Genomic DNA, 72,089 nt, shown 5'->3' with positions numbered 1-72,089 from the left:
TATGATGATTCCCAAAGCGACGATGTGATCTAGGAGCTCGATTAAGGACGAAAACTCAACCGGATCCATCTGCGTGGAGTGCTCGGAGTTGATGCGAAGGGGATTTTCGATGGCCCGAGAGGTCATCGTCGGCTCTGCGGCCGAACGGGCGATCATAGTAAAGTCGCGCAGCCGGAGGGTTTGGCCCGAGGCCAAAACTACCCTATGATAATATTGTCTTTAATGACAAGGCGAGCCATCGAGCCTTTTATCGACGACACAGTGGAACTCTCAATGAAAGCACCAATGTCGGTGTCAAAACCGGCTGATCTCGGGTAGGGGGTTCCGAACTGTGTGTCTAGGATCGATGGTAACAGGAGACGGGGGACACGATATTTACCCAGGTTCGGGCCCTCTCTATGGAGGTAATACCCTACGTCCCGCTTGATTGATATTGATGAATATGAGTGTTACAAGAGTTGATCTACCATAAGATTGTAATGGCTAAACCCTAGAAGTGTAGTCTATGTGGGTATGGTAATGATTATATGTGGTGTCCTTTCCGGACTATCCCCTTCGGTTTATATAGACACCAAGGGGATCTAGGGTTTACATGGAGTCGGTTACATAAGAAGGAATCTTTGGTCGCCAAGCTTGCCTTCCACGCCAAGTAGAGTCCAATCCGGACACGGTGCAGTCTTCGGCCTTCATGTCTTCACAACCCATCAGTCCGGCACATGGATAATAGGCCGGATGCCCGAGGACCCCTTAGTCTAGGACTCCCTCAGTAGCCCCTGAACCAATCTTCAATAGCGAGGTGCTCGGCACACATATTGTCTTCGGTACTGCAAGGCGGGTTCTCCCTTCGATGTTCTCCAAGTAATTTATTCAGCCATTGATCCAATGTCGCCAATCATGTTCATGCTCAATGCAAACACCAAATAACATTTATTTTAGGTTCAACACTAATCCTGAAGGTAAAGGGAGTGTGCGATGGTGATCTTATCAACCTTGGAATCACTTCCAACACACATCGTCACCTCGCCCATAACTAGTATCTGTTCATTTTGCAACTCCTTATTTCGAGTTACAAATCTTAGCAACTGAACCAGTATCAAATACCCAGGGGCTACTATGAGCACTAGTAAAGTACACATCAATAACATGTATATCAAATATACCTTTGTTCACTTTGCCATCCTTCTTATTTGCCAAGTTTTTGGGCAGTTCCGCTTCCAGTGACCATTTCCTTTGCATTAGAAGCAATCAGTTTTAGGTTTGGCTCTAGCTTTGGGCTTCTTCACGGGAGTGGAAACTTGCTTGCCATTCTTCTTGAAGTTCCCTTTCTTTCCCTTGCCCTTTTTCTTGAAACTAGTGGTCTTGTTAACCATCAACACTTGATGTTATTTCTTGATTTCTACCTTTGCCGATTTTAGCATCGCGAAGACCTTGGGAATCGTTTTCATTATCCCTTGCATATTTTAGTTCATCAAGAAGTTCTAGTAACTTGGTAATGGTCACTAGATGTCAATCACTATCTTATCTGGAAGATTAACTCCCACTTGATTCAAGTGATTGTAGTACCCAAACATTCTGAGCACATGCTCACTGGTTGAGCTATTCTCCTCCATCTTTGTAGGCAAAGTACTTGTCAGAGGTCTTATACCTCTCGACACGGGCATGAGTTTGAAATACCAATTTTAGCTCTTGGAACATCTCATATGCTCTATGGCGTTCAAAATGTTTTTGAAGTCCCGGTTCTAAGCTGTAAAGCATAGCGCACTAAACTATCGAGTAGTCATCATATCAAGCTTGCAAAACGTTCATAACGTCTATATCTGCTCCTGCAATCGGTTTCTCACCTAGCGGTGCATCAAGGACAAAATTCTTCTGTGCAGCAACGAGGCTAATCCTCAGATTAAGGACCTAGTCCGCATCATTGCTACTATCATCTTTCAACTTAGTTTTCTGTAGGAACATATAAAAAATAAAACACGGGAGCTATACGCGAGCTATTGATCTACAACATAGATATGCAAATACTATCAGGACAAATTTCATGAGAAATTAAGTTCAATTAATCATATTACTTAAGAACTCCCACTTAGACATCCCTTGAGTCATCTGAATGATTACGTGATCCAAATCAACAAAACCATGTCCGATCATCACGTGAGATGGAGTAGTCTTCAATGGTGAACATCTCTATGTTGATCATATCTACTATATGATTCACGTTCGACCTTTCGGTCTCTAGTGTTCCGAGTCCATGTGTGAACATGCTAGGCTCGTCAAGTTTAACCCGAGTATTCCGCATGTGCAAAACTGTCTTGCACCCATTGTATGTGAACATAGAGCATATCAGGGAGAACACTATTGCAGAAATATTACTTTGCAGCTGTGCATACTCAGGGAGAACACTATTACGTTGAAATTTTAGTAAGGCATCAACTTATAATGCTACCGCCGTAGTAAGAAAAATAAGATGCATAAAAGATAAAAATCACATGCAATCAAAATATGTGACATGATATGGCCATCATCATCTTGTGTTTTTGATCTCCATCTCCAAGGCATCGTCATGATCTCCATCGTCATTAGCTTGACACCTTGATCTCCATCGTAGCGCGTGGTCGTCTCGCCAACTATTGCTTCTACAACTATCGCTAATGCATAGTGATAAAGTAAAGCAATTGCATGGCATTTGCATTTCATACAATAAAGAGACAACCATAAGGCTCCTGCCGGTTGCCAGTAACTTTTCCCAAACATGATCATCTCATACAATAACGTATATCAAATCATGTCTTGACCATATCACATCACAACATGCCCTGCAAAAACAAGTTAGACGTTCTCTACTTTGTTGTTGCAAGTTTTGCATGGCTGCTACAGGCTTCTAGCAAGAACCGTTCTCCCTATGGTGAAGTGATCCGCGTAGGGCTTCGCCTAAGCACTACGTGAATATGACCAGAGGTGTAAACTATGGAGGGGGGGCGCCGCATATGGTTAACAACTGTTGATTTGTGTTCTAGGAGGAGAGGCAGCCAAGGGGCGCCCCAAGTAGGAGGAATCCTACTTGGGCGCCTCCCAATTCGGCCAACCCCCTTACCATATCTTCCGGAGGGGGAAGGAAGGGGGAGGGAGGAGGGAAGGAAGGGGGAGGTTGTATCCCTCCCCTTACTTTCCCTCTTCTCCTCTTTGCTTCCCCTCCTAATACGGCCTACATGGGGTGCCCCAGCCCCTTAGGGGCTGTTCTGTCCCCTTCTTGGCCCATTAGGCCCATGTAGTTGCCGGGGGGATGCCCGAAACCCCTTCCGGTGACCCGATTTGTACCCGGTACCCCCAGAACACATATGTTGTCCGAATTATTGGGAAACGCAGTAATTTTAAAAAAAACTCCTACGCACATGCAAGATCTATCTAGGTGATGCATAGCAACGAGAGGGGAGAGTGTTGTCTACGCACCCTCGTAGACCGTAAGCGGAAGCGTTATGACAATTCGGTTGATGTAGTCATACGTCTTCATGATCCGACCGATCCTAGCATCGAAGGTACACTGATAACCCAAAAGTATATGGGATCGCAACAGTTTTCGGGGGTAGAGTATTCAACCCAAATTTATTGATTCGACACAAGGGGAGCCAAAGAATATTCTCAAGTACTAGCAGCTGAGTTGTCAATTCAACCACACCTGGAAACTTAATATCTGCAGCAAAGTGTTTAGTAGCAAAGTAATATGATAGTAGTGGTAACGGTGGTAAAAGGTAACGGTAGCAAAAGTAATATTTCTGGTGTTTTATAGTGATGATAACAATAGCAACTGAAAAGTAAATAAGCGAAGAACAATATATGGAAAGCTCATAGGCAATGGATCGGTGATGGAGAATTATGTCGGATGCGGTTCATCATGTAACAGTCATAACCTAGGGTGAAACAGAACTAGCTCCAATTCATCAATGTAATGTAGGCATGTATTCCGAATATAGTCATACGTGCTTATGGAAAAGAACTTGCATGCCATCTTTTGTCCTACCCTCCCGTGGCAGCGGGGTCCTAGCGGAAACTAAGGGATATTAAGGCCTCCTTTTAATAGAGTACCGGAACAAAGCATTAACACATAGTGAATACATGAACTCCTCAAACTACGGTCATCACCGGTAAGTATCCCGATTATTGTCACTTCGTGGTTAACGGATCATAAAACATAATAGGTGACTATAGACTTGCAAGATAGGATTAAGAACTCTCATATATTGATGAAAACATAATAGGTTCAGATCTGAAATCATGGCACTCGGGACCTAGTGACAAGCATTAAGCAGAGAAAAGTCATAGCAACATCAACCTCAGAACATAATGGATACTAGGGATTAAACCCTAACAAAACTAACTTGATTACATCATAAATCTCATCCAACCCATCACCGTTCAGCAAGCCTACGATGGAATTCCTCATGCATGGCGGTGAGCATCATGAAATTGGTGATGGAGGATGGTTGATGATGACGATGGTGACGGATTCCCCTCTCTGGAGCCCCGAACGGACACCAGATCATCCCTCCCGAGAGAGTTTAGGGCTTGGCGGCGGCTCCGTATCATAAAACGCGATGAATCCTTCTCCCTGATTTTTTTCTCCCCGAAAGTGAATATATGGAGTTAAGGTTGAGGTCGGTGGAGCATCATGGGGCCCACAAGGCAGGGGCGCGCCCAGGGGGGTAGGGCGTGCCCCCACCCTCATGGACAGGTGGAGGCCCCCCTGACGTGGATCTTCCTTCCAGTATTTTTTATATATTCCAAAATAATTCTCCGTTGATTTTCAGGTCATTTTGAGAACTTTTATTTCTGCACAAAAATAACACCATGGCAATTCCGCTGAAAACAGTGTCAGTCCGGGTTAGTTCCATTCAAACCATGCAAGTTAGAGTCCAAAACAAAGGCAGAAATGTTTGGAAAAGTAGATACGATGGAGACGTATAAACTCCCCAAAGCTTAAACCTTTGCTTGTCCTCAAGCAATTCAGTTTATAAACTTAAAGTGACAAAGAAAAACTTTTACAAACTCTATTTGCTCTTGTTGCTGTAAATATGTAAAGCCAGCATTCAAGTTTTCGGCAAAGATTATGAACTAACCATATTCATAATAACATTTAGGTCTAATGTTTACTCATATCAATGGCATAATCAACTAGCGAGCAATAATCATGAATCTCGGATGACAACACTTTCTCAAAACAATCATGGTATGATATAACAAGATGGTATCTCGCTAGCCCTTTCTGAGACCGCAAAACATAAATGCAGAGCACTTTTATAGATCAAGGACTGACTAGACATTGTAATTCATGGTAAAAGAGATCCAATCAAGTCATACTCAATGTAAACTAACAGTAATGGATGCAAATGACAGTGGTGCTTTTTAATAAGAGGATGATGACTCAACAAAAAAGTAAATAGATAGGCCCTTCGCATAGGGAAGCAGGGATTTATAGAGGTGCCAGAGCTCGGTTTTGAAATAGATATGAATAATATTTTGAGCGGTATACTTTCATTGTCAACATAACAACCGAGAGATGGCAATATCTTCCATGCTACACACATTATAGGCAGTTCCCAAACAGAATGGTAAAGTTTATACTCCCCCTCCACCAACAAGCATCAATCCATGGCTTGCTCGAAACAACGAGTGCCTCCAACTATCAAGAGTCCCAGGGGAGTTTTGTTTGCAATTATTTTTATTTGATTTGCATAAAGCATGGGACTAGGACGAAGTCTTCAATCTTGTATCTTCATAGTCCAACAGTCCGGCCAAAGTATATAGTCCGGCTGTCCAAGGACCCCCTAATCCAGGACTCGCTTAGTAGCCCCTGAACCAGGCTTCAATGACGATGAGTCTGGTGCATGGATTGTCTTCGACATTTCAAGGCGGGTTCCTCCTCCGAATACTCCATAGAAGATTTTGAACACAAGGATAGTGTCCGGCTCTGCAAAACAAATTCCACATACCATCATGGAGAGTATAACATTTCCACAAATCTAATCTGGCTGACAACTTTTCATAATGTGACATCACGCCATGGCCCCGATTATTATTCGAACCGTTTTTTCTCAACCAGCCACTACACATATTGCGAGGCGGTTTTCTTGGCACGTCTTGTCGAAGCAGAGATCGTGTCCCCTTTTATCCAGGATCCTCATCAATACGGGTGTGGGTAATCCAACCGCGCCATCAATCACGACGCTTGGGGAATAAGAGAGTTTTACCAGGCAAGTGGGGAGGCACGTAGTTTCTAATGTCCTTATAAAGGGATAAGGACTCCTCTTTTTTACCCACGCCTTCTTCTTCCCTGCCCATCCATTCTCGCGCACTCGAGCTCCAGCACCCAAGTTCGCATCTTCTCCGCAAAAACACTCTGAACATGTCCGGAGCGGGAGGCAAGTGGATGTCCGTTACGGAGGAGAAAATCATGAAGATCCGGGAAGTCGGATACCTGGCCACAGATATCGCGCACCGGCTCCCATGCGTGGGGCAGATCATTCCTACCCCTGAGCCCCACGAAAAGGTTGTATTCCTTACCCATTTCGTCCGCGGGCTGGGATTTCCCCTCCACCCATTTGTTCGCGGGCTCATGTTCTACTACGGGCTGGACTTCTATGATCTGGCCCCCAATTTCATCCTCAACATCTCGGCGTTTATCGTCGTGTGCGAGGCTTTCCTCCGCATCAAGCCCCACTTCGGCCTGTGGCTGAAGACCTTCAATGTTAAACCAAAGGTGTGGTCGGCCAGCAAGCGGAGTGCGGAGGCGCCATGGTGGGAAAAATGCCCAAGTTCACCTTGCTCGAAGGCTCCTATGTGGAGACCGTGAAGGGGTGGCAATCGGGGTGGTTCTACATCACCGAGCCGCGCGACACCAACTGGGCGGCGATCCCCGAATTCCGATCCGGCATCCCCATGCGGCTAACCTCCTGGAAGGAGAAGGGCTTATCTTGGGGTTCATCGGTGGAGCTGACCGGACTCCAGAACTGCGTTAAAAACATGCTAAGCAAGAAAATCAAGCTTGTCAACGTGGTGCAGGTCATGCTCTTCTGCCGGATCCTCCCATGTCAAAGACGGGCATTCAATATGTGGGAGTTCTACTCGGCAAGGCACCAGACGCTGCGAGAACTCTTCGACACGACGCACCAGGACATCTGGAGGGTGCTGTTCAAGTCTGCCGAGGTACCTCCTACCCTTACCGAGGACCGCGGACTCTGCGCAAAGCGCCCTGCTAATCCAGTAAGCTCCTTATATCTCATAAGGCGTTTCTTTCCCTAGTATAATTATGTGAGGGATCTGAGCCTCCGCATTATTTGACAGGAATGGGTCACGACAGCCGAGCGGATCGACTGTCCGGCCCCACTGCCCGAAGATCCAGCAAGTACTCTCCTCGTGGAGATGCTGGTTCCGGCGCCCTGTGAGGCGCCGGAGAAGAAGGCGAAGAAGAAGGCGGCGGGGACCAGGAAAGGTCTCCGGCGCAAGGTTGTACCGGAATCGTCATCCGATAACACCAAGACGCCCTCCTCCCCCGAAGATGAAGAGGAGGAAGAGGAAAATTCTCCCCATCTAGCCGGGGAGATAAGAAAAGGAAGGTTGCCCCATCCGGGGAGGCCAAAGGGTCCAAGAAGGGAAGAACCCTCCTTCCGGACCGCTCCACCACGACCACGTTCAACAACGAGGAGTGGTTGCCCAGGGACAAGCCCCTGGCAAAGTCGTAAGTATCCGAATACCCTAATAGTTCTGGTATATTTCATTTTATTGTTTCTTATCATGCCGAACATGATCATGCAGCCCACCCAAGGACCATCTCGACGTGTCCTCTTAGGATGGGTCTCTGGGCCTATCGGAGATGAACAGTGATTCGCTCCCGACCGCCTCCTCCCCCAGCCCTACGGACGACGCCGAGGTGTTGTCCCGAAGGGCAACAAACCAAGGGAAGGTAGTTCTGGGACCTCCCCAAGGCGACCTCCTAGATGCTGGGCGCATGGGAGGCAAGGCTCCCATGGGCCCTAATGATGGGGGCAGCAAGTCCGGCCCCCGGCCGAATACTGTGCCGGAACCTCCAGTGGTTCCGGACTCTGTCAGGTGACCCCTTACTAAGGGGGGCGAGCCGTCTGTGCCAATGGCCTCTGTCCATCCAGAGGAACCAGAAAACTTGCTGGAAGCGCTTCGCGGCGCTTTCATTGAAGAAGAGCACTGCACTGTGATGAGTGCGGTGGTAGAGAAGGTTCAGTCTGCTAAAAGCGGACTGACTGAAGCCTGTGCCAGCCTCCTAACAGGCTTTGAGGTAAGTAATCAATTTATAAGAAGATGTTATAGCATAGACAGTATCCCCTGATGCTCTGTTTGGTGGTCGCAAATAAAGGCCGAACAGAGGATCAAATAGTAATCACAGGAGTCTAATCAGAATATGTCTTATGTAAGCAGGCTTCACTGCTGGCCGCTGCCGCTCGCACTGCGGAGGTCTCCGCACTGAAGCGGGACCTTGAGCGGTCAGAAAAAGAGCTCAACCTTACCAAGAGGCAGCTCGAGGAGAACAAAGGTAAGTAATACCCGTTCGTATATTGATAAGGAATAAAAAAGAATGTGTTTGTTAAGTCACAGGATCCTCATGAATTTTTCTAAGGGCCACGACCGAAGTGGCGGCCCTGAAGGAGGAGCTGTGCGAGGCCGAAGACAAAGCGGCCAAGGAGCACACCGAGCGCGAGAAGCAAGAGGCTCGAGTCGGCGAGGTGCAGCAAGAGCTCTAGGATTTCGTGAAAAAATACGAGTCCTTGGAGCGTGACTCTAAGACGCAATGGTCTGAGCTTGCGAAGGCCCTTGAGAACGCAAAAAATGCCAAGGCCGAAGCCCACAGGGCCCTCCAGGAGCTTCAGGCGGTCCAGAAGATAGTAGCGGGTAAGGAATTCATTATGCAAAGCAAGCATGTGAAGGAAAGTTTCCTTTTACTTACCCGAGTTCAGAGCTCAACAGGGGCATTCGCAGATCTTCCTCGTAGTGTGTCCAATGCCGCGGAATTTTATCGGGCAGAGGAAGGGAGCTCGACAGAGAAGTTGTTCTGGTCTCAGTATACTAGGACCGAACATTCGTGCCCTTGAGCAAACAGCTGAAGCAACTGATCGAGCTTCACAAGGCGGCCGAACAGGCCATGAAGGGCCTCATAGTCTGGATGTGGCCTGGCAAGCCCCTGCCTGGCAGCTACTTTGGGCTGGTGAGGCGGCTTGTGAATGCCTGCCCACGGCTTGAAGTCATAAAGCGCTCCGTCTACATTGAGGGTGCGCGCAGGGCTTTTGCCCGAGCGAAAGTGCACTGGGTGAAGATGGACGCCGAGAAGCTGGTGAAGGAGGGGCCGCCGGAGGGCAAGGAGCATCGCCGCCCCGAAAAGTATTATGACAGCGTCCTGAAGGGTGCCCGCCTTGTGGCGGAGGAATGTTCTAAGGATGTAATATTTGAATGAATGTACTCATGTGATCCTGTAATATGAAAACGAGTTCATGTTTGCTATATAACGCTTGTTGATTTAAAATATTACCTTCTGTGTGGCCGTTTATAGAATCTGAGAGTTGGCTAGTCGTCAGCTTCTGCCCCCATGTAGCTAGTACTGAGGTGTTCGGGGTAAATCTGATCACTCTTTATCCCAGTTTTGGGTCCTTCGAAGGAGGTGTTCAGCACAATGAACCAGGCAATCGTACTATAAAGCTTTATCACTCTCACTTAGTCATAGAAGTCTACAATTTTAAATGTAGGCGAAGCCCCTAATATTCGGAAGGCAGATCTTGGGGCGCTATGAACACCTAAATCGGACAAGGACGACTCCTCTCCTGAAGCAGAAAAAATCTTTAGGGATTTGGGACCTCTCGAACAGCGACCAGCTCTCGCCGCATCATGACAGTCAGTTTTCGGTTTTCTCTACTGAGGTGCTCGTCCGGAAGAACCGGGACACAATCGTAGTAGTTCTCCCAGTGCTACCTTACCCGATATAGCGGAACGTAAGGCACCTAAACATGGGAGCCGGACAAACCCAACTATTGACCCAAGACATGATTCAGAGCTGATGCATATAATGCTATAAGTTCGGGGTTCCGCACTGTCGAAAGTGTTCAGACTTTTCTTGCCGTGTTATGGGGTACACTGAAGCCCCTGGCATACTGAACGTACCAGAATGTACGTGAGCAACTTGTCGTGAATAGTCAAACAAGGAAAAAAGAAGAAGATGAAGAAATTTAATAATAAGCTGACGCTGTGCATTGTTATTTATAGGATACGTCAAAGCGTATGTGTATAAGTAGTACAATAAGCAAAAATAGGACTATCTGACATGTCCGATCCAAGGGCAAGCTGCGTGCGGGTATGTAAAACATGTATAACGATCGGTATGAGATACCACCTGGGTATTCCCTTGTACGTCAAAGCTTCTTGCTCCCTTGGTGCTTCCCTCCCATGATGGGTCCGATGATCTAGCTATCGGAGAGGGCCTTCAGAGAATAGGCTCCTGAAGGAAGAAAATGATAAAGATATACTGTTCCTGAGGCGGTTGAACCGCATTGTGGGATGTGCCATAGCCATGCCTCCGCCTATACCCATGGTATCTTTAGTGTGTAGTTATGTACGCGTGGCACATATTTCGTCGCTTGACTGGGACTAGGACGGAGGCCGAATTGCTAGGCGAGCTCTAAACGCGCCTGGTGATTCTATTGCAGGTTATTCCGGACTCACTTGAATGTGTCTGTGCGCCTTGTCGCCGAATTGGAGGTTTGCATCAAAAGGGTGCATTGCACTTCTGGTGCAAGGGCCGCAGTGTGCTCCTCCGTGCGGAGCGAGCGTTCTGTGTTTCTATTAACTGTTATAACCCCGCGAGGTCCTGGCATTTTGAGCTTGAGGTATGCATAATGCAGTAGCGCATTGAATCTAGCGAATGCGGTTCGTCCGAGTAGTGCGTGATAGCCACTGCGGAAGGGGACTGAGGGAGTCCTGTATTAGGGGTTCTCCGGACAGCCGGACTATCTCCATTGGCCGGACTATTAGACTATGAAGATACAAGATTGAAGACTTCGTCTCATGTCTGGATGGGACTCTACTTGGCATGGAAGGCAAGCTAGGCAATACAGATATGGATATCTCCTCCTTTGTAACCGACCTTGTGTAACCCTAACCCTCTCTGGTGTCTATATAAACCGAAGGGTTTTAGTCCGTAGGACAACAACCACAACATACAATCATACCATAGGCTAGCTTCTAGGGTTTAGCTCTCTGATCTCGTGGTAGATCTACTCTTGTACTACCCATATCATCAATATTAATCAAGCAGGACGTAGGGTTTACCTCCATCAAGAGGGCCCGACCTTGGGTAAAACATTGTGTCCCCTGCCTCCTGTTACCATCCGGCCTAGACGCATAGTTCGGGACCCCCTACCTGAGATCCGCCGGTTTTGACACCGACATTGGTGCTTTCATTGAGAGTTCCTCTATGTCGTCACCTTTAGGCCTGATGGCTCCTCCGATCATCAAGAACGATGCGGTCCAGGGTGAGACCTTTCTCCCCAGACAGATCTTTGTGTTCGGCGGCTTTGCACTGCGGGCTAATTCGCTTGGCCATCTGGAGCAGATTGAAAGCTACACTCCCGGCCATCAGGTCAGATTTGGAAGTTTGAACTACACGGCCGACATCCGTGGAGACTTGATCTTTGACGGATTCAAGCCACAGCCGGGCGCGCCGCACTGTCACGATGGGTATGACCTAGCTCTGCTGCCGAACAGTACCCCAGAGGCCGCGCCCGCATCAGTACTCGAGGACGGGTGGCTAGACACCGCCTCAGGGGCTGCAGTCTTAATGGCGATCGAGCCGAACACCAGCCTAATCCTCCGCGAAGCCCGTGACTCCAAGGTGTCGGACTCTTTTCCGGACTCCGAACCGTCTGCGCCCCTGCCAATCGAATCCGATTGGGCGCCGATCATGGAATTCACCTCCGCGGATATCTTTCAGCACTCGCCCTTCATCGACATACTGAACTCATTAAGGTCTCTCTCCTTTTCAGGAGAATCCTGGCCGAACTATGTCCGACAGGACTGGGATGCGGACGACGAAGAAATTCGAGGCCCACCCACCACCCACTTGGTAGCCACTGTCGATGACTCAACCGACATGCTTTACTTCGACTCCGAAAACATCGACGGTATGGACGACGATGTGGGAGGCGAAGAGGAACCACCGCCCATAGGGCGCCGGACGTCCACCTCATCATATGACGTATACATGGTGGACACACCAAAAGAAGATGATGACGAGGAACAGAAGGACGCAACGAAGGCTTGTCCCCTCGAGAAGCAGTCAAAGCGGCGGCGTAAGCACCGCCCCAAATCCCGCCTCGGTGGAAATAACAATCATACAGACCCAGCATTGGAGTAGGGCGAACCACTGCCGGACCACGGCAATACGGAAAATCAAACCGAACAAACCAATTCTGTCAAAGATAATAGTCCGGATGACATATCGCCGGACAGGTACCTGGAGCAGCAGAATGCCCGTCAAAGGCTTGTTGCCACCGCGGGGAGTCTGAAAAAGCAGAAGCAAAGGCTCAAGGCTGCGCAGGACACACTCCAAATCAGATGGAGTAAAGTACTCAACACAGCAGCGAAGTATGGTGGTAATCGCCCCACCAAGAGCTACCCGAAGCGGAAGTTGCTACCCGAGTTCGATGAGGAGGCCCCAGATCCCCCACAACCAAAAATCAAAATGGCCACCTGGACGGATAGACGACCTCACGGCCAACATGGAGCGGCAAACAACGGCACTCACAAGCCAATAAGCGATCCACACGAGGGCTCGCACCAAAAGGACGGCGCAACCAGATCCATCTATGGACCACGCAAGCGCGCCCCAGCATATGATGTAACACAACAAACATCAGAACAATGCGGTACACCTAGATACAGGGGTGCTGCACACCCCCTATGTTTCACCGATGAGGTGCTGGACCATGAATTTCCAGAGGGATTCAAACCTGTAAACATAGAGGCATACGACGGAACAACAGACCCTGGGGTCTGGATTGAGGACTACATCCTCCATATCCATATGGCTCGAGGATATGATCTCCACGCCATCAAGTACTTACCCCTCAAGCTCAAAGGGCCAGCTCGGCACTGGCTTAAAAGCCTCCCCGAAAACTCCATTGGAACCTAGGCAGAGCTCGAAGACGCTTTTCAGGCAAATTTTCAAGGGACTTATGTCCGACACCCGGATGCAGACGATTTGAGTCATATAACTCAACAACCCGGAGAGTCAGCCCGAAAGCTTTGGAACAGCTTTCTTACTAAGAAGAACCAAATAGTTGACTGCCCGGACGCCGAAGCCTTGGCAGCTTTTAAGCATAGCGTCTGCGACGAATGGCTTGCCAGACACCTCGGCCAAGAAAAGCCGAGAACAATGGAAGCATTAACAAGCCTCATGACCCGCTTTTGCGCGGGTGAGGACAGCTGGCTAGTTAGATGCAGCATCAGCGACCCAAGCACATCCGAAGTTAGAGATGAAAATGGGAAATCACGACGCAGCAAAAATAATAAGCGTCGGAATAAAGAAGACATCCCGAAGAGCACAGCGGTAAACGCCGGATTCCGAAGCTCTCGGCCAGTTCAACAAAAGCCGCCCTCTAAAGGCGCCAGAGATGAACTGTCCAGCCTGAACAAAATTCTGGACCAAGTATGTCAGATCCATAGCACCCCTGGTAAACCCGCTAATCATACCGACAGAGAAGGTTGGGTCTTCAAGCAGTCCGACAAGCTCAACGCCGTACACAAGGGGGATGATACACCAAGCGAAGATGAGGATGAGCCTCTCAAGCAAGACACTGGGGAACAAAAGAAGTTTCCATTAGAAGTCAAAACAGTCAACGTATTACACGTGATCAAGGGAAGCAAAGTGGCCCTCCCAGATAAATATGCCCAAGGGCCTATCACCGCGAAACCCTGCCACTGGTCATCTCAACCGGTCACTTTCGACCATTGTGATTACTCAGCAAGTATCCGGCGGGCAGGATGGGCTCCCCCGGTATTAGACCCAATAATTGACGGATACCACTTTGCACGAGTCCTGATGGACGGTGGCAGCAGTTTAAACCTGATATACCAGGATACAATCCGTGAAATGGGGATAGACCCAACGAAAATTTGCCATAGCAACACTACCTTTAAAGGAGTAACGCCAGGCCCAGGGGCTCACTGCGCGGGCTCCCTGCTACTAAAGGTTATATTCGGCTTCCCCGATAACTCCCGTAGTGAACATTTAACCTTCCACATTGCTCCGTTCTAATGCGGTTATCAAGCACTACTTGGACGCAAAGCTTTTGCTCGCTTTAATGCAATACCGCATTACGGTTCCCTCACGCTCAAGATGCCCGGTCCACGTGGCATCATTACAGTGAATGGAAGTATTAAGCGATCTTTGCGCGCCGAAGAGAATGCGACTGCCTTGGCAGCCGCACACTAAAAACGGCCTCACCAACTAAAGCATTTGATAGGTCGTCAAGACCACAGACGCGGTTAGATGAGTCCGGCGCTGCTATATGTAATTTGTACCGGATTGATCGCCACACCCCTATTACAAATACAAGGGGCTCAAACGCGCGCAGACAAGTGGCAATTTCTACTCATTTCTAGTTATACATGGTTTCTTTATAAAAACCTACTTTTTGCACGACAACTTTTTCACCTAAGTTCCTCTCTTTTACAGATGGCCATCGCGCCACACCCGTCCAGGATACGGCACAACGGAGACACAGGCGCAGACGTGCAGCAGAGACCCGCTCCAAGGATTCTTTTTAGATTAAGACCCTGCGTAAACCTTTTTTACTGTCTCTTATTGATACACATCCACCGAATTCTCAGCACAATTGGGAAGGATGCTGACGTCTTGGCATGTGGCCACGTCAGAGTAATGCACGTACCTGGACACAAGGGGCTTCTTACAAAGGGCACTATTTAGGCCCAGTTTATACCATAGAGACCGAATACCTCAGGGAGTGTTCGGCGTCGCGAGTTTGGCCTTATATGCATCAGCTCTGAATCATTGTCTTTGGTCAAATGTTGGGTTTGACCGGCTCCTGTGTTTTGGTGCCTTACATTCCGCTTTATCAGCTAAGGCAGCAGCAGGACAACTACTGTGATTGTGCCCTTGTTCATCCGGACGAGCACCTCAGTAGAGAAAGCCGAAAACTGACTGTCATGATATAGCGTGAGACTGGTCAACCACTTGATGACCTATCAGAATGTTAGAATTCCTCCGCCTTAACGAAGGGCCATTTTCCGGCCAGGCATGTACGCACCCCGCGATCGGGAGAGTGCGGAGCCACCAGGGGCTATCTAGTAGCCCCATTGTCAAATTCCTATGGCTAAGTGAAAGTTTTAAAGCATTATAGTCCGATTGCCTCGCTCGCTGCGCTATCACCTCCTTAATAGGACCAAGACGTTGGGTTAAGTGTGAGCACTTGTTTTTTGCGAGCACCTCCGCATTATATGTGTGGGGGCTGAAGCCGATGACTGCAATCTTTCAGGTTATACACATGTATTCATAAACGACCGCACAGGGGGCATCATATTACTTTCAGGCAAAAGTATAAACACAGCCTTATAAAATTTCATAAAAACATTGTGTTTACAATGGGAATACATATCACTCAAACATAATATTCTTTGAGCACTGGGCCTCTATCAAACGAGCACCATCGAGAACCTCCTCGAAATAGTGCTCGACAGCCACTCGGCCTATGGCCGAACCCTGCGCCGCAACAGTGGTAGCGTCCATCTCCACCCAGTATGCTTTAACACGGGCAAGGGCCATCCGCGAGCCTTCTATGCACGCCGACCTCTTCATCGCATTAATGCGCGGCACCGCACCAAGGAATTGCTGCACTAAGCTAAAATAGCTATTCGGCTTTGGCTTTTCCGGCCATAGCTGATCCACGACAGACCTCATGGCGAGTCCGTACAACCTATTTATTTCGGCCCATTCGGCTAGCTGATCAATCAATGGAAGCGGATGCTCTGGAACATTGAATTGCGACCAGAACAGCTTGTCCACCTCACGATCTGTTTGACCTTGGAAGTATTTGGCCGCATCGGCAGCGCTCGCCGCTAACTCCATATATGCATCCGCCGAACTCCACAGCCGATCCAGAGGGGCATACCGTGGATCTCCGAACTTCCTCCGTAGCATGAAGGGCTTCCCAGCCGTAATATCCCCGGCTTCCCGCAGCTCCTCCTTCTTCGCTCTCATAGCAGAGCGGCTGTCTTTCTTCGCCATCGTGGCCTTCTCAAGGTCCGTTGCCTTCGCCTGGTTTTCTTTTTCAAGGAGCCGGCAACGGTCGGCAGTGTCTTTTAATTCTACGGCCATCTTGGCCATCTTCTCTTTGCTCTCGCAATGTGTGGCCTTCTCGGCTTTCAACTCTTCGACCGCCTTCAAAGCAGCCGCATTACTAATCCTCACTTGTTCCTTGGCTCGGGCAAGTTCTGCCCGCAAGGTTTCCACGGTGGCAGCTCCATCTGCAGTCACAACATAATTAAAGATACTGGCATCATGATGCTCTTACTACATGGCATTCACCAGAAAATAACACTTACCCTGTGCCTCGTCAAGCCTCTTGTTAACAAGCTCGATGTCGGCATGTGCCGCATCCAGTTGCCGTTTTAATTCGGCAAACTCACTAGTCCGGCTAGGCACCGGAGCTTCCACCGCCTGCACATAAAAGCAGTTGGTTATCGCCTGGGACTATGATCATCTGTTCGCCGCCGTTCTCGATGACAACCAGAGTCTCAGGGGCTACTATCTACACAGGGCACACCTAACATGTGCGATACTATCACATATTATCTCACGTACCTCAAAGCCTGTCAGTAGACTCATAAAGGCTTCATGTAGTCCACTTTCGGTGGACGAAATTCTTTCCATCACCGTACCCATCAGCGTACGGTGTTCTTTTGAGATGGCCGCTCTCCCCACCAGCTCCCTCAGAATGTCCGACCGCATACCATACGGTGCCGGACTCTTTTCTTTGCCCTCTTCGGGAGCCGAACGCTGGGGACTTCAGGGGTCTATGGGATTATCTTCTGGCCTCACCGGATCCGGAGAGGCCCTCCGTGATGACACTTCAGGGTCGCCCGCTTCTTGAGCGGAGGAGTCCGGGGGAGGCGTTTCGCTCTCCATCATCTTCGGAAGAAGATCCCCCGAAGACGAGCTCAGCTGAGAGGGGCTAAGGCCCGAACTGCAAGATATATGCGGCAGTTATTTTCTCAGAAGAAAGATGGTATACCTTCACTATTAAAGTATTTTTTGGATCACTTACGACCCGTTGCAGGGCTGATCCCCCCGCGGACTTTGTGCGGTAAGAACACCCCCCGAGGCAGGACCCTCTATTGGAGACATCTTCCCCCGTTTGGAGGCTTCGGCTTCCGGATCCTCGGAAGCAGTCCTCTTCCTCCCCCGGTTATCCTCCTTCATGGAACTGGCAGCGATGGGGGCCCGCTTCCGCCCATATTATTCCCCCCTGTATCTTCCTTCAAGGGCTCCGGGCAAGGTGCGAGCTCGAGCATCTTTTCCAAAACCGGATTTTCCAAACCCTTAGGGAGGGGGGCCGGACACCGAATCATCTTCGCCTTTGTTAGCCAGTCCTGGTCAAAGAGCGATCTCTCAGAAATAACTTCATGAATAAAAGGCGGTGTGTTCGGCTAAAGGATTTCTTACTTGTTCGGCGGCACGGTTACTGCTTAGGCCCACGTCCTCGGTAGTATCCGGACACTCTATTTCAGGTCCGAAGAATGACTTGTACATCTCCTCGTGCGTCAGGCCGAGGAAACTTTGAATGGCACGCGGCCCTTCTGGGTTGAACTCCCATAAGCGAAGGGGCCGGCGTTTGCAAGGCGGGACTCAACGAACCAGCATAACTTGCATTACCACAACCAAATTAAAATCTCCCTCGAAGAGATCTTGAATGCGGCTTTGTAGTATGGGCACGTCCTTGGCTGGACCCCAGCTCAGACCTCTGCTAATCCATGACATCAGTTGTGGTGGGGGGCCCGAGCGGAAAGAGGGGGCAGCCGCCCACTTGGCACTTCTGGGAGCCGTGACGTAAAGCCACTCCCGTTGCCATAATTCGGACACCTTTGGAAAGGAACCTTTCGGCCACGGAGCTCCTGCCATCTTGCCTATTGACGCGCCTCCGCACGCTGCATGGTGCCTCTCAATCATCTTCGGCTTCACTTCAAAGGTCTTGAGCCACAGGCCGAAGTGAGGGGTAATGCGGAGGAAGGCCTCACACACGACAATAAATGTCAAGATGTGGAGAAAGGAGTTTGGAGCTAGATCGTGGAAATCTAGCCCGTAATAGAACATCAAACCCCTGACGAACCAGAGTGAGGCCTAGGCCTCGGAGGAAGTGGGAGACAAACACGACGTTCTCGTTGGTTCGGGAGTAGGGACGACCTGCTCTCGAGCAGGTAGCCGATGCGAAACCTCGGCGGTCAGGTATCTGGCCTCCGATCCCTCAACTTCTTGATATCCTCTTCCGTGACGGAGGAGGGCATCCACCGGCCTTGAAGGCTGGATCCGGACATGATTGAAGATTCGGAGCACCTGACCTGGGCTTTGGGTGTTAGAACTCGAGGCGGGGGAGGGGTTCGATTGAGCACGGGAGGGAGAAAGCAAAAACCTTGTCCCTTTATAAAGAGGGTGAATATCAAGCGTCCTCTCCATAGCCGTTTGGGACTTGCCTATAATCTAGGAAGTCCTAGACACGATTGGGTTACCCACGACCGTATTAATGAGAATCCCGTAATTGGGGGAACACGATCTCTGCTTTGACAAGACGTGTCAAGAAACCGCCTCGCGTTATGTGTGGAGCTGGTTGAAGAAAGACGGTTCGAATAATCACCGGGCCATGACATAACATCATGCTGCAAAAACAAGTCAGCAAATTGGATTTGAGAAAATATTATTCTCTCTACGGTGGTGTGTGGAACTTATTTTGCAGGGTCAGACATTATCCTCGTATTCAAATTCTTCTGTGATGTATTCAGAAAAGGAACCCGCCTTGCAATGCCGAAGACAATACTGCGCGCCGGACTCATCGTCATTGAAGCCTGGTTCAGGGGCTACTGAGGGAGTCCTGGATTAGGGGGTCTCCGGTCAGCCGGACTACCTCCATCAAGAGGGCCCGAACCTGGGTAAAACATTGTGTCCCCTGCCTCCTGTTACCATCCGGCCTAGAAGCACAGTTCGGGACCCCCTACCCGAGATCCGCCGGTTTTGACACCGACAGGGACGATATCGAAGATTAACTCTTCGCTTCGGAAGTTATCCGGAGATCCGAAGACCACTTCCAGCGTGATTGAACCCGTGCAATAGGCCTCTACACCTGGTATGACACCTTTGAAGGTGGTTTTGGTGGGTTTGATCCTCAAGGGGTCTATACCCATTTTGCGCACCGTATCCTGGTAAAGCAGGTTCAGGGTGCTGCCACCGTCCATAAGGACTCGGGTGAGGTGGAATCCGTCAATGATAGGATCAAGGACCAATGCGGCAGAACTGCCAGGACGGATACTAGTGGGGTGGTCCCTGCGATCAAAAGTGATCGGACAAGAAGACCATGGGTTGAACTTTGGGGTGACTGGCTCCATCGCGTAGACGTCCCTGAGTGCACGCTTCCATTCCCGCTTGGGGATATGGGTTGCGTATATCATGTTCACCCTTTTCACTTGGGGAGGAAATTTCTTCTGTCCTCCTGTGTTCGGCGGCCGGGGATCCTCCTCGTCGTCGCTATGCAGCTCCTTTTCGTTGCTCTCGGCATTCAACTTGCCGACCTATTTGAACACACAGCATTCTCTGCTGGTGTGGTTGGCTGGCTTATGGGGGATGCCGTGAATTTGACACGAGTGGTCGAGTATGCGGTCAAAACTGGACGGCCCCGGATTGTTTCTTTTTAACGTCTTTTTCCGCTGACAGGATTTAGAGCCACTGAATCCGGCATTGAATGTCGTATCTTCGGCGTTATCGCCGTTGTTGCGGCGCTTGTATCTGTTGCGATGTGGCTTTCCGTTTCTGTCTCTAGCCTCCGATGTGCCAGGGTTGCTTGCTGTGTTGTTCCTACGGGCCAACCAGCTATCCTCGCCCATGTAGAAGCGGGTCATGAGTGTTGTGAGGGCTTCCATGGACTTTGGCTTCTCTTGGCCGATATGTCTGGTGAGCCACTCGTCACGGATGTTATGCTTAAAGGCCACTAGGGCTTCGGCATCCGGACAGTCCACAATTTGGTTCTTTTTGGTTAGGAACTGAGTCCAAAATTTCCTGGCTGACTCTCCGGGCTGTTGGGTTATGTGACTTAAATCATCAGCATCCGGTGGTCGCACATAAGTGCCCTGGAAGTTGTCTAGGAATGCGTTTGCCAGGTTCTCCCAACTTCCGATGGAGTTTGCTGGCAAGCTATTTAGCCAATGCCGAGCTGGTCCTTTGAGTTTTAACGGGAGGTACTTGATGGCGTGTTGATCATCCCTGCGGGCCATGTGAATATGGAGGAATAAATCCTCTATCCATACCGCAGGGTCGGTAGTACCATCATATGATTCAATATTCACGGGTTTAAACCCTTCTGGGAATTCATGATCCATTACTTCATCAGTGAAGCATAGGGGGTGTGCGGCGCCTCTATGCCGGTCTATGTCACGGCGCAGTTCGTACGAGTCTTGTCTGCTGTGTTCGGCCCGGCCGGATTTGCTTTTGGTATATCCACCATGACGGTCGTCGTCATGTGTTGGGGCGCGCCCTCGTGATCCAAAGATCGATCTTTTGTGTCCTGCTTTATTTTCCAATACGTCTCACAGGTCCTGCGTGTTACCCCGAGCCTTGCTATTTTTGTTTGACTGGCGACGGGGTGCGGGCTGGACTTCGGGCTTGTATGCCACTTTGTACCGGCCATGAGGTGGTCGGTTTGCCGCATCATACGCTGGAAGCGCAGGCTTTAATGCTTCCTCTTCAAGTAGGGGTAGCAACCTGCGCTTTGGGAAACTTTTGATTGGGCGCTCGAGTTCGTGTTCCTCGGCTGCCAGGACCTCAGTCCATCTATCCGCTAGCAGATCTTGCTCATCTTGAAGCTGTTGTTGCTTTTTCTTCAGGCTTTTTGTTGTGGCAATAAGCTGGCGCTTGAAGCGCTCCTGTTCGACGGGATCCTCAGGCACGATAAATTCTTCGTCGCCGAGGCTCACCTTGTCTTTGGAGAGAGGCATGTAATTGTCATCCTCTGATTCTCTGTTTGCTGCCTGTTCCTTAGGGATGGCTTGCCCATCCTCCTGCTCAAAGCCTGTCTGGAGGGGATTGTCTTCGTCTTCGGCACTATTTGCAGCGTTATTCTTTCCTGTGCCGGTATCGCTGTTTTTGCTATGGCGGGGCTTAGAGCGGCACCGATGATGCCGGTTCTTGGATTGCTTCTCCGGGGTATTATCCTCCGTTGTCTTATTGCCATCACTTTCTTTGGAGGTGTCCACCATGTATATATCATATGATGAGGTGGCAGTCTAGCGCCCTGTGGGCGGTGGTTCCTGTTCGTCTCCCGCATCGTCGTCCATACCGTCGATGTCTTCGGAGTTGAAGTTGAGAATGTCAGTTAGGTCGTTGATAGTGGTTACTAAGTGGATGGTGGTTGGGGAACGAATTTCTTCGCCGTCCGGTTCCCACTCGAGCCGGACATAGTTCAGCCAAGGGTCTCCTGACAAGGAGAGAGACCGTAACGAGTTTAGCACGTTGCCTAGGGGTGAGTGCTGAAAGATATCTGCGGAAGTGAACTCCATGATCGATGCCCAATCAGATTGGATGGGCACGGACGCGAGCAGTTCGGAGTCTGTGGCTGGGGACGAATCCGAGTGTCCGGCAACACAGGTCTCATAGGAGGTGAAGTCAGTATTCGGCTCTGTCGCCGCTGAGTGTGCGGCCTCCGTGGCGGGGTCCATCCACCCATCCTCGGACAGCGCGATCTGTTCCAGATTGAGGGCCGAAGTAGTTACAGGTGTGATCTCCCGAACACTGTCGGACGACAGAGCTAAATCATGCTCATCGTGACTGTGCGGCGTACCTGACATGGGTTCGAATCCGTCGAAGATCAAGTCTCCGTAGATGTCGGCGGTAATGTTCAAGCTTCCAAACCTGACCTGATGGCCAGGGGCGTAGCTCTCGATCTGCTCCAGATGGCCGAGCGAGTTGGCCCGCAGTACGAAGCCGCCGAATACGAAGATCTGTTCGGGGAGGAAAACCTCACCCTGGATCGCATTGTTCCCGATGATCGAAGGAGCCATCGAGCCTTATGATGACGACACAATGGAACTCTCAATGAAAGCACCAATGTCGGTGTCAAAACCGGCGAATCTCGGGTAGGGGGTCCCGAACTGTGCGTCTAAGGCAGATGGTAACAGGAGGCGGGGGACACAATGTTTACCCAGGTTCGGGCCCTCTCGATGGAGGTAATACCCTACTTCCTGCTTGATTGATCTTGATGATATGAGTATTGCAAGAGTTGATCTACCACGAGATCGGAGAAGCTAAACCCTAGAAGCTAGCCTATGGTATGATTGTTGTTGTCCTACATACTAAACCCTGCAATTTATATAGACACCGGAGGGGGCTAGGGTTACACATAGTCGGTTACAAGGGAGGAGATCTACATATCCGAATCGCCAAGCTTGCCTTCCACGCAAAGGAGAGTCCCATCCGGACACGGGACGAAGTCTTCAATACAACAATAAATGATGAGATGTGGAGAAAGGAGTCTGGGGCTAGATCGTGGAAATCTAGCCCGTAATAAAACATCAGCCCCCTAACGAAGGGATCCAGAGTGAGGCCTAGACCTCGGAGGAAGTGGGAGATGAACACGACGTCTTCGTTGGGTTCAGGAGTAGGGACGATCTGCCCTCGGGCAGGCAGCCGATGCGAAACCTCGGCGGTTAGGTATCTGGCCTCCCTCAACTTCTTGATATCTTCTTCTGTAACGGAGGAGGGCATCCACCGGCCTTGACGGCTAGATCTGAACATGATTGAAGGTCCGGAGCACCTGATCTGGGCTTTGGGTGTTAGAACTCGAGGCGGGGGAAGGATTCGATTGAGCACGGGAGGGAAAGAGTAAAAGCCTTGTCCCTTTATAAAGAGGGTGAATATCAAGCGTCCTCTCCGTAGCCGTTTGGGACTTGCCTATAATCTAGGAGTCCTAGATACGGTTGGCTTACCCACGACCGTATTGATGAGAATCCCGTAATTAGGGGAACATGATCTCTGCTTTGACAAGACGTGTCAAAAAACTGCCTCGCGTTATGTGTGGAGCTGGTTGAAGAAAAACAGTTCGAATAATTACCGGGCCATGACATAATGTCATGTTGCCAAAATGTGTCAGCAGATTAGATTTGTGGAAATGTTATTCTCTCTACGGTGGTATGTGGAAACTTATTTTGCAGGGTTGGACACTATCCTTGTATTCAAATTCTTTCGTGATGTATTCGGAGGAGGAACCCGCCTTGCAATGTCGAAGACAATACCGCGCGCCGGACTCATCGTCATTGAAGCCTGGTTCAGGGGCTACTGAGGGAGTCCTGGATTAGGGGGTCTCCGGACAGCCGGACTATATTCTTTGGCTGGACTGTCAGATTATGAAAATACAAGATTGAAGACTTCGTCTCGTGTCCGGATGGGACTCTACTTGGCGTGGAAGGCAAGCTAGGCAATACGGATATGTATATCTCCTCCTTTGTAACCGACCTTGTGTAACCCTAGCCCTCTCCGGTGTCTATATAAACCGGAGGGTTTTAGTCTGTAGGACAACATACAATCATACCATAGGCTAGCTTCTAGGGTTTAGCCTCTCTGATCTCGTGGTAGATCTACTCTTGTACTACCCATATCATCAATATTAATCAAGCAGGACGTAGGGTTTTACCTCCATCAAGAGGGCCGAACCTGGGTAAAACTTCGTGTCCCCTGCCTCCTGTTACCATCCGCCTAGACGCACAGTTCGGGACCCCCTACCCGAGATCCGCCGGTTTTCACACCGACAAAGATCTTTCTCGGTTGTACCGTAATGACAACATACGTTATTCCCTTTATTATCCGTATGTTACTTGCCTGAGATTCGATAATCAGTATCTTCATACCTATTTCAATGTCGTTACCGGCAAGTCTCTTTGCTCGTTCCATAATACATCATCCCGCAACTAACTCATTAGTAACATTGCTTGCAAGGCTTATTATGATGTGCATTACCGAGAGGGCCCAGCGATACCTCTCCGATACTCGGAGTGACAAATTCTAATCTCGATCTATGCCAACCAAAGAAACACCTTCGGAGATAGCTGTAGAGAATCTTTATAATCACCCAGTTACGTTGTGATGTTTGATAGCACACAAGTTATTCCTCCGGTATCCAGGAGTTGCATAATCTCATAGTCAAAGGAATATGTATATGACATGAAGAAAGCAATAGCAATAAAACTGAACGATCAATATGCTAAGCTAACGGATGGGTCTTGTCCATCACATCATTCTCCTAATGATGTGATCCCATTCATCTGAATGACAACACATGTCTCTGGTTAGGAAACTTAACCATCTTTAATTAACGAGCTAGTCTAGTAGAGGCTTACTAGGACACAGTGTTTTGTCTATGTATCCACACATGTATCAAGTTTCAGATTAATACAATTCTAGCATTAACAATAAACATTTATCATTATATAAGGAAATATAAAATAATAACTTTATTATTGCCTCTAGGGCATATTTCCTTCAGCTGAACCTCTCGCAGTGCTTCTCCAGGGTGAGGGCACTACCGCCATTCTTGGAGTTTGGCTGCTATGTTGACCGTCCCTCCTCTAGGCATTGGTGCCGCAACGGAGCAGACTATCACCAAGTCGCCGCCCAACCACGCTCCAGGCCGTGCAGTCGCCCGACAGCGCTCCAAGGCTGCCAACGGTTGGTGGAGTGGCGCAGACAAAAAAGGGTCGGGAGGGGCATGCCACCTGAGCCATCGCCAGCAAGTAGAGGGTCGTGGAAGGAGGTGAGGTCCTCTGGCAGCGGATAAGAGAGGAAGGGGATGAGAGGGATAGGGCGTACAGAATCAGATTGGCGTGACCGTAGGTCTGCGTCGTGGGTGGCGCTCATCTACGTCGTGGATGGCACCCGGCCCTTCCCGCTCGCTCGCCTAGCCTCCTTCGTGTCCACGCTTGGCTCCCGCCTCCCTGTCGCCGCCTGATGCGGATTTGGTGCCCGAGCATAGCGTCCCCTCCCTGCAATGGCCGCCCCTGCAAAAAAGAAATGTAAAGATTGCGGGTTGAATACTCTCAAATGGAGGAGTCTTTCTGTAAGAATGAAATGTTTTCTAAGATCCACTTACAAAGGGATTGCGGGTTTAATTATCGAAACCACAGGGATTTTTTCACAAAAGTGACGTGACGGTGAATCCGACAGACTCAATCTGTGCTTTATTAGTAGGTAAACATATTCAAAATTATTATTAGGAGTACACAATATTTATATTTAGAAGACTGAGGACGCACCAAGGGGAACTGGAGTTAGCCGAGAAGTTTAGGCAACCACCAACATTCAACAACGGCGTTGACGACCACACGATACTCCGCGTAGACGCTGGAGCGCGAGGCAGTAGGTTGTCCTTTGGAAGACCAGGAGACAAGGGCGTCATCGCCAAGGAAGACGACGTAGCCAGACGTGGAGCGGCGTATGTCTGGGCACCTAGCCCAATCTGCATTGGAGTAGGCGATGAGGTCGTGGACGGCCAGACGTTGGAGATGGAGCCTCGGATGCAGCTGAGTATCGATTTCACCAGAGCTAGATGTTGCTCACGCGAATCATGCATGTGAAAACATGCCTGTTGCACCGCGTAGGAGAGGTCGGGCCGTATCATGGTGAGGTATTGCAGAGCGCCCACCAGACTCCAGTAATCAGACGGATCAGACACCTATGGCCCGACCTCGCCGCTGAGCTTGTTGTGGGTGTGGACGGGTGTGCTGACCGGCTTGCAACTCGACATGTGCGTCCAGTCCAGGAGCTCGTCGGCATACTTGGTGGCGAAGCGACCAAACCACAGCCACGGAGCCCCGTTTCAAACCATGTAGTGATCAGGCAAACGTGGTCGGGGTGATGATCGTCGACGAAACCAGCGGGCTCCTGACAGTACACACGCTTAGTGAGGAAGCATTGAAGAAATGTGTTGTTCACATCCATTTGATCCATATGCCACTCCCGGGTGGCGGGGATGGTAGCACCATGTCGATGGCGGCTCCCTTGACGACCAGCAAGAACATCTCATCAAACGTCACCAGGGCACTGGAAGAAGACGCGGACCAGCCTTTGTGCCTTCTACCTCTCTAGCGTGATGTTGGCCTTGAAAGTGTGGCAAAAAATTGGTTATGATGTTGGACCGGGTCCACGCTCGGTTCACCGTGAATGCCATGTAACTCCTCCTGCATAGCGGTTAGCCAATAGGGCGATCCCTATTGGATCGTGCATAGTTTTGGCTATGGGTGGAACGGGGGAAACAACATTGACTGTTGGCATCGGTGTATTGACGGTTGGGCTAGAGCTTGCCGAGCTGAGCGCGGGTCACTCCCGGGCGGCGGAGAAGGTGAGCACCACGCGGATGGTAGCTTATATGTCTCAAACGTACCTACAATTTTTGATTGTTAAATGCTATTATATTATCATTTTTGTATGCTTTATATGTTATTTTATATTATTTTCTATGCTAACCTATTAATTTAGTGTTTAGTGTTGATTTCTGTTTTTGCATGTTTTTGGTTTCACAAAAAATCCATACCTATGTAAGTCCAAACACAATGAAACTTTTTGATAATTTTTTCTGGACAATAAGAGACCGTGGAAGCTTTGGTGGAGGCCGTCATGGATCGCTGTTTCGGCTGGCGCCACGTAAACCAGTTCGGCCTATGGTACGCACCCATGCTTTTGCATAGCGTACGTTGCGGCAGTGACAACACTTGTCAGGCTGCTCGGTGACTTCACCTTTTGGTCGCTGGCCATTCCCATCGACAAGTACGTTGCACTAAGACAAGGTTGTGCCATGGCTCTCATCAAGGTAAAACCTCGCATTTGTTGTAATCATTTCCCATCATTCATAAATTATCCAATGAGCATCTATCTAGTATTTCAAACAAACCTTTCTTACCTAGTATAGGAATTTACTGGAAAAATAATATTTACCAAGAACGTACACCTAGGGGAATCAGCAAACAGTAGGCTTTATTAGCAGTCCTAGTCTATTAAACAGCAGATAATGACTCCCGCCATGAGTTTTGATGCGCGCCAGATACAAATCCCAATAGATGATGCGAGAGGATGTACGGTGTTGAGCATGGGTTTAGCTGCACCATGGTTCCGTGCCACATTTTCGCTACACTAAGGGATGAGAACACCAGCACATACATGGCCTCAAAATTATTAAACAATTGAAGATAGTAAATTAGGTCATGAAATACTTGAGCAATAGGTACAAAATCTCCTATACTAACACTAGTGCAGAACCGGGCAATAGCACCGGTTCGTAAGGCCCTTTGGTGCCGGTTTGGTAACCGGTGCTAAAGTGTAGGCACTAAAGCCCCCCCCCCCTTTAGTACCGGTCCAGCACGAACCGGTGCTAAAGGGCAACCACGTGACACGAGCCAGCTTCGGGGGCAGGGAGCCCTTTAGTACCGGTTGGTGTCACCAACCGGTATTAAAAAGTTGGGGGGGTTTTGGGTTTATGATTTCTTTTTCATTTAATTTTGTGTTATCCATTTAATTCTTTTTCGTTTGATGGTATTTTACGATACTACATATTGTACACGTTATGCATTTATATAAATAGAATTTCTAGTAGAACCGATCATTATATATATATAGACACACACACACACAATTTCTCCTAATTGGTGCCTTCGGAGCCAGTGTCATTAGCCTAATTGGTGCCTTCGGAGCACGATAACAATTGGAAGTGGTTCATGGGGGCGGTAGCGGGTAATAGTATTCTCCTTTGGGATCTATGACCTGGTCGAGCAAAAATCCCGCTATTTCCTCTTAAATTGCTTCTATGTGGTTCTCTGTTAGGAGCTTCTCTCGCACCTCTTTGAACTGTTAAGAAGGAGGTCAATATGCATGTGTATTAGTTGTGTGACTAGATCTCGATAATGGTGTAAAAATTGTGAATAGTGTTCTGGCAAACGTACCCACTCCTGTCTTTGAGATCTGCTCCTTTCGGACGCCATCATGCGAATGTTCTCGCAAACGTAGTATGCACACAAATTATTCCCCGGCGCCTGTTTCAGGGCCTTTACGAGAATGGAATTTGATCAGATAATAATTAATCAAGCATGATAATTAAAGAGATGGCAGCTAGCTAGTACTACTTAATTACTTACCTAGGGTCGATACCATTTCAGATTTTGTTTCCATGGGCCTGGAGTGGCCCTGATGAACTTTGCCCAAGCCCTGCCCGCCGACAAAGAAAATAAATAAATGGGTTATTAAATAGTTGTTATCAGGAAATGACGAACTAATTAAATAGGCCGAGATATAGTTAATAATGATTGAAATTACCTGTTGACTATCCCCTTCACGATGGTGTAGTCACTTGCTTTCTTAACTAGTGAGTCTAGTACTTCAACTGTTCCTTCATCAACTTTAATGATTAACAAGATCCAGTGAAATCTGCATGCACACACGTTTGCATGTCTTAATTAAGCGGGCATATGTAAGCAAAAACCTGTAGCTATAGATAGTAGGGAAAAACAGAATTTGTAGTACAAGACAGTGTGACTCACTGGAAGTTGTAAGGAAGTAGTATATCTTCATTGTATTTGAGTTCCTTAAAGAACTGTAGCATGCTTTCCTCTACACTTTTTTCGTGATATGGATCTATTTTCCATGTGTATTCATTAATGGTATTTGGGTCAACAAACCCAATGCCATAGCGTCCACCTTTTTTCATTTCATAAATCCTCATCCTGCATAATACCACAGAAAAGAATATAGTGAGGATAATTATAGGTAACGATTGATTAAAATGATCACTACAGCTAGCTTGAGACTTAAATTACAGAAAGAAATCACTTACAGACAATAGCAACTGACGATAGATTTATCGAGTGCGTCTTAATTGTATAGCTGAAATAGTTCTGAATACTCAACGGTCACAGCTTTCTCATGGTAGTAATGATCCTTCTTGACATTCACCATGAGGGACTCTCGATTGGAAATCTTGGTAATGTCCATGTACCATTGATGCAATTCATACATTCTCGTTGGGAGCTTATTGACCTTGTCTGGCTCGACCAAAGGTTGGCCCTGGACATATTTCCGTTTTATTTCCTCCTCTCTAGTCGGTGACATGGGCTCGATATCGAGGAGTTGTCCAACAGTGATCCCGATCGTTTCAGCCTACTCAATATGCTCCTCGGTTATTACCACATCGCCCACCCCGGGAACGTTAACGGTTTGCCCACAATAATATTGGGCGCGCCTACTCTCATGTGTTGTTGGCACAACAAGCGGGGGGATTGATTGCGCCGCCTGTTCTCCCAGCTGGGGAACGGTTTTACCGCTCCTTTTGCCAGCTGATTTGCTCGAGCTCGAGCTCGCCTCTTTCTGTAGACGTGCTCGATTTAACTTCTTGATGTGGCGCTCATAGTCTGTGTCAACAGGCTTGGGAGCTGGTGCTCTAGCCATACGAATGAAGTGGTCAATCTTTTCCACAGGCACTTTCTCCCTTGGCGGCGGTGGCGGTTTCGGTGCAAAATGGGCTTCCACCTCGGCCTTCGATATGGCTACGTTTTCCTCCTCGGACATGTCGTAAGGCCTCTGCGGAAGAGGCGCGAGGCTTGGACCATATTGAAATCGCTTCCCTCCGCCTGTACCTCCAGTACTACCTCGACTTGTACCGCCATGCACCATAGCTGAGGTGGATCTCTTCCGTGATTGCTGAGGCGGCGAAGACGGCTGACGTGGCTGAGTTGGAGGAGGAGGAGTGGCCTGAAGCTGTGCCAGACTTGGAGGAGGAGTGGCCTGAAGCTGTGCCGGACTTGGAGGAGGAGTGGCCTGACGCTTTGCCGGACTTGGAGGAGGAGGAGTGGCCTGAAGCTGTGCCAGACTTGGAGGAGGAGTGGCCTGACGCGTTGGTGGACTTGGAGGAGCGGGAGTCTGCTGACTCGGTGGCGGACTTCGACGAGGAGTCGGATGACGCGGTGTCGGTGGCCTTCGAAAGATGATGCAATCCTTTCTCCATAGGATGATATGATGGTTGGCATCTCCCAGTGTGTGCTCATCGTCACCTCCAGGAATGTCAAGCTCTAGCCTCGAATATTGGTCCACCACCTCATCAACCAAGACACGAGCATAGCCCACTGGAATCGGGTTGCAATGGAAGGTTGCCTCGGGGGGATTTGTAAAAGCAAGGGCGTCCGCCACCTTCATGGATATGTTCTTCATTTTAAAGTGTAGCTCGCAGTTAGTGTTCTCCATGATGTCATCCACTGGGTAGCTATCCAGCAATGCGTCGCCCGGGGCGGAACCTACGCTGCTTCTCGGCATGGATGGGACGGTGCTATCCAATGGTGGATCATCCGCTAGCTGCTGAGACCCCCTTTGCTGGCTAAGTGAGTCGATCTGCTCCTACTGCCGCTGGAATTTGACTGCCAAGTCCGCATGCATTCATAGTTTAGCTTCCTCTGCCCCCCTCCATCTTCCTCTTCTTCTCCTCCGCAATCTTCTTTCTCGCACGGGTTCTTTAGTCGGCGTTCCAGTCCGAAAACCCCTCATACCACGGAATAGCGCCCATGCCTCGTGTTCTTCCCGGGTGTTCAGGATTTCCCAGGGCACGCGTAAGCTCGTCGTTCTCTCTGTTGGGCTCGAACACCCCCGATCGAGCCTCTTCTATTGCAACAAGTAGCTTATCTTCAGCTCCGTCCAGACATGCCTTCTTCGAAACTTTGCCTGTCTTCCGGTCCAACTCTCCCCATGCGCATAGAATCAAGTCCTGCACCTGGGGGGCAGCTCAATGTTTCTGGAGTGACACCTGCATCCAGCATCTCTTTCTCAGACTTATCCCACTTAGGCATTCCCACCGCATAGCCACCTGGCCCCAGCTTATGGAACTTATCCTTTTTGCGGCATTGGCCTTGTTTATTCTCGACCGTTCCTTAGATAATTCCGAATCCTTGAATTCCACGAAATCGTCCCACTGAGCACTTTGCTTCTCTAGTGTTCCCTCGAATACTGGAGTCTTCCTTTCTCCCTTGACATACTTGGCCCATTCACGAATTTTGTGGTTCTTGAATGCAACCGCCATCTTCCTAAGAGCAGCGTCCTTGACTTTCTCCACATCTGCATCTGTGAAATGATCTGGTAGTGTGAAATGTTCCATAAGCGTTTCCCAAAGCAGAAGTTTTTGTCTGTCGTCGACAAAAGTAACTCCTGGACGTGGCTTTGCTGGCTCTCTTCATTCTTCAAGGGAGATCGGGAGTTGGTCCTTCACAAGAACTCCGCACTGACGAATGAACTTGTCCGCAATCTTCTTAGGCGCTTGTAATGCCCTCGATGTGGCTATATCTCCCACGCGTCGAAGCATGACTTAGAGGCATAACCGCATTGAAAGCAATGTCGCAAGTGAGGTAATCTTCACACAACCCATGTAATACATAAGGGAAAGAGATACATAGTTGGCTTACAATCGCCACTTCACACAAATACATGAATAAGCATTACAACATCCAAATACAATCAAGGTCCGACTACGGAACCAAAATAAAAGAAGACTACCCCAAATGCTACACAGATCCCCGATGGACCCCAACTGGGCTCCACTACTGATCAACTGGAATGAAACAACACAAATGAGAAGATCTTCATTGAGATCCTCCTTGAGCTTGGTTGCGTCATCTGCACGGTTCAACTGCACCTGCAAGCTGGTTTTGGAAGTATCTGTGAGTCACAGGGACTCAGCAATCTCACACCCTCGCGATCAAGATTATTTAAGCTTATAGGTAGGGTAAAAGGTATGAGGTGGAGCTGCAGCAAGCGACTAGCATATATTTGGTGGCTAACATATACGAAAAAGAGAGCGAGAAGAGAAGGCAAATCACGTTCGAGAAATCTATGATCAAGAAGTGATCCTAGAACAACCTACGTCAAGCATTACTCCAACACCGTGTTCACTTCCCGGACTCCACCAAGAAGAGACCATCACGGTTACACACGCGGTTGATGTATTTTAATTAAGGTCAACTTCAGGTTTTCTACAACAAACATTAACAAATGCCCATCTGCCCATAACCGCGGGCACGGCATTCCAAAGTTCAAATCCATGCAGGGGTGTCCCAACTTAGCCCATCACAAGCTCTCACAGTCAACGAAGGATACTCCTTCTAGCGGGAAGACCCGATCAGACTCAGAATCCCGGTTACAAGACATTTCGACAGTGGTAAAATAAGACCAGCAAAGCCACCTAGATGTGCCGACAAATCCCGATAGGAGCTGCACATATCTCGTTCTCAGGGCACACCGGATGAGCAAGACGTCGGGTAAGCCAGCCCAGAGTTGCCCCTGGTAGCCTTGGACATCGCTCAGTTGGACCAACACTTAGAGAAGCACTGGCCCGGCGAGGTTAAATAAAGATGACCCTTGAGCCGGCCGACTCAAGGGAAAGAAAAGGCTAGGTGGCAAATGGTAAAACCAATGTTGGGCCTTGCTGGAGTAGTTTTATTCAAGGAGAACTGTCAAGGGGTTCCCATTATAACCCAACCGCGTAAGGAACGCAAAATCCGGGAACATAACACCGATATGACGGAAACTAGGGCGGCAAGAGTGGAACAAAACACCAGGCATAAGGCCGAGCCTTCCACCCTTTACCAAGTATATAGATGCATTAATTAAATAAGAGATATTGTGATATCTCAACAAAATATCCATGTTCCAACATGGAACAAGCTCCAATCTTCACCTGCAACTAACAACGCTATAAGAGGGGCTGAGCAAAGCGGTAACATAGCCAAACAACGGTTTGCTAGGACAAGGTGGGTTAGAGGCTTGGCTTAACAATATGGGAGGCATGATAAGCAAGTGGTAGGTATCGCAGCATAGGCATAGCAAAAGAGCGAGCAACTAGCAAGCAAAGATAGAAGTGATTTCGAGGGTATGGTCATCTTGCCTGAAATCCCGCAAGGAAGAAGAACGAGTCCATGAAGAAGACAAACAGACGTAGTCGAACGGGTCCTCACAATCACGATGTTACCGGAACCAACCCGAAGAAGTAACACCGGAAAGAAGCACACAACATAGTCAACAACCAACACATGAACATGATATGATATGCGGGATGCGGAATGTGATGCATATGCATGATTTGGAAAGGAATGATTGAACTTGGCTCAACTTAGAAATCCAAGAGTGCCATTGGAAAGGTGAGGTGATTTCAGTTGAAATCGATATAAAGATCGCCGGAATCGGATGCACGGTTTGGAAATGGCAAGCAAAACAAATATGGCACCGGTCTGTGATAAACAGCAAGTAGCCATCTTAATGCATCAAGATAAATATGCTACAACACTCAAACATGGCAACAAAATATATGGAAGGGATCCACTCATGATGCTTGACAAAAGATGAACACTGAGCTATGGCTAATTCACTCATTAACAGGTTCAAACAAGCATGGAAAAAGTGCAAATGACAACAGGTTTCAGACTTAGTGAAATCAACACAAGTCTGGAATTTATCAGCAGGAAGCAATCTTTAGAGCAGGAAAACTACATGCTAAATGAACTTAACATGGCAAAGCAAAGGCATGGCATGAAGATACTCAAAGCACTTACCAAAAGTCCTTTAGTGATCATGAGCCAAAAGGGATCAAAAAATACAATTGCAAGCATGTGAACATGGCAAAAACATAAACAGATTCAGACTTGGTGAAAAACTGGAGCATGCAAAACAGATTAACGAGTAGGCATGTTTACGAGCTCGATGCACTCACTACAAAGCATGGCATGGCAAACTAAGCATACACCCATCAAGAATACATGGCATAGAAGCTAGAAATGGCAAGAACAACATCATAGCATGCACAGATCAATAGCAACATCCTCGGCAAAATCGCTAAACATGTCAACAATCTGCCATGATCATTTTATCGCAAAAGTAGAGCTCTATTGACTCAAGCTAGGGTGCTCCATAAATGCAAACAAATACATGGATGGATAGAGCACCACAATGTTAACAAAACATCCTTTATGATCATCCTCAAAAGAGGTACGGATCACTAGGAAACATCATGAACATATGGCATAACAACAAAATCAGGACAAGGACTTAGTGAAATTCCAAGTCCCTGAAAACAGCATTACCGATTACACTATTTTGCAAGCTTGTGCTAGTCACCACACATATCACAAAAATACATGGCAAGCACCCATGTAAAGATGGCATGGCATATAACAAAACACATGCAGAGCTCAGGAGCATATCATGCACACATTAATCATGGAAAAAATGACAAAAGGCTATTTGCTGAAACAGATCTGACATATTCCTCACATAGCCCTCTTCCAACAACATTTCGGGCATCAAGATGAGCTCAAATGAAAAATATGCAATGAGATGAAATCATGTACTCGTCGAGACGAACATTTTGATATGCTACACGCTCAAAACGGAGCCACAAATGATGAGCTATGATGCGATGAAAAAGCCTAAAAATAACAACAGATCTGGGGACTTGGCAGTTCTCCAGAAAAAAACGGATCGAGTGCGAAATAGCTAAGTTGTGCTCGGGACGAGGGATAGGGCCGGTCAGGGGCTCACCTGGTGAGCTTTGGCCCAGGAAGGAAGGAGGAGAAGATGGACTGGCCTTGGTGCTGGATCTGGCCCACGCGAACGGTCAACGGACGCCGTCGGGACGAATTGCTCCTGCTCGAGCCCGAGCACAACCATGGTGGTGGCGGCGCTGTCGCCGGAGAGGGGCACCGGCGAGGACGGCGGGAAGGTCGCGGGGTGCTGGGGCATCTGGATCCGGTCCCTCCAGACCCGTTCCGGCCGGATCCGGCTGCATCTCGCGGCGGGACGGCGATGAGGGATCTCCGGCGCCGGGGCGGAGCCGCGGTCAGTGGTGGCGGGGAACAGTGCAGGTGGTGGGGCGGCGGCCCACGCGCACGGTGGCGGAGATGCCCGCGGGCGACAGGAGGTGCTAGGGTGGCGGCGACCCGATCTGGCCCGGGGCGGGCCCGATCTGGGTTCCACGGGCCGGCAGTGGGGCTGGAGGAGAGAGAGGCCGGAGGCGCTGAATTGTCGCGCTGAGATTGGGCGAGGGCAGCGGCTGGACATGTCCGGGCGCGGAGAAGAAATGTCCGATGGCGTGAGGTAGGAGGAGCTAGGGTTCATCCGCGAAAATTTCGGGAGGAACACATATTTATAGGTAGAGGGAGCTAGGAGAGTCCAAATGAGGTGCGGTTTTCGGCCACGCGATCGAGATCGAACGGCCGAGATGATGGAGGAGGTTTAGGTGGGTTTTGGGCCACTTTGGAGGGGTGTTGGGCTGCAACACACACGAGGCCTTTTCGGTCCCTCGGTTAACTGTTGGAGTACCAAACGAAGTCCAAATGGCACGAAACTTGACATGCGGTCTACCGGTAGGAAACCAAGGCCGCATGACAAGTCTTGGTCCAATCCGAAAACGTTTAACACCCGCACACAAAAAGAGGTAGAAAAGAACACCGGATGACATAGGAGCGCCGGATTGCAAAACGGACAACGGGGAAAATGCTCGGATGCATGAGACGAACATGTATGCAAATGAAATGCACATGATGACATGATATGCAATGCATGACACGCAAGCAATGACAAGGCAACAACAGCGAATAACTGGAGGACACCTGGCACATCGGTCTCCGGGTGTTACAACACTCCACCACTACGAGAGGATATCGTCCCGAGATCTAGAATGGCACCGGAGGGAAAACGGAAGAGAAAGAGAAGAGGTAAAACTAAGTTGCTTCTTTGACGAATGAGTGAGACCAAAGAACCTTGAGAAGGTTGAACAAATTGAAAGAAATAAAACAACGGAAAAGACCAAAGTTGAAAACACTCCGTTAAGAAGGAGGAAAAAAAGAACCGATCCGGGCAGCACTTCGGTTGAGAAGGGATGCAAACTTGATAGGATGAAAAAGACTTGAGTAGAGGACACAACGCTCCCGTAAAATGGATAAACACGAATCAAACACGAACCTGACAAGCCAAGAAGATTTGTTGAAGAGAGCAGTGAAAGTGCGTTATATCGACTAGAGGGGGGGTGAATAGGCGATTTTTATGTAAGTCTTCAAAACGTGAGAGTTATGAAGACAAACAGTGAAGATTATTCCTATTACTATGCAGCGGAAGTTAGATTACACTAGGGCAGCCATGGTCATGTATTCAATAGAGTGAGAGCGCAATGACAAACAACTTCAGTGTAATAAGGATCAGGTAGGAGGAAGTTATGAAGCCGAACAGATCATACATTCATGTTGTGAAGACAAAAGATAAAGCAAACATGCAATGGCTTCACAATGAATAACTGTAAATGAAGGGAAGTGAAGATGAAACCAGTGACACGTTGAAGACAATGATTTGTTGGACCAGTTCCAGTTGCTGTGACAACTGTACGTCTGGTTGGAGCAGCTAGGTATTTAAACCGAAGGACACACAGTCTCGGACACCCAGTCAAGGACACTTAGTCCAAGACACCCAGTCCCCACCGTTTTCTCCTTGAGCTAAGGTCACACAGACCTTGCCCAATCACTCTGGTAAGTCTTCAAGGTAGACTCCCAAACCTTCACAGACTTCGTTCACTGGCAATCCACAATTTCTCTTGGATGCTCAGAACGCGACGCCTAACCGTCTGGAGGATGCACAGTCCTCAAGTGTAATAAGTCTTCAAATCACACAGACACGAAGACTTAAGTGATGCCCAATTTACTCTGGCTCTGGGTGGTTAGGGCTTTTCTCCTCACTGGGAATTTTTCTTTCAAAGGCTTCGAGGTGGGTTGCTCTCAAACGACAAAAGCCGTGCACTAAAATTTGAGCAGCCAACCATTTAAGGTTGTGGGGGGTGGACTATTTATAGCCACTTGGCAACCCGACCTGATCTGTCCGAAATGACCCTGGGTCACTAAGGAACTGACACGTGTACCAACGGTCGGATTTCGAACTCACACGGCAACTTTTACTTGGGCTACAAGTAAAGCTGACTTGTCTGACTCTGGACAAGATTTTCTCTCAAAGTCTTCACTCGAAGACATAGGATTTGAATTTGGCATCACTTCAGTCATTCTGACTGGTTCTCTTCGACCCCACTTAATAGTACGGTGGTTCCTATGACACAGCATGAATGAAATAAAACTACGAAGGATCTAGGTCTTCGAGTTCCAAAAGCTTCATAGGGAGTCTTCTCATGTCATTGTCTTCAATATGAATATCTTCATACACCACCATTGTCTTCAATGTCTTCGTACATTTTTAGGGGTCATCTCTGGTAGTGAAACCGAATCAATGAGGGACTTCTACCTGTGTTTTCCTGCAATTCTCACAAACACATTAGTCCCTCAACTAGGTTTGTCGTCAATACTCCAAAACCAACTAGGGGTGGCACTAGATGCACTTACAATCTCCCCCTTTTTGGTGATTGATGACAAACTAGTTGAAGTTTTCAACGGGAAACATAATTTGCGAAATTGTAAAAGAATTGTCTTCATAAGTTGCAAGGGCTCCCCCTGAAGATGTGCATATAAGTAATTTGCTTCTTGAATGCAAATGCACATGGCAGGTTGTACTTGTGGAGATCCACTTCAACTTATGACAATCCACTATGCATGTGAAAGTATATGAAGATAATGACATGCATAATGGAAAATGGACGTCTGCAGAATGAGATGAGTGCGGAATATATCGTCGCACATGCGGAATTTATCTTCGCATAACGGAGTGACAAGCAGGTAGCAGACGGCCATCAAGGCTAAGTGTTACAACTCAAGGAAGCAAATGTAGCAAAAACGGGAGTTGTAAGCACGAAGCAAAATGTAGCAAGATATGAAGGCACCCGCCCATAGTGACCCGCTTGAAGACTATTACCATCATATGCTTCTCCCCCTTTTGTCAGTGATGACCAAAAAGGTTTGAAGACATAGAGATTTCTACGCGTTCCCAGGCGCAGCAGGGTCGGTGGAGTTGTTTGGCGGCGGTGCAGACGAGCTTGGTGCAGATTCGACGCGCGTTGAAGCAGGTGGAGATGATGTCGCGTCGTCTTCTTCTTCAATAATCCGGGCAGACACGGTGGCAGCAGAAGAAGAGAACTCTGACTCTTCAAGTGATGGTGTGCTGCGCATCACCGCTCTTCTCGGAGGCGTGGAGTCAAACTTGAAGTGCTCTGTGAAGCCATCCTCATGCAGTTCAGCTTCAGGGCACATCATGGTGAGGCCCTTCCAAGTGCGGCGACAGGTCTCGTGTGTGACAAATGCATTCTTTGTTGCCATATTTCTGATGCGATTGACGTCTTGCATGATGCTTCTCATCTGCCTCTTGAGCCAGTCGTGATGCCTATCTTGTTTTTGGTGAAGAGCCATAAGAAGCTCTCTGTCATTGAGTGCACGAGCGCGCTTCTTGGGTCTCTTTGCAGCTGTGCTGTTGGTGGCTTCAGTTGATGCAGGGGCACGTGTGGTGCCAGCCATTGGATACACTCGGGAGGGAGCTTCAACACCTTCAATATTTTGAGTGAAGCTCTGGTGTTCTGCATTCTGAAGACTTAGTGGTTGCTTGGCCGGCTCGGGATATATTGCTTTAGCAGATGTGTCCACATCTGGCAAAAATATCCTATGATTGCGGGCTGAGGGTTGATAGGAGATTGCAGAGTGAAGCTTGATCAGCCTCATAACCCAAGGAGCATAAATCTTTAATCCAAACAGTTCTGAAGCAGATGCTGCAAATTGACGGATGAAGAGATCCTGTGCATTGAAGCATTTGCCATGAAGAATGCAGAAGAGGAGAGTCTTCATTGCACCATCAATCGTTGCATATCGAGAGTGTCCCTTGACTGGCCAGAGAGTCCGCCTTATGATGTGATATATTGTTCTGGGCAGGTATTCTAAGTCTTCAACAAAGAACCTAGTTGGATAGGGTGCATTTGGAGGAAATGGCTTCATCATTGAGAGCATCTGACTCATATCTGGCTCAGGACGCTGAAATATGCTCTCAATTGCTTCAGCATGGAGTTGGCACCCTTCTTCAAAGAATTCGCCAGGAGTGGGAAGGCCAGTAAGCTCAATTAGGTCGAAAGCATTGGCTTCATGATGGATATTGCCTGTCATCCACTCCAGGATCCATGTCTTCGGATCTCTGTTATAGCCTTTGATATGCAAAGTGGCATAGAACTGGAGCAGAAGCTCTTCGTTCCAGTGCTCTTCGTCAGTGATAAATGGCAGCAAACCCACTTGCTTGAAGCAATCCAGTGCTTCTTCCAGACCAGGCAGACCTGCAACAGCTTCAACCTCAAGGCGCTTGTGAGGAAAGATGCGGCCTTGGTTGTAGAGGATGCATGAATAATAGCTGGGCTGTTGATGGCTCCAGAACCTATCTGATACAATCCGTTCCCTTGAATAAGGGTTCTTGGAGCGGTCGAAAAACGTGTTATCTGCCCTGAAGCCGTTGATGTTGAAGGAACCAGGAGCTGATGCAGGACCTGGGAACCTTGGTAGTCGTGGGCTCGGCTTCTGGACCTGGGGCCTGTGCGCAATATGATAGTTGAATTGTGGTCCGACAGCAGACTCAGGCACAGAATGTTCAGGAGCAGTAGCTTCGGTGTCTTCTGAAGCTGTTGTTGGGGAGGGCTCCACATTTGCTTCGGCGTTGTTTGTGGCAGCCTCAACATTTTCAGCTTCAGGCACGTTCTCCTTGAGAACTTCTTCTTGTTGGTGCGGGGGAGTTGGAGCTTGTGGTAATTCTGCTTGCTCTTCGGCTGATGCAGCCGGAATGTCTTCAGCAGCCTGAGCCCTTGGCCCTTTGCGAATCCTATGGAGTGTAGGCGCTGGTGGAGTTGCAGTGGGATGGGGCTCATCTTCCTCATGTGGGCTATCTGCCCATGACGCATTTTGTGTGATTGGCGTCAATGGACGACCAATACTGATCTGTTCGCTTGTCTCAAGCTGAGGAAGGGCTGCATCACCTTGCACATTGTCTTGGGGATCAATGTCTTCAGCAGCATTGGGGTTGGCTGCTGGAATGTCTTCAGCGTGCGGAGCCTCTATGTAAGCAGGCTCATGCACTGTCAATTGACGATCTGCGTCAGGATAGCGGACGCAGAGTGGTTCAACTATCAGGGGCTCTGTGGGAGCAGCCCGAGATTTCTTGGTCTTGCGCTTCTTGATAATGGGTTCAGAAGGAGAGGCTTCAGAATGTTTTCTCTTCTTAGCCTTAGCCTCTACAGTCCGTGTCTTCTTGTGCTGTGAGGTTGTTGATTGACTCTTTGGCTTCGAGCCAGTCGTTGCAGCGGGGAAGACAATCGGAGCATCAGGTTCTGACCCTGGCGCTTCAGGTTCGGGCACAGCCGCCTTCTTTTTCTTCTTCGCGGCCATCCTGGGGTCAATGCGGGGACGCCCAAGTGCCTTGCTCTTTTCTGCCTCATTGTAGGCTTGCACGCAACGTTCAGCCAAAGTCTTCATGCGTTCTCGTGAGCCTTGAGCTTCGGCACGCGTCTTCAGGAAGTTTTCTTTCAGCTCGTGCAACATGATCTTGAAGTTTTTCACTTCTTGCACACTGAGCTTGGCCACGTGCTTCTTGAACTGAGCCTTTTCATGATCAATTTTCTGCTTCAGTTCTACAATGCGCTGGGCTATTGCAAGTTCTGAAGCAATTGCACCTTGAAAGGCAACGCTGAGGCCTATGGGTAGCTGCAGATCATTGAAGCTTATGTCTGGTGTGTCAAACCATTCATCGATGAAGTTGTGGATGATGGCGACATCAAACAGAGGCAGATTGTTGAAGATTTCAGCCTCCTCCTTGCTCTTGATGAGCTGCTCAAGAGCATCATCTCCAAGATCTTCATCGCTTGAGAGATCAATGGCTTCGCAGCGTAGAATGTCAGCAGCTGTGAGCTCTTTGCCTGTGTGTGGCTGAGGCTTCTTGGCTTTTTGGGGCTTGGACACTCGTGATAAGCCTTCTGACTGCACACTGGCTTCAGGAGGTGCAGTTGCTAAAGGCTTCACTCTTGCGATCTTGGGAGAAGCGGCTGGCTTTGAAGCTTTTGGAGCTTTTGGCTTCTTCTGCTTTGGCTTCAGAGTAGCAGGGGCGTCATCTGACTCAGTATCTGCTGGAGGGTCATTCACAGCAGTCCCTTGGACTAGGATGCGAGTGATAAGGCCAGCAAGATTGGCATACGGCCCGATGATATTGGGATTGGCGTTGCGTGTGCCATCTGCCCTTGGTGAGGAGGGACCAGGGTTGAAGTCAAGCCCAAATTTCTTCTTGTTTATCTTCGCTGACTGTTGTGCAAACTGAAAGTTGCGCTTGAAGAGATTATCATCGCGGCACCAGAGAAGTGATGACGGATGTGCCTCAGCTGGCTGTGGTCCTCTCACCATGCATGGATAGAATCCTTGAGCAATGGCTTCGTCTTTGGACTTGGGTACGAGATTTTTGTATAATACATCTCCCCACGGTCTCTTGATGGCGCACTTCTCCGCATATTCCTGAGTGATGAAGCGGTAGTGGAACCATTGCTCTGCCCAATATCTTCGAATCCATTGGATTCGTGTCTTGCGCTGACCATAGCTTTCTTCAAGATCAGTTTTGTACATCTCTGCCAATTCATCAGGCAGATTTTTGGACGTTTCACCATGTCGCTGTCTGGCTCCCTTCCTTGCTGCTGTTTCTGAAGCCATGGATAACTTGGAAGGCTTCAAGATGTTCAAAGGCTTCAAGGGCTTCCTTCTACAAGAACTGGCTTCAGGCGAGTTGATGTGATGCTGCAAGTACTCTGCAAATGAATGCAGACTATGAGAACCGAAGGATTCTCCCACGGACATGTACCTGTGACAGCATTAAGGTGCGAGGGAAGGGGAAGAGGTCATATGCATTCTCAGAAGATTTTGAAGATAAATCGGTTTAGAAGACATTGACCTCATTATGCGAAGACATTCACTTATAGATAAGAAGTTGGTTCCAGATTTGTACGAACCCATAGATCAGTACAAGTGAGGAATCTAACTACTTTATGAAGTACAAGTGAATATACTAGGCATGTTATGAGATGCAGCGAGAGATTTAACTGGTGTGAAGAGAAACTTCTTATGGCAGAAAGTGACTGAACTGTAGGATCAAAAGAAGCTGTAAAAAGAGGTTTTATTTACCACACTTGGAACTGCTAGACGAAGTGAGATTTGAGGCCGAGCAGTTCGATCCTCCGTGCCCTAACTTGGCGACGGAAGACACCTACGGCGACGGCGGAGAGAGCGATGTCCGCTGTCGGCGTGAAAACGGCGTCGGAGAGGTTGCGGCAGTGAAGCGCTTCGTCGCCGGCGTCGTCGAGTGCTAGCGGTGGCGCTAGGGTTCGTGCGAGGGTGGAAGAAGGAGATAATGACCGCAGTGAATCGTATATTTATAGGGATAGAGGCGGCACTGCGCTATTACGCAGGTACCCCTAGCGGTTCGCATTTGAGGCACTGCGCTATTGTGATTTGTTCCATGTCCCACGCACGCCTAAATTGTCGGGCGGTCGTTCCTTCTTCTCCGGATCTTATGTGGAGGAATGAGCATTAAAAAAACGGACTTTTATGGTTGTCACTATGTCTTCAGCTGACAAGGACACAGTGAAGACATTTGACAGTTTCAACAGAATGCATATTACTTGGAGAGATAGAGTTTGAGATAGAAAGCATAGAGAGGTTAGGGTCCGATCACATTCACTTAGTTCAAAAGATTCAATCCAAGAAGACATAGCTATAAGTGAATGCTGTAGAGGATAGAACATCAGTACATATATATCCATATAATCAACGCAGTGAAGATAATCATGAAGACATATTGACAATGAAACCAAACCAATCATGCTGTAGAGGTAACGCCATGAGAGAAACACTTCAAAATGGAACGTCTGGTGGTGGCGTTACCCACCGTATAGGAAGTATTAGACCCAGATACGGCGCACAATTATCGTGGCGCTCCGAAGTCAAATTCCACATTAATGTATTCACACTTAGAATGTATGTCTTCATTGTTTGAAGATATACGCTACTTCGTGTGTTGCACATCTAAGTCATCAATATGCTTAAGTGTTAGGATGTGTGCCTGATCACAGGACATTTGAGGATTCCAAGACGTTTAGCTCACACCGTAACTTGCAAAATCTCTTCTCATCCAAGGGCTTTGTGAAGATGTCTGCCAATTGCTCTTCAGTGTTGACGTGTATGATATCAATGTCTTCCTTCACAACATGATCTCTGAGAAAGTGCTGACGAATTTCAATGTGCTTTGTCTTCGAGTGCTGAACTGGGTTGTTGGCAATCTTGATGGCGCTTTCGTTGTCGCAGTAAAGTGGCACTTGCTTCAGATGAATGCCATAATCCTTGAGTGTTTGCTTCATCCACAGAAGCTGAGCGCAGCAAGATCCAGCAGCAATGTATTCAGATTCAGCAGTGGAGAGAGATACACAGTTCTGCTTCTTTGAAGACCAGCATACAAGTGATCGTCCCAGAAAATGACATGTGCCTGAGGTAGATTTGCGATCAACTTTGTCACCAGCATAATCAGCATCCGAAAATCCAACCAGATCAAACTCTGAGCCCTTTGGATACCATAATCCTAGAGTTGGGGTGTGAGCCAAATATCGAAGAATTCGCTTCACAGCTAAGTGATGCGACTCCTTTGGTGTCGCTTGAAATCGAGCACACATGCAAACACTAAGCATGATATCTGGCCTAGATGCACATAAATAAAGCAAAGACCCAATCATGGAGCGGTATACCTTTTGATCGAACTCTTTACCATTGTCGTCGGGACCCAGATGATGCTTGGCTGGCATTGGTGTTGTGAAGCCTTTGCAGTCTTGCATACCGAACTTCTTCAGGCACTCTTTAAGATATTTCTCTTGAGATATGAAGATGCCGTTGCGTTGTTGCCGTATTTGAAGACCGAGAAAGAACCTCAGCTCCCCCATCATGGACATCTGATATTGCTCTTGCATCATGTATCCAAACTCTTCACTATACTTCTGATTGGTGCAGCCGAAGATAATGTCATCCACATATATTTGGCACACAAACAGTTCACCATCATATGTCTTCGTGAAAAGAGTGGGATCCAGGGAACCAGGTATGAAGCCTTTGCTTTTCAGAAAGTACTTGAGTGTATCATACCAGGCCCTAGGGGCTTGTTTGAGGCCATACAGTGCCTTGTTGAGCTTGTATACCATATCAGGATGTTTTGGATTTTCAAAGCCAGGTGGTTGTGCAACATACACTTCTTCTTCAATCTTGCCATTGAGAAAGGCACTTTTCACATCCATTTGATATAGAAGTATGTTATGATGATTTGCATAGGCCAGCAGTATGCGTATGGCTTCAAGCCTAGCCACAGGAGCAAATGTTTCATCGAAGTCAATGCCCTCCACTTGAGTATATCCTTGAGCAACTAGACGAGCTTTGTTTCTGACAACTTGACCATGCTCATCTTGCTTGTTGCGGTATATCCATTTGGTGCCTATTATGTTGTGCTTCCGTGGATCAGGACGCTTAACCAGTTCCCATGCATTATTCAGCTCAAACTGTTGAAGCTCTTCTTGCATAGCTTGAATCCATTCAGGTTCCATGAAGGCTTCTTCAACTTTCTTGGGTTCTGATATTGAGACGAATGCGAAATGCCCACAAGATCTTGAGGGAGCACGCTTACAACAAATGCTAGAACGGAGTTGTTGGAAAACCAACAACGAAAAGAATAATCTTGATATGGTCTTATGGAATACATCTCAAATTATGAGGTGACAACCCGCCATTCACGGGAAAAGAATTGGATTGATATGAACAAAGAGACGAGAAAGTTATTTCACCGGGAGGATAAAAGAAGAACTTGGGTCACTTATGAGCACCTAAGATAGCAACAATCCTTAGGGAAGGCTTTAGGTGAAACATGTCACAAGATAGCTCCAACTAGTTGGTTGATGGATTTAAAATACCTCATTCTTAATAACATGTGAATCATGACAGATGAACTCAAATTATCAAGAATGACATAATACCACCTCCAATGATAAGGTAGAAAGAATTGCACTCCGGATGCAAGATGAAGAATGCTTGAGCTCCTTAGAAAAGAATCTCGATGAACACTTCGAGAAGGAATATAAATCCTTGATGAACCATCATGTAGAACCTTCTTGAAGATCTCCGGTAAACAAAAAGAATAACGAAAATAAAGAGAAGTTGGAAACACAAGGTGAAACCTTGTAATGATTTAGATGGATCTCCGTGATAATTAGAGCTTGGAACTCCGGGAAAGAAAGACGAGCACAAGAATTTAATCATTGTGAACAAACTCCGGAAAAAAAGATTAACATATGGATGAAACAAGAATAAGAATTACATTATGCTTATCCTTCACCAATTAAATTGATGACAACCAACGGATCTGACATATTACTTACTCTCGTGGAAAGGATTAAAGAGAGGTATAACTTGAGCTTGAGAAGGTCTTCAACGATCCACCGGTAGAATTGAAACCATGAATGAATTGATAAGGAAGAGAAATCTTGAATGAACCACCGTAAGAATTAAAAATGAACGAAGAGAAGATAAAGAAACACCGGAAGGAATTAGCAAATGAACGAAAATACTTGAGAGGATTTAGATACAAGGGAACGGAGAGATTGGCCTTCAGAGGTAATAAATGGAAAACAACTCATGAAATGCTCCGGGTGGGTGAAAAGAATTCTGACAATCGAAAACGATTATGAGAGGATGGTCTCAAACTAGAGCCACGAATCTCTGAGAGAACGGATAAGATATGGATGTAAAACTCTTCTTCGGTCTTCAAATGCAAAGAATGATGATGAGAAACACCACCATGAATTGTTGAGGCACTCCGGAATGAATAATGGAAAGGATGAGCCAACGATGAAAAGAATTTAACCGATCTTGGAGAAAGGCATTTGACTGATGATAACTCATTCTTACGTCAAACTTTAAAAAGAATTTAGGTTTCTCCCGGAAAATAAGAAGAGTCAGGTAAGATCCTGGAAAAAGACCTATGGGTTAAGGCCCACTCAAAAGATACACCGTTGAATAATTTAAAAGATAGATTGCGCCAATTGAATTACATGGCTTGAATAAGATAAGAACCTCGAAATAGCTTGAACAAAACGGGAATGGAAACATGTATCTTCTGAGATATCTTCAGTACTCTAGAACAAATGGATGGCGAGAAGTGAATGATTATGAGATGCACCGGTATGAGAAGGCATTTGAAACGAGGAAAAGATATGATCGACAAAGCTTGAATTGGATCCACCGGAGAAGAAAAAGAACGAAGAATGATGAACTAGAAGCTCCGTTAGAATCTTCATGAGAAACACCGGATAAGAATGGAGAGACTTCCATCGATAAAATGGATAGTTGAATAAGAAATCTGAGTCCTTGAAGAAAAAGGGTGGGAGGGAGGGAAAAACAAAGGCAACTTGGAGAGAGACGAAACAAACACCGTTGAGAAGAACTGATAATTGATCTTGCTGATGTTGGAAAGATTGGAACCACTTGTAGAGAAAAAACACGCTGGTTGAAAAGGATTGACATGACAATCTCGATTATCATGAAGGATTAGTATTCACATAGGAATATGAGAACACCGTTTAGGAAAGGTATGGAATCAACATTTGACTTCGAAGAAACTCGAATACCACAATCCAAAACAAAACAAAGGATTGGCTTGTAAAATAAGCCGGAACAAACATATGATAGATATTTCATCCGAAGTTTTCGTGGTGGGGCCTAACCGGGCTCGATCGTACAACACCATCATGTACAAGGTAGTGCACATGACATACGAAGCGTCCCCGAGTCGGCATAACCAAGGACTCTTTAAGACACAACGAGACCATTGTAAAACCAACCGTGGATAGGCAGACCACTAGACGTCGAACCCCAATTTCATATCATACATCTGTCGGAAAGATATCCTAGGAGCTACTTGAATTCGCACTTATAAACTCCAGAAATTTTCCGGTTATGCAATCAGGTGTTGGGGATACAGGGGAAGCATAATATTGTTGGGGTTTCGTAGTAATTTCAAAAATTTTCCTACGCACACGCAAGATCATGTGATGCATAGCAACGAGAGGGGAGAGTGTTGTCTACGTACCCACGCAGACCGACTGCGGAAGCGTTGACACAACGTAGAGGAAGTAGTCGTACGTCATCACGATCCAACCGATCAAGCACCGAAACTACGGCACCTCCGAGTTCGAGCACACGTTCAGCTTGATGACGATCCCCGGACTCCGATCCAGCAAAGTGTCGGGGAAGAGTTCCGTCAGCACGACGGTGTGGTGACCATCTTGATGTACTACAGCAGCAGGGCTTCGCCTAAACTCCGCTACAGTATTATCGAGGACTATGGTGGCTGGGGGCACCGCACACGGCTAGGGAATAAATCACGTGGATCAACTTGTGTGTTTCTAGGGCGCCCCTGCCTCCGTATATAAAGGACTAGAGGGGGGAGGCTGGCCGGCCAAGGGTGGCGCGCCAGGAGAGTCCTACTCCCTTTGGGAGTAGGATTCCCCCCCCCCCAATCCTAGTTGGAATAGGACTCCTTGAGGGGGGAAAGAGAGAGAGGGGGGCCGGCCACCTCTCCTAGTCCTAATAGGACTAGGGGAGGGGGGAGGCGCGCGGCCACCTTGGGCTGCTCCTTTCTCCTTTCCACTAAAGCCCACTAAGGCCCATATAGCTCCCGGGGGGTTTCCGGTAACCTCCCGGTACTCCGGTAAAATCCCGATTTCACCCGGAACACTTCCGATATCCAAACATAGGCTTCCAATATATCAATCTTTATGTCTCAACCATTTTGAGACTCCTCTTCATGTCCGTGATCACATCCGGGACTCCAAACAACCTTCGGTATATCAATATGCATAAACTCATAATATAACTGTCATCGTAACCTTAAGCGTCGGACCCTACGGGTTCGAGAACAATGTAGACATGACCGAGACATGTCTCCGGTCAATAACCAATAGCGGGACCTGGATGCCCATATTGGCTCCTACATATTCTATGAAGATCTTTATCGGTCAGACCGCATAACAACATACGTTGTTCCCTTTGTCATCGGTATGTTACATGCCCAAGATTCGATCGTCGGTATCTAATACCTAGTTCAATCTCATTACCGGCAAGTCTCTTTACTCGTTCCGTAATACATCATCCCGCAACTAACTCATTTAGTTGTAAAGCTTGCAAGGCTTAAGTGATGTGCATTACCGAGAGGGCCCGGAGATACCTCTCCGACAATCGGAGTGACAAAACCTAATCTCGAAATACGCCAACCCAACATGTACCTTTGGAGACACCTGTAGTACTCCTTTATAATCACCCAGTTACGTTGTGACGTTTGGTAGTACCCAAACTGTTCCTCCGGTAAACGGGAGTTGCATAATCTCATAGTTATAGGAACATGTATAAGTCATGAAGAAAGCAATAGCAACATACTAAACGATCGGGTGCTAAGCTAATGGAATGGGTCATGTCAATCAGATCATTCTCTTAATGATGTGATCCCGTTAATCAAATAACAACTCATTGTTCATGGTTAGGAAACATAACCATCTTTGATTAACGAGCTAGTCAAGTAGAGGCATACTAGTGACACTTTGTTTGTCTATGTATTCACACATGTATTATGTTTCCGGTTAATACAACTCTAGCATGAATAATAAGCATTTATCATGATTATAAGGAAATAAATAATAACTTTATTATTGCCTCTAGGGCATATTTACTTCAGTCTCCCACTTGCACTAGAGTCAATAATCTAGATTACACCGTAATGATTCTAACACCTATGGAGCCTTGGTGCTGATCATGTTTTGCTCGTGGAAGAGGCTTAGTCAACGGGTCTGCAACATTCAGATCTGTATGTATTTTTGCAAATCTCTATGTCTCCCACCTGGACTAGATCTCGGATGGAATTGAAGCGTCTCTTGATGTGCTTGGTTCTCTTGTGAAATCTGGATTCCTTTGCCAAGGCAATTGCACCAGTATTGTCACAAAAGATTTTCATTGGACCCGATGCACTAGGTATGCCACCTAGATCGGATATGAACTCCTTCATCCGGACTCCTTCATTTGCTGCTTCCGAAGCAGCTATGTACTCCGCTTCACATGTAGATCCCGCTACTACGCTTTGTTTAGAACTGCACCAAATGATAGCTCCACCGTTTAATGTAAACACATATCCGGTTTGCGATTTAGAATCGTCCGGATCAATGTCAAAGCTTGCATCAATGTAACCTTTTACGATGAGCTCTTTGTCACCTCCATATATGAGAAACATATCCTTAGTCCTTTTCAGGTATTTCAGGATGTTCTTGACCGCTGTCCAGTGATCCACTCCTGGATTACTTTGGTACCTCCCTGCTAGACTTATAGCAAGGCACACATCGGGTCTGGTACACAGCATTGCATACATGATAGATCCTATGGCTGATGCATAGGGAACATCATTCATATTCTCTCTATCTTCTGCAGTGATCGGGCATTGAGTCTTACTCAACTTCACACCTTGTAACACAGGCAACAATCCTTTCTTTGCTTGATCCATTTTGAACTTCTTCAAAATCTTGTCATGGTATGTGCTTTGTGAAAGTCCAATTAAGCGTCTTGATCTATCTCTATAGATCTTTATGCCTAATATGTAAGCAGCTTCACCGAGGTCTTTCATTGAAAAACTTTTATTCAAGTATCCCTTTATGCTATCCAGAAATTCTATATCATTTCCAATCAGTAATATGTCATCCACATATAATATCAGAAATGCTACAGAGCTCCCACTCACTTTCTTGTAAATACAGGCTTCTCCGAAAGTTTGTATAAAACCAAATGCTTTGATCACACTATCAAAGCGTTTATTCCAACTCCGAGAGGCTTGCACCAGTCCATAAATGGATCGCTGGAGCTTGCACACTTTGTTAGCTCCCTTTGGATCGACGAAACCTTCTGGTTGCATCATATAAAATTCTTCTTCCAGAAATCCATTCAGGAATGCAGTTTTGACATCCATCTGCCAAATTTCATAATCATAAAATGCGGCAATTGCTAACATGATTCGGACAGACTTAAGCATCGCTACGGGTGAGAAGGTCTCATCGTAGTCAATCCCTTGAACTTGCCGAAAACCTTTTGCGACAAGTCGAGCTTTGTAGACAGTAACATTACCGTCAGCGTCAGTCTTCCTCTTGAAGATCCATTTATTCTCAATTGCTTGCCGATCAACGGGCAAGTCAACCAAAGTCCATACTTTGTTCTCATACATGGATCCCATCTCAGATTTCATGCCTTTAAGCCACTTTGCAGAATCTGGGCTCACCATCGCTTCTTCATAGTTCGTAGGTTCATCATGATCTAGTAGCATGATTTCCAGAACAGGATTACCGTACCACTCTGGCGCGGATATTACTCTGGTTGATCTACGAGGTTCAGTAGTATCTTGATCTGAAGTTTCATGATCATCATCATTAGCTTCCTCACTTATTGGTGTAGGTGTTGCAGAAACAGTTTTCTGTGATGTACTGCTTTCCAATAAAGGAGCAGGTACAGTTACCTCGTCAAGTTCTACTTTCCTCCCACTCACTTCTTTCGAGAGAAACTCCTTCTCCAGAAAGTTTCCGAATTTCGCAACAAAAGTCTTGCCTTCGGATCTATGATAGAAGGTGTATCCAATAGTTTCCTTTGGATATCCTATGAAGACACATTTCTCCGATTTGGGTTCGAGCTTATCAGGTTGAAGTATTTTCACATAAGCATCGCAGCCCCAAACTTTCAGAAAAGACAACTTTGGTTTCTTGCCAAACCATAGTTCATAAGGCGTCGTCTCAACGGATTTTGATGGTGCCCTATTTAACGTGAATGCGGCCGTCTCTAGAGCGTATCCCCAAAACGATAGCGGTAAATCAGTAAGAGACATCATAGATCGCACCATATCTAGTAAAGTACGATTACGACGTTCGGACACACCATTACGCTGTGGTGTTCCGGGTGGCGTGAGTTGTGAAACTATTGTTGGGGAACGTTGCAGAAAACAAAAATTTTCCTACTCGTTTCACCAAGATCCATCTAGGAGTTCATCTAGCAACGAGTGATCGGATTGCATCTACATACCTTCGTAGATCACGCGCGGAAGCGTTCGAAGAACGGGGATGAGGAAGGCGTACTCGACGTGATCCAAATCACCGATGACCAGCGCCGAACGGACGGCACCTCCGCGTTCAACACACGTACGGGACGGGAGACGTCTCCTCCTTCTTGATCCAGCAAGGGGGAAGGAGAGGTTGATGAAGATCCAGCAGCACGACGGCGTGGTGGTGGATGCAGGGCGTCACAGTAGCAGGGCTTCGCCTATACTACGAAGGAGAGACGTAACGGGGAGAGAGGGAGGCGCCAGGGGCTGGTGTGAAATCCCTCCTCTCCCCCCCACTATATATAGGAGGACCAAGGGGGGGTGGTGCGCAGCCTAGGAGATCTGATCTCCTAGGTGCGGCGGCCAGGGGAGGGTTTCCCTCCCCCCCAAGGCACCTCGGGGTGCCTTCCACCACTTGGACTCTTCCTTGGTGGAAACCCTAGGCGCATGGGCCTAGTAGGGCTGGTGCCCTTGGCCCATGTAGGCCAAGGCGCACCCCCTACAGCCCATGTGGCCCCCGGGACAGGTGGCCCCACCCGGTGGGCCCACGGGACCCCTCCGGTGGTCCCGGTACAATACCGATAACCCCGAAACTTGTCCCGATGCCCGAAACAGCACTTCCTATATGACCATTCCGGAACTCCTCGTGACGTCCGGGATCTCATCCGGGACTCCGAACAACATTCGGGTTACTGCATATACATATCTTCACAACCCTAGCGTCATCGAACCTTAAGTGTGTAGACCCTACGGGTTCGGGAGACAAGCAGACATGACCGAGACGACTCTCTGGTCAATAACCAACAGCGGGATCTGGATACCCATGTTGGCTCCCACATGCTCCACGATGATTTCATCGGAAGAACCACGATGTCGAGGATTCAATCAACCCCGTATGCAATTCCCTTTGTCAATCGATATGTTACTTGCCCGAGATTCGATCGTCGGTATCCCAATACCTCGTTCAATCTCGTTACCGGCAAGTCACTTTACTCGTACCGTAATGCATGATCCCGTGACCAGACACTTGGTCACTTTGAGCTCATTATGATGATGCATTACCGAGTGGGCCCGGTGATACCTCTCCGTCATACGGAGTGACAAATCCCAGTCTTGATCCGTGTCAACCCAACAGACACTTTCGGAGATACCCGTAGTATACCTTTATAGTCACCCAGTTACGTTGTGACGTTTGGTATACCCAAAGCACTCCTACAGTATCCGGGAGTTACACGATCTCATGGTCTAAGGAAAAGATACTTGACATTGGAAAACTCTAGCAAACGAACTATACGATCTTGTGCTATGTTTAGGATTGGGTCTTGTCCATCACATCATTCTCCTAATGATGTGATCTCGTTATCAATGACATCCAATGTCCATAGTCAGGAAACCATGACTATCTGTTGATCAACGAGCTAGTCAACTAGAGGCTTACTAGGGACATGTTGGTGTCTGTTATTCACACATGTATTACGATTTCCAGATAACACAATTATAGCACGAATAAAGACAATTATCATGAACCAGGAAATATAATAATAAAGCTTTTATTATTGCCTCTAGGGCATATTTCCAACAACTATTCCACAATTTTTCAAATGTACACCAAACTCGTAACTCAAATATTCTCCTCCATGATCAGATAGTAGAAACTTTATTTTCTTGTTACGATGATTTTCAACTTCAGTCTGAAATTCTTTGAACTTTTCAAATGTTTCAGACTTGTGTTTCATTAAGTAGATATATCCATATCTGCTTAAGTCATCTGTGAAGGTGAGAAAATAACGATATCCACCACGAGCCTTAATATTCATCGGACCACATACATCTGTATGTATGATTTCCAACAAATCTATTGCCTCTCCATAGTACCGGAGAACGGCGTTTTGGTCATCTTGCCCATGAGGCACGGTTCGCAAGTACCAAGTGATTCATAATCAAGTGGTTCCAAAAGTCCATCAGAATGGAGTTTCTTCATGCGCTTTACACCAATATGACCTAAACGACAGTGCCACAAATAAGTTGCACTCTCATTATCAACTCTGCATCTTTTGGCTTCAACATTATGAATATGTGTGTTACTACTATCGAGATTCAACAAGAATAGACCACTCTTCAAGGGTGCATGACCATAAAAGATATTACTCATATAAATAGAACAACCATTATTCTCTGATTTAAATGAATAACCGTCTCGCATCAAACAAGATCCAGATATAATGTTCATGCTTAACGCTGGCACCAAATAACAATTATTTAGGTCTAATACTAATCCCGAAGGTAGATGTAGAGGTAGCGTGCCGATTGCAATCACATCGACTTTGGAACCGTTTCCCACGCGCATCGTCACCTCGTCCTTAACCAATCTTCGCTTGATCCGTAGTCCCTGTTTCGAGTTGCAAATATTAGCAACATAACCAGTATCAAATACCCAGGTGCTACTGCGAGCATTAGTAAGGTACACATCAATAACATGTATATCACATATACCTTTGTTCACCTTGCCATCCTTCTTATCCGCCAAATATTTGGGGCAGTTCCGCTTCCAGTTACCAGTCTGCTTGCAATAGAAGCACTCAGTTTCAGGCTTAGGTCCAGACTTAGGTTTCTTCTCTTGAGCAGCAACTTGCTTGCCGTTCTTCTTGAAGTTCCCCTTCTTCTTCCCTTTGCCCTTTTTCTTGAAACTAGTGATCTTGTTGACCATCAACACTTGATGCTCCTTCTTGATTTCTACCTCCGCAGCTTTCAGCATTGCGAAGACCTTGGGAATAGTCTTATTCATCCCTTGCATATTTTAGTTCATCACGAAGCTCTTGTAGCTTGGTGGCAGTGATTGGAGAATTCTGTCAATGACGCAATCATCTGGAAGATTAACTCCCATCTGAATCAAGTGATTATTATACCCAGACATTTTGAGTATATGCTCACTGACAGAACTGTTCTCCTCCATCTTGCAGCTATAGAACTTATTGGAGACTTCATATCTTCAATCCGGGCATTTGCTTGAAATATTAACTTCAACTCCTGGAACATCTATATGCTCCATGACGTTCAAAACGTCGTTGAAGTCCCGATTCTAAGCCGTAAAGCATGGCACACTGAACTATCGAGTAGTAATCAGCTTTGCTCTGCCAGATGTTCATAACATCCGGCGTTGCTCCTGCAGCAGGCCTGGCACTCAACGGTGCTTCCAGGACGTAATTCTTCTGTGCGGTAATGAGGATAATCCTCAAGTTACGGACCCAGTCCGTGTAATTGCTACCATCATCTTTCAACTTTGCTTTCTCAAGGAACGCATTAAAATTCAACGGAACAACAGCACGAGCCATCTATCTACAATCAACATAAACAAGCAAGATACTATCAGGTACTAAGTTTCATGATAAATTTTAAGTTCAATTAATCATATTATTTAAGAACTCCCACTTAGATAGACATCCCTCTAATCCTCTAAGTGATCACGTGATCCAAATCAACTAAACCATGTCCGATCATCACGTGAGATGGAGTAGTTTCATTGGTGAACATCATTATGTTGATCATATCTAATATATGATTCACGCTCGACCTTTCGGTCTCCATGCTCCGAGGCCATATCTGTATATGCTTGGCTCGTCAAGTATAACCTGAGTATTCCGTGTGTGCAACTGTTTTGCACCCGTTGTATTTGCACGTAGATCCTATCACACCCGATCATCACGTGGTGTCTCAGCACGAAGAACTTTTGCAACGGTGCATACTCAGGGAGAACACTTCTTGATAATTTAGTGAGAGATCATCTTATAATGCTACCGTCAATCAAAGCAAGATAAGATGCATAAAAGGATAAACATCACATGCAATCAATATAAGTGATATGATATGGCCATCATCATCTTGTGCTTGTGATCTCCATCTCCGAAGCACCATCGTGATCACCATCGTCACCGGCGTGACACCTTGATCTCCATCGTAGCATCGTTGTCGTCTCGCCAAGCTTGTGCTTCTACGACTATCGCTACCGCTTAGTGATAAATGTAAATCATTACATCGCGATTGCATTGCATACAATAAAACGACAACCATAAGGCTCCTGCCAGTTGCCGATAACTCGGTTACAAAACATGATCATCTCATACAATAAAATTCAGCATCATGTCTTGACCATATCACATCACAACATGCCCTGCAAAAACAAGTTAGACGTCCTCTACTTTGTTGTTGCAAGTTTTACGTGGCTGCTACGGGCTTAAGTAAGAACCAATCTCACCTACGCATCAAAACCACAACGATAGTTTGTCAAATAGACTCCGTTTTAACCTTCGCAAGGACCGGGCGTAGCCACACTTGGTTCAACTAAACTTGGAGAGACAGTCGCCCGCAAGCCACCTATGTGCAAAGCACGTCGGGGGAACCGGTCTCGCGTAAGCGTACGCGTAATGTTGGTCCGGGTCGTCTCGTCCAACAATGCCGCCGAACCAAAGTATGACATGCTGGTAGGCAGTATGACTTATATCGCCCACAACTCACTTGTGTTCTACTCGTGCATATAACATCAACATAAATAACCTAGGCTCGGATGCCACCGTTGGGGTTTCGTAGTAATTTCAAAAAAATTCCTACGCACACGCAAGATCATGTGATGCATAGCAACGAGAGGGGAGAGTGTTGTCTACGTACCCACGCAGACCGACTGCGGAAGCGTTGACACAATGTAGAGGAAGTAGTCGTACGTCTTCACGATCCAACCGATCAAGCACCAAAACTACGGCACCTCCGAGTTTGAGCACACGATCAGCTCGATGACGATCCCCGGACTCTGATCCAGCAAAGTGTCGGGGAAGAGTTCCGTCAGCACGACGGCATGGTGACGATCTTGATGTACTACAGCAGCAGGGCTTCGCCTAAACTCCGCTACAGTATTATCTAGGACTATGGTGGCTGGGGGCACCGCACACGGCTAAGGAATAGATCACGTGGATCAACTTGTGTGTTTCTAGGGCGCCCCTGCCTCCGTATATAAAGGACTAGAGGGGGGAGGCTGGCCGGCCAAGGGTGGCGCGCCAAGAGAGTCCTACTCCCTCTGGGAGTAGGATTCCCCCCCCCCCCCCCCCCCCCCCAATCCTAGTTGGAATAGGACCTCTTGAGGGGGAAAGAGAGAGAGGGGGGCCGGCCACCTCTCCTAGTCCTAATAGGACTAGGGGAGGGGGGAGGCACGCGGCCACCTTGGGCTGCTCCTTTCTCCTTTCCACTAAAGCCCACTAAGGCCCATATAGCTCCCGGGGGGTTTCCGGTAACCTCCCGGTACTCCGGTAAAATCCCGATTTCACCCGGAACACTTCCGATATCCAAACATAGGCTTCCAATATATCAATCTTTATGTCTCGACCATTTCGAGACTCCTCGTCATGTCCGTGATCACATCCGGGACTCCGAACAACCTTCGGTATATCAAAATGCATAAACTCATAATATAACTATCATCGTAACCTTAAGCGTGCGGACCCTACGGGTTCGAGAACAATGTAGACATGACCGAGACATGTCTCCGGTCAATAACCAATAGCGGGACCTGGATGCCCATATTGGCTCCTACATATTCTACGAAGATCTTTATCGGTCAGACCGCATAACAACATACGTTGTTCCCTTTGTCATCGGTATGTTACTTGCCCGAGATTCGATCGTCGGTATTCCAATACCTAGTTCAATCTCCAATACCTAGTTCAATCTCTTTACCGGCAAGTCTCTTTACTCGTTCTGTGATACATCATCCCGCAACTAACTCATTTAGTTGTAATGCTTGCAAGGCTTAAGTGATGTGCATTACCGAGAGGGCCCAGAGATACCTCTCCGACAATCGGAGTGACAAAACCTAATCTTGAAATACGCCAACCCAACATGTTCCTTTGGAGACACCTGTAGTACTCCTCTATAATCACCAAGTTATGTTGTGACGTTTGGTAGTACCCAAAGTGTTCCTCCGGTAAACGGGAGTTGCATAATCTCATAGTTATAGGAACATGTATAAGTCATGAAGAAAGCAATAGCAACATACTAAACGATTGGGTGATAAGCTAATGGCATGGGTCATGTCAATCAGATCATTCTCTTAATGATGTGATCCCGTTAATCAAATAACAACTCATTGTTCATGGTTAGGAAACATAACCATCTTTGATTAATGAGCTAGTCAAGTAGAGGCATACTAGTGACACTTTGTTTGTCTATGTATTCACACATGTATTATGTTTCCGGTTAATACAATTCTAGCATGAATAATAAACATTTATCATGATTATAAGGAAATAAATAATAACTTTATTATTGCCTCTAGGGCATATTTCCTTCGAATATCTCACCCAATTCTAGCAAATCCTACATCCAGCTGTATCCATCCTTCAACACATAACCAAGAAACCTTCAGAAATCATCTACCTCAACCTTCGAAAAGCATCCGTTATACGAGTTATGGCAATACTCCCGAACTCCCGCCCCAGTACTGGGTGGCGTCGAGGTTATCTCACCAACAACTGCATAAAAGAGATTTCCGATGTCGGCGAAACTAAACTCAGGTATTCCAGAACTGCAACGATAAGATTGTGATGACAACACCTCGGAGCTCAACTCCCCGGGACACTGCCACAACCCCTAAATGTCAGGAGGCACCAAGAACAATGTTCTCATCACAAAACCATCAGAACGATTCCAAGATACCCGCGTGATCCTAAATTTTTTTAGTGAAATTTGAGAAGAGAAGAGTCAAAACTCTACGTTAGGATGCCTTACCAGAGCGACGAAGGGACTGAGGAGTAAAAAGAAGTCCTAACTCTCCGATATATATAATCCCTAAATGACTCAAAACATTTCTAGACTCAATAACGCCAGTGATTCGATCAAGCAGGGGGCTCCTAAGGTCGGGGAAGACTCTGATACCAACTTGTAACGCCCTCGATGCGGCTATATCTCCCACGTGTCGAAGCACGACTTAGAGGCATAATCGCATTGAAAGCAATGTCGCAAGTGAGGTAATCTTCACACAACCCATGTAATACATAAGGGAAAGAGATACATAGTTGGCTTACAATCGCCACTTCACACAAATACATGAATAAGCATTACAACATCCAAATACAATCAAGGTCCGACTACGGAACCAAAATAAAAGAAGACTACCCCAAATGCTACACAGATCCCCGATCGACCCCAACTGGGCTCCACTACTGATCAACTGGAACGAAACAACACAAAGGACAAGATCTTCATCGAGCTCCTCCTTGAGCTTGGTTGCGTCATCTTCACGGTTAAACGGCACCTGCAAGCTGGTTTTGGAAGTATCTGTGAGTCACAGGGACTCAGCAATCTCACACCCTCACGATCAAGACTATTTAAGCTTATAGGTAGGGTAAAAGATATGAGGTGGAGCTGCAGCAAGCGACTAGCATATATTTGGTGGCTAACATATACACAAAAGAGAGCGAGAAGATAAGGAAAAACACGTTCGAGAAATCTATGATCAACAAGTGATCCTAGAACAACCTACATCAAGCATTACTCCAACACCGTGTTCACATCCCGGACTCCGCCGAGAAGAGACCATCACGGTTACACACGCGGTTGATGTATTTTAATTAAGGTCAACTTGAGGTTTTCTACAACCGGACATTAACAAATTCCCATCTGCCCATAACCGCAGGCACGGCTTTCGAAAGTTCAAATCCCTGCAGGGGTGTCCCAACTTAGCCCATCACAAGCTCTCACAGTCAACGAAGGATATTCCTTCTAGCGGGAAGACCCGATCAGACTCGGAATCCCGGTTACAAGACATTTCGACAATGGTAAAACAAGACCAGCAAAGCCACCCAGATGTGCCGACAAATCCCGATAGGAGCTGCACATATCTCGTTCTCAGGCCACACCGGATGAGCAAGACGTCGGGTAAGCCAGCCCAGAGTTCCCCCTGGTAGCCTCGAACATCGCTCAGTTGGACCAACACTTAGAGAAGCACTGGCCCGGGGGGGTTAAATAAAGAGGACCCTTGAGCCGACCGACTCAAGGGAAAGAAAAGGCTAGGTGGCAAATGGAAAACCAATGTTGGGCCTTGCTGGAGGAGTTTTATTCAAGGCGAATTGTCAAGGGGTTCCCATTATAATCCAACCGCGTAAGGAACGCAAAATCCGGGAACATAACACTGATATGATGGAAACTAGGGTGGCAAGAGTGGAACAAAACACCAGGCATAAGGCCGAGCCTTCCACCCTTTACCAAGTATATAGATGCATTAATTAAATAAGAGATATTGTGATATCCCAACAAAATATCCATGTTCCAACATGGAACAAGCTCCAATCTTCACCTGCAACTAACAATGCTATAAGAGGGGCTGAGCAAAGCGGTAACATAGCCAAACAACGGTTTGCTAGGACAAGGTGGGTTAGAGGCTTGGCTTAACAATATGGGAGGCATGATAAGCAAGTGGTAGGTATCGCAGCATAGGCATAGCAAAAGAGCGAGCAACTAGCAATCAAAGATCGAAGTGATTTCGAGGGTATGGTCATCTTGCCTGAAATCCCGCAAGGAAGAAGAACGAGTCCATCAAGAAGACAAACGGACATAGTCGAACGGGTCCTCGCAATCATGACGTTACCGGAACCAACCCGAAGAAGCAACACCGGAAAGAAGCACACAACATAGTAAACAACCAACACATGAACATGATATGATATGCGGGATGCGGTATGTGATGCATATGCATGATTTGGAAAGGAATGATTGAACCTAGCCTCAACATGGAAATCCAAGAGTGCCACTGTAAAGGTGAGGTGATTTCAGTTGAAATCGATATAAAGATCGCCGGAATCGGATGCACGGTTTGGAAATGGCAAGCAAAACAAATATGGCACCGGTCTGCGATAAACAGCAAGTAGCCATCTGGATACATCAAGATAAATATGCTACAGCACTCAAACATGGCAACAAAATACATGGAAGGGATCCACTGATGATGCTTGACAAAAGATGAACACTGAGCTACGGCTAATTCACTCATTAACAGGTTCAAACAAGCATGGCAAAAGTGCAAATGACAACAGGTTTCAGACTTAGTGAAATCAACACAAGTCTGGAATTTAACATGCCAAAGCAAGGCATGGCATGAAGCTACTCAAAGCACTTACCAAAAGTCCCTTAGTGACCATGAGCCAAAAGGGATCAGAAAATACAATTGCAAGCATGTGAACATGGCAAAAACATAAACAGATTCACACTTGGTGAAAAACTGGAGCATGCAAAACAGATTAACGAGTAGGCATGTTTACGAGCTCGATGCACTTACTACAAAGCATGGCATGACAAACTAAGCATACACCCATCAAGAATAAAAGTCATAGAAGCTAGACATGGCAAGAACAACATCATAGCATGCCCGGATCAATAGCAACATCCTCGGCAAAATCGCTAAACATGTCAACAATCTGCCACGATCATTTTATCGCAAAAGTAGAGCTCGATTGACTCAAGCTAGGGTGCTCCATAAATGCAAACAAAGACATGGATGGATAGAGCACCACAATGTTAACAAAACATCCTTACTGATCATCCTTAAAAGAGGCACGGATCACTAGGAAACATCATGAACATATGGCATAACAACGAATTCAGGACAAGGACTTAGTGAAATTATAAGTCCCTGAAAACAGCATTACCGATTACGCTACTTTGCAAGCTTGTGCTAGTCACCACAAATATCACAAAAATACATGGCAAGCACCCCTGTAAAGATGGCATGGCATATAACAAAACACATGTAGAGCTCAGGAGCATATCATGCACACATTAATCATGGCAAAAATGACAAAAGGGTATTTGCTGAAACAGATCTGACATATTCCTCACATAGCCCTCTTCCAACAACATTTCGGGCATCAAGATGAGCTCAAATGAAAAGGATGCAATGAGATGAAATGATGTACTCGTCGAGACGAACATTTTGATATGCTACACGCTCAAAACAGAGCCACCGGATGATGAGATATGATGCGATGAAAAAGCCTAAAAATAACAACAGATCTGGGGACTTGGTAGTTCTCTAGAAAAAAACGGATCGAGCGCAAAATAGCTAAGTTGTGCTCGGGGCGAGGGATAGGGCCGGTCAGGGGCTCACCTGGTGAGCTTTGGCCCAGGAAGGAAGGAGGAGAAGATGGGCCGGCCTTGGCACTGGATCTGGCCCACGCGAACGGTCAACGGACGCCGTCGGGACGAATTGCTCCTACTCGGGCCCGAGCACAACCATGGCGGTGGCGGCGCTGTCGCCGGAGAGGGGCACCGGCGAGGACGGCGGGAAGGTCGCGGGGTGCTGGGGCATCTGGATCCGGTCCCTCCGGACCCGTTCCGGCCGGATCCGGCTGCATCTCGCGGCGGGACGGTGACGAGGGATCTCTGGCGCCGGGGCGGAGCCACGGTCAGTGGTGGCGGGGAACAGTGTAGGCGGCGGGGCGGCGGCCCAGGCGCACGGCGGCGGAGATGGCCGCGGGCGACAGGAGGCGCTAGGGCGGCGGCGTGCCCGATCTGGCCCGGGGCGGGCCCTATCTGGGTTTCGCGGGCCGGCGGCGGGGCTGGAGGAGAGAGAGGCCGGAGGCGCTGACGTGTCGCGCTGAGATTGGGCGAGGGCAGCGGCTGGACATGTCCGGGCGCGGAGAAGAAATGTCCGGTGGCGCGAGGTAGGAGGAGCTAGGGTTCATCCGCGAAAATTTCGGGAGGAACACATATTTATAGGTCGAGGGAGCTAGGAGAGTCCAAATGAGGTGCGGTTTTCGGCCACGCGATCGTGATCGAACGACCGAGATGATGGAGGAGGTTTAGGTGGGTTTTGGGCGACTTTGGAGGGGTGTTGGGCTGCAACACACACGAGGCCTTTTAGGTCCCTCGGTTAACCGTTGGAGTACCAAACAAAGTCCAAATGGCACGAAACTTGGCAGGCGGTCTACCGGTAGTAAACCAAGGCTGCATGACAATTATCGGTCCAATCCGAAAACGTTTAACACCCGCACACGAAAAGAGGTAGAAAAGAACACCGGATGACATAGGAGCGCCGGATTGCAAAACGGACAACAGGGAAAATGCTCGGATGCATGAGACGAACATGTATGCAAATGAAATGCACATGATGACATGATATGCAATGCATGACACGCAAGCAATGACAAGGCAACAACAGCGAATAACTGGAGGACACCTGGCACATCGGTCTCGGGGTGTTACAGCGCTAATGGTTCGCCATTAGGTTTGATGGCCTCGATATTACACTTTACTCCCTCCTTCAACTTTTTGTTCGGGCCTCATTTCCTGTTGCCTGAAGATTTGCTCGATCCGGATGGCTGAAAGAAGAAAGATCGATTCGTTAATATATCTTTAAGTCATTTAAAACATGTGATGATCACCAGATGCCTGCTTATATAAATATATATACCTCGCCGGCCTTTGTTGTTTCAAGATCAACATTTTCTTCGTCATGTTCATAGTTCATGACTTCATCAATTCGGTCGTCGCGATCGAATATCATATCACCCTCCTCGGTGTTGTTTAGATATTCGGAGCCGTCATAATCTTCTTCATTCTGATCATCATCTTGTTGGGTTTCGAAGTAATTTCAAAAAATTTCCTACGCACACGCAAGATCATGTGATGCATGGCAACGAGAGGGGAGAGTGTTGTCTACGTACCCACGAAGACCGACTGCGGAAGCGTTGACACAACGTATAGGAAGTAGTCGTACGTCTTCGCGATCCAACCGATCAAGCACCGAAACTACGGCACCTCCGAGTTCGAGCACACGTTCAGCTCGATGACGATCCCCGGACTCCGATCCAGCAAAGTGTCGGGGAAGAGTTCCGTCAGCACGACGGCGTGGTGACGATCTTGATGTACTACAGCAGCAGGGCTTCGCCTAAACTCCGCTACAGTATTATCGAGGACTATGGTGGCTGGGGGCACCGCACACGGCTAAGGAATAGATCGCGTGGATCAACTTGTGTTTGTTGATCTATCTTTGGTGCTAGCCCTGCCCCTCTATTTATATCTTGAGCCCTGGGGTCGAAACTTGGAGTTAAAGCCTTCACAAAGTCAGTTTCACCCGATAGGCAAGAGTCCTTCTCGGACTCCAGGGCCAGACGCCAGGGATCCGAGCGTCTGGACCCAGACGCCAGGGACCCTGGCGTCTGGCCCCTGGACTCCGCAAAACTTCCTTTTGCGCTTTCCAAAAACCTTGTGGGCTTTCCCCTTTGGCCCAAATAAAGTGTTCTCGTACCCAAACATTTCGGGAAACATCCGGAACCCCTTCCGGTGATTTCCGGAACCCTTCCGGTGACCAAACACTATTATCATATATATCAAACTTTATCTCCGGACCATTCTGGAGTTCCTCGTCATGTCCGTGATCTCATCTCGGGACTCCGAACAACCTTTGGTATATCAAAATGCATAAACTCATAATATAACTGTCATCGTAACCTTAAGCGTGCGGACCCTACGGGTTCGAGAACAATGTAGACATGACCGAGACACGTCTTCGGTCAATAACCAATAGCGGGACCTGGATGCCCATATTGGCTCCTACATATTCTACAAAGATCTTTATCGGTCAGACCGCATAACAACATACGTTGTTCCCTTTGTCATCGGTATGTTACTTTCCCGCGATTCGATCGTCGGTATCCAATACCTAGTTCAATCTCGTTACCGGCAAGTCTCTTTACTCGTTCTGTAATACATCATCCTGCAACTAACTTATTAGTTGCAATGCTTCCAAGGCTTATGTGATGTGCATTACCGAGAGGGCCCAGAGATACCTCTCCGACAATCAGAGTGACAAAACCTAATCTTGAAATACGCCAACCCAACACGTACCCTTGTAGATCGACAACGGAAGCGTTAACTTTTGTTGATGTAGTCGTACGTCTCCACGGCCCGACCGATCAAGCACCGAAACTACGGCACCTCCGAGTTCTAGCACACGTTCAGCTCGATGACGATCCCCGGACTCCGATCCAGCAAAGTGTTGGGGAAGAGTTCCGTCAGCACGATGGCGTGGTGACGATCTTGACGTACTACCGTCGCAGGGCTTCGCCTAAGCACCGCTACAATATTATCGAGGACTATCGTGGAAGGGGGCACCGCACACGGCTAAGAATATGATCACATGGATCAACTTGTGTCTCTAGGGGTGCCCCTACCTCCGTATATAAAGGTTCAAGGGAGGGGGGCCGGCCGGCCAAGGAGAGGCGCGCCAGGAGGAGTCCTACTCCTTCTGGGAGTAGGACTCCCCCCTTTCCTAATTGGAATAGGATTCAAGGAGGGGGAAAAGAGAGAGAGAGAGAAGGAGGGGGCGCCGGCCCCCTCTCTCCTTGTCCTATTCGGACTAGGGGGGAGGGGCGCGCGGCCCAGCCCTGACTGCCTCTCCTCTTCTTCCACTAAGGCCCATTAAGGCCCATATAGCTCCCGGGGGGTTCCGGTAACCTCCCGGTACTCCGGTAAAATCCCGATTTCACCCGGAACACTTCCGATATCCAAACATAGGCTTCCAATATATCAATCTTTATGTCTCAACCATTTCGAGACTCCCCGTCATGTCCGTGATCACATCCGGGACTCCGAACAACCTTCGGTACATCAAAATGCATAAACTCATAATATAACTGTCATCGTAACCTTAAGCGTGCGGACCCTACGGGTTCGAGAACAATGTAGACATGACCGAGACACGTCTCCGGTTAATAACCAATAGCGGGACCAGGATGCCCATATTGGCTCCTACATATTCTACGAAGATCTTTATCGGTCAGACCGCATAACAACATACGTTGTTCCCTTTGTCATCGGTATGTTACTTGCCCGAGATTCGATCGTCGGTATCCTATACCTAGTTCAATCTCGTTACCGGCAAGTCTCTTTACTCGTTCCGTAATACATCATCCCGCAACTAACTCATTAGTCGCAATGCTTGCAAGGCTTAAGTGATGTACATTACTGAGAGGGCCCAGAGATACCTCTCCGACAATCGGAGTGACAAATCCTAATCTCGAAATACGCCAACCCAACATGTACCTTTGGAGACACCTGTAGAGCTCCTTTATAATCACCCAGTTACGTTGTGACGTTTGTTAGTACCCAAAGTGTTCCTCCGGTAAACGGGAGTTGCATAATCTCATAGTTATAGGAACATGTATAAGTCATGAAGAAAGCAATAGCAACATACTAAACGATCGGGTGCTAAGCTAATGGAATGGGTCATGTCAATCAGATCATTCAACTAATGATGTGACCTCGTTAATCAAATAACAACTCTTTGTTCATGGTTAGGAAACATAACCATCTTTGATTAACGAGCTAGTCAAGTAGAGGCATACTAGTGACACTTTGTTTGTCTATGTATTCACACATGTATTATGTTTCTGGTTAGTAAAATTCTAGCATGAATAATAAACATTTATCATGATTATAAGGAAATAAATAATAACTTTATTATTGCCTCTAGGGCATATTTCCTTCAGTCTCCCACTTGCACTAGAGTCAATAATCTAGATTACACCGTAATGATTCTAACACCCATGGAGCCTTGGTGCTGATCATGTTTTGCTCGTGGAAGAGGCTTAGTCAACGCGTCTGCAACATTCAGATCCGTATGTATCTTGCAAATCTCTATGTCTCCCACCTGGACTAGATCCCGGATGGAATTGAAGCATCTCTTGATGTGCTTGGTTCTCTTGTGAAATCTGGATTCCTTTGCCAAGGCAATTGCACCAGTATTGTCACAAAAGATTTTCATTGGACCCGATGCACTAGGTATGACACCTAGATCGGATATGAACTCCTTCATCCAGACTCCTTCGTTCGCTGCTTCCGAAGCAGCTATGTACTCCGCTTCACATGTAGATCCCGCTACGACGCTTTGTTTAGAATTGCACCAACTGACAGCTCCACCGTTTAATGTAAACACGTATCCGGTTTGCGATTTAGAATCGTCCGGATCAGTGTCAAAGCTTGCATCAACGTAACCATTTACGATGAGCTCTTTGTCACCTCCATATACGAGAAACATATCCTTAGTCCTTTTTAGGTATTTCAGGATGTTCTTGACCGTTGTCCAGTGATCCACTCTTGGATTACTTTGGTACCTCCCTGCTAGACTTATAGCATGGCACACATCGGGTCTGGTACACAGCATTGCATACATGATAGATCCTATGGTTGATGCATAAGGAACATCTTTCATATTCTCTCTATCTTCTGTAGTGGTCGGGCATTGAGTCTTACTCAACTTCACACCTTGTAACACAGGCAAGAATCCTTTCTTTGCTTGATCCATTTTGAACTTCTTCAAAATCTTGTCAAGGTATGTGCTTTGTGTAAGTCCAATTAAGCGTCTTGATCTATCTCTATAGATCTTTATGCCTAATATGTAAGCAGCTTCACCGAGGTCTTTGATTGAAAAACTTTTATTCAAGTATCCCTTTATGCTATCCAGAAATTCTATATTATTTCCAATTAGTAATATGTCATCCACATATAATATCAGAAATGCTACAGAGCTCCCACTCACTTTCTTGTAAATACAGGCTTCTCTGAAAGTCTGTATAAAACCAAATGCTTTGATCACACTATCAAAGCGTTTATTCCAACTCCGAGAGGCTTGCACCAGTCCATAAATGGATCGCTGGAGCTTGCACACTTTGTTAGCTCCCTTTGGATCGACAAAACCTTCTGGTTGCATCATATACAACTCTTCTTCCAGAAATCCATTCAGGAATGCAGTTTTGACATCCATCTGTCAAATTTCATAATCATAAAATGCGGCAATTGCTAACATGATTCGGACAGACTTAAGCATCGCTACGGGTGAGAAGGTCTCATCGTAGTCAACCCCTTGAACTTGTCAAAAACCTTTTGCGACAAGTCGAGCTTTGTAGACAGTAACATTACCGTCAGCGTCAGTCTTCTTCTTGAAGATCCATTTATTCTCAATTGCTTGCCGATCATCGGGCAAGTCAACCAAAGTCCATACTTTGTTCTCATACATGGATCCCATCTCAGATTTCATGGCTTCGAGCCATTTTGCGGAATCTGGGCTCACCATCGCTTCTTCATAGTTCGTAGGTTCATCATGATCTAGTAGCATGACTTCCAGAACAGGATTACCGTACCACTCTGGCGCGGATCTTACTCTGGTTGATCTACGAGGTTCAGTAGTATCTTGGTCTGAAGTTTCATGATCAGTATCATTAGCTTCCTCACTGACTGGTGTAGGTGTCACTGGAACAGTTTTCTGTGATGTACTACTTTCCAGTAAGGGAGCAGGTACAGTTACCTCGTCAAGTTCTACTTTCCTCCCACTCACTTCTTTCGAGAGAAACTCCTTCTCTAGAAAGTTTCCGAATTTAGCAACAAAAGTCTTGCCTTCGGATCTGTGATAGAAGGTGTATCCAATAGTTTCCTTTGGATATCCTATGAAGACACATTTCTCCGATTTGGGTTCGAGCTTATCAGGTTGAAGCTTTTTCACATAAGCATCACAGCCCCAAACTTTTAGAAACGACAACTTTGGTTTCTTGCCAAACCACAGTTCATAAGGTGTCGTCTCAACGGATTTTGATGGTGCCCTATTTAACGTGAATGCGGTCGTCTCTAGAGCGTGTCCCCAAAACGATAGCGGTAAATTAGTAAGAGACATCATAGATCGCACCATATCTAGTAAAGTACGATTACGACGTTCGGACACACCATTACGCAGTGGTGTTCCAGGTGGCGTGAGTTGCGAAACTATTCCACAATTTTTCAAATGTACACCAAACTCGTAACTCAAATATTCTCCTCCACGATCAGATCGTAGAAACTTTATTTTCTTGTTACAATGATTTTCAACTTCACTCTGAAATTCCATGAACTTTTCAAATGTTTCAGACTTATGTTTCATTAAGTAGATATACCCATATCTGCTTAAATCATCTGTGAAGGTGAGAAAATAACGATATCCGCCACGAGCCTCAATATTCATCGGACCACACACATCTGTATGTATGATTTCCAACAAATCTGTTGCTCTCTCCATAGTACCGGAGAACGGTGTTTTGGTCATCTTGCCCATGAGGCACGGTTCGCAAGTACCAAGTGATTCATAATCAAGTGGTTCCAAAAGTCCATCAGAATGGAGTTTCTTCATGCGCTTTACACCGATATGACCTAAACGGCAGTGCCACAAATAAGTTGCACTCTCATTATCAACTCTGCATCTTTTGGCTTCAACATTATGAATATGTGTGTTACTACTATCCAGATTCAACAAGAATAGACCACTCTTCAAGGGTGCATGACCATAAAAGATATTACTCATATAAATAGAACAACCATTATTCTCTGATTTAAATGAATAACCGTCTTGCATCAAACAAGATCCAGATATAATGTTCATGCTTAACGCTGGCACCAAATAACAATTATCTAGGTCTAATACTAATCCCGAAGGAAGATGTAGAGGTAGCGTGCCGATTACGATCACATCGACTTTGGAACCGTTTCCCACGCGCATCGTCACCTCGTCCTTAACCAATCTTCGCTTGATCCGTAGTCCCTGTTTCGAGTTGCAAATATTAGCAACAGAACCAGTATCAAATACCCAGGTGCTACTGCGAGCATTAGTAAGGTACACATCAATAACATGTATATCACATATACCTTTGTTCACCTTGCCATCCTTCTTATCAGCCAAATACTTGGGGCAGTTCCGCTTCCAGTGACCAGTCTGCTTGCAATAGAAACACTCAGTTTCAGGCTTAGGTCCAGGTTTGGGTTTCTTCTCTTGAGTAGCAACTTGCTTGCCGTTCTTTTTGAAGTTCCCCTTCTTCTTCCCTTTGCCCTTTTTCTTGAAACTAGTGGTCTTGTTGACCATCAACACTTGATGCTCTTTCTTGATTTCTACCTCCGCAGCTTTCAGCATTGCGAAGAGCTCGGGAATAGTCTTGTTCATCCCTTGCATATTATAGTTCATCACGAAGCTCTTGTAGCTTGGTGGCAGCGATTGAAGAATTTTGTCAATGACGCAATCATCTTGAAGATTAACTCCCAATTGAATCAAGTGATTATTATACCTAGACATTTTGAGTATATGCTCACTGACAGAACTGTTCTCCTCCATCTTGCAGCTATAGAACTTATTGGAGACTTCATATCTCTCAATGCGGGCATTCGCTTGAAATATTAACTTCAACTCTTGGAACATCTCATATGCTCCATGACGTTCAAAACGTCGTTGAAGTCCTGATTCTAAGCCGTAAAGCATGGCACACTGAACTATCGAGTAGTCATCAGCTTTGCTCTGCCAGACGTTCATAACATCCGGCGTTGCTCCTGCAGCAGGCCTGGCACCCAGCGGTGCTTCCAGGACGTAATTCTTCTATGCAGCAATGAGGATAATCCTCAAGTTACGGACCCAGTCCGTGTAATTGCTACCATCATCTTTCAACTTTGCTTTCTCAAGGAACACATTAAAATTCAATGGAACAACAGCACGAGCCATCTATCTACAATCAAACATAAACAAGCAAGATACTAATCAGGTACTAAGTTTCATGATAAATTTAAGTTCAGTTAATCAAATTAATTAAAGAACTCCCACTTAGATAGACATCCCTCTAATCCTCTAAGTGATTATGTGATCCAAATCAACTAAACCATAACCGATCATCACGTGAGATGGAGTAGTTTTCAATGGTGAACATCGTTATGTTGATCATATCTACTATATGATTCACACTCGACCTTTCGGTCTCCGTGTTCCGAGGCCATATCTGTATATGCTTGGCTCGTCAAGTATAACCTGAGTATTCCGCGTGTGCAACTGTTTTGCACCCGTTGTATTTGAACGTAGAACCTATCACACCTGATCATCACGTGGTGTCTCAGCACGAAGAACTTTCGCAACGGTGCATACTCAGGGAGAACACTTCTTGATAATTTAGTGAGAGATCATCTTATAATGCTACCGTCAATCAAAGCAAGATAAGATGCATAAATGGATAAACATCACATGCAATCAATATAAGTGATATGATATGGCCATCATCATCATCTTGTGCTTGTGATCTCCATCTCCGAAGCACCGTCGTAATCACCATCGTCACCGGCGTGACACCTTGATCTCCATCGTAGCATCGTTTTCGTCTCGCCAAGCTTATGCTTCCACGACTATCACTACCGCTTAGTAATAAAGTAAAGCATTACATCACGATTGCATTGCATACAATAAAGCGACAACCATATGGCTCCTGCCAGTTGCCGATAACTCGGTTACAAAACATGATCATCTCATATAATAAAATTCAGCATCATGTCTTGACCATATCACATCACAACATGCCCTGCAAAAACAAGTTAGACGTCCTCTACTTTGTTGTTGCAAGTTTTACGTGGCTGCTACGGGCTTAAGCAAGAACCAATCTCACCTACGCATCAAAACCACAATGATAGTTTGTCAAATAGACTCCGTTTTAACCTTCGCAAGGACCGGGCGTAGCCATACTTGGTTCAACTAAAGTTGGAGAGACAGTCGCCCGCAAGCCACCTATGTGCAAAGCACGTCGGGGGAACCGATCTCGCGTAAGCGTACGCGTAATGTTGGTCCGGGTCATCTCATCCAACAATGCCGCCGAACCAAAGTATGACATGCTAGTAGGCAGTATGACTTATATCGCCCACAACGCACTTGTGTTCTACTCGTGCATATAACATCAACATAAATAACCTAGGCTCTGATACCACTGTTGGGTTTCGTACGCACACGCAAGATCATGTGATGCATAGCAACGAGAGGGGAGAGTGTTGTCTACGTACCCACGCAGACCGACTGCGGAAGCGTTGACACAACGTAGAGGAAGTAGTCGTACGTCTTCGCGATCCAACCTCAAGCACCGAAACTACGGCACCTCCGAGTTCGAGCACACGTTCAGCTCGATGACGATCCCCGGACTCCGATCTAGCAAAGTGTTGGGGAAGAGTTCCGTCAGCACGACGGCGTGGTGACGATCTTGATGTACTACAGCAGCAGGGCTTCGCCTAAACTCCGCTACAGTATTATCGAGGACTATGGTGGCTGGGGGCACCGCACACGGCTAAGGAATAGATCACGTGGATCAACTTGTGTTTCTTGATCTATCTTTGGTGCTAGCCCTGCCCCTCTATTTATATCTTGAGCCCTGGGGTCGAAACTTGGAGTTAAAGCCTTCACAAAGTCGGTTTCACCCGATAGGCAAGAGTCCTTCTCAGACTCCAGGGCCAGACGCCAGATCCATGGCGTCTGGCCCCTGGACTCCGCAAAACTTCCTTTTGCGCTTTCCAAAAACCTTGTGGGCTTTCCCCTTTGGCCCAAATAAAGTGTTCTCGTACCCAAACATTTCGGGAAACATCCGGAACCCCTTCCGGTGATTTCCGGAACCCTTCCGGTGACCAAACACTATTGTCATATATATATCAAACTTTATCTCCGGACCATTCCGGAGTTCCTCGTCATGTCCGTGATCTCATCTCGGGACTCCGAACAACCTTCGGTATATCAAAATGCATAAACTCATAATATAAC

The sequence above is a fragment of the Triticum urartu genome, chromosome 6, assembly GCF_003073215.2.
Source record: "Triticum urartu cultivar G1812 chromosome 6, Tu2.1, whole genome shotgun sequence".
NCBI lineage: Eukaryota > Viridiplantae > Streptophyta > Magnoliopsida > Poales > Poaceae > Triticum > Triticum urartu.
The sequence above is the reverse complement of the archived record's forward strand: the minus strand, read 5'-3'. Positions refer to the sequence as shown.